Here is a 72,089-nt window from a genome sequence, read left to right as displayed (position 1 = left end):
AACCCAACCACATATACCATGAGTAATGTAATGTAGAGTCAAGACTCATATCCAAGAAACAAGGTGAATGAAAAATATGAACCTTAGGCATAAGAACTATAAGAATACATGCAACACTAGTAGAGTACTCTGTTTACTACGATAGAAAAGTATCACTAGAATATGCGACCCGACCGTCCCTTAATGTCCACCGCTATAGTGAAAATATTAGATTAACCACCAACCTTCATCCCATGAAACCTATAAGCACAACACTCCGCCCTAATGGGTATTACTAAGGATGTACATTAGGGACACTTGGTTTTCCTATACCCAAAATCTCATAGCCCAGTATAGTAATACAAACTCCATGCTCTAACCCATCTAATGACTAGACCCCCAATCCACCAGTTCAACCTAAACTTTTGGACTATATGTCATACTTTACCACTATTATATTCCCCAAGCTACCAACCTTACCCATTCCTTACACCTTATCGAACCTACAAATTTACCTCCATAATTCCTGCATTGCTATCCCTGATCTAACATACTCCCTTTAGAAAATTCAAACATCTAAGATTCACAGTTAGTTTCTATCAACCACCGTGCACTACTATCAATATACCCCGTATAGAATGGAATATATATATAAGTTCCTCCACAACTAGAAGGACACCCTAAATTTCTTAGTCATTCATTAACAACCTATACCCAGGGACCCATCCCCCTTATGCACGAATAAATAAAAGTACCCCACAGATATACACTAGAATAGATGGAACCTTTATCTAAAAGATCTCTTAATTGCCCTTAAGCTCCTTTAACCTAACCGGAACCATTCCATAAAGAAAGAATAGAAATTGGACAAATGTTTGATATAAAACCAGTCCTAAACTGGCCTCCCCATTAGAAAAATGGGGTGAGGGTCGTCAAAAAGACCTCAGGAAATTCATTCACCATCAGAATCAAATGCCAAAAATGACCTTCTGAGTTAGAATCTTTAACTCGAACTAAATAATAAGGACATCCCTTTTGAAACCAACCTCTGAGTTCTAAGATATGATATAACTTTTCCCTTAATAGCTAGGGAATGAAATCATCATCCCATCCCATCATTGACTTACCATGGAGCCTAAAGACAACTATTTTTACAGATCTGACCACCTAATAATGAATAGCACGAGTCAAACTAATCCATTCCCTGAATGACATCGAAATCCACTATATTTGAGTCAAATAAATCCACCAAGACCCTTTTATTACCGACAGATATGACTCATCCACATAGACTCCTTCAGCAATTGTAGAGCCACCTACCACGGTAGAGACAGAAAATAAAAGAGCTTGAAATAACCTTAGGACCAAAACCAAAATACCTAACTATAAATAGGGCCACAAAATAGAAGGAACCCCAAACCAAGTAAACCTTAAAACCCATAAAGAAAGGAGTTTTCAACATGCCAGTGTCGGTATCAAAAGATGCCTTAGACTCCCAAGGGATAGTAAGAATATTAAGGCAATCTTGACCAGTATCAGAGCTAGATATAACAACCGATATCCTATTTTCCTAAGCACCAATCCTTATAAAACATTCTCATTGCATGAGACCCAATTGACCATAACTAAAACACCAATTCCTTTCTTCTCTACAACAACCACAGTACGACCAACCACAAAATCTGTAAGGGGGATACGATAATGCAGATTGGGCCTCATTAGCCCGAGATTGGGCACATTGTGCCATAGAAAATTTACCAATCTAAAAACTGCTGCCTCTAAATGGATTTAGGTAGGTATCACAAGCCATAGAATAGAAGTTAGGACTCACCCAACTCTTTTCTCTTAGACCACTTACCACCACACCATTAGCCTCCCTTTTGTTCAAAGAAATGAGACCCCCTTAACTTGCCTATTTATCGACCCTGCCTCATTTATCTTATACTAATAAGATGGGATCTGAATGACAGAGTTGTTATTATCTGGGTCAAGAGATTAATAGAATGACAAAACTCGGCATTGGTAACCCACCCTAAGGTAACCAAGAATGAGTGCCAACCACCAAAATAGGGATAGTGGAGACCAGTAGGACTCAATAGGAAAACCAGAAGCTGCGACCCTTGGTCGAGTCTATGCCCAATGAGTTAGACTAGATCTATCTATATTGTTCTTGAGTGAGACAAGTGAGTTCCCACAAACCTTAGTTCATTGAATGGATATAATCCGAGAGAGGAACCAAAGGTGTGTTGTGTACCACACTTATAATCAGAAGTCTACAAGACATTTAATAATATTTCACCTTTTTGGTGTTCTATGTTCAGAATCAGAGATAGCCCTCGATACCTAACCAAACCAACCAATATATATCTCAAGTCAGATCAACTCTAAAAATATAAAAAGATAAAGTATTTAACAATGTGGTGACATTGGGAAATTCTATATTTTAGACCAACCCAACCAAGTCAATCCATCCAATAACTAAAACCAATGATCCAAGCTAACATAAAGCATGCCAAACCATAAGCCAAAACTAAGATGATACCCTAATTTATATTTATATATATAAGATAACATAATCAAACCATACCTAAGTCTATAGTTGTCCATACAAAGCCTCTAAACCAAACCAGAGAGTACCTAGTCGAGATATGCCAATGATATAGCCATAACCCAAGTATATGAAAGATAAAAGTACATAAAGGAATCCATGACATAAAATAAGTGCCTTCCAAACTATGAAAGCTCACCACTTCAATCTAATGGCTGATCTCAAATTTGATCACTAACCAAGAGGAGTATATTGGTGATACCTATATCAGATGGGGATATAGTATCCCATAGACGGGTTAGCGGATGAATGCTAGCATGAACTCAGGATAAGGATAAAATAATTTCATTTAATAAAACCAAGTAAACCTTACATATGCACACAACCCATACATATATATAACTATGTCAGGAAAGGGAACCGGGTTTAGTATGCATTTAAAACCATTTACCTAGGTATGGTAGCTTAATCATTCTTAACCACCCACGGGCTATATAGGTCAATTATAATTGGATAAATGGGCCCCGATACGTGTATCCACATGAACCAAAGATACCATAAGAGTAAGAAATTCTCAAGTATCCTTACCCAATGATACATATATACAGTGTACTTAGAGGATTCACTTGTACCTCATAGTATCATAAAAGGGTCGCCATAAACTACCCCTAAGGTCGGCAAACATGAGTTTTCAGTGTTAGTTTATTAAACTCCCAATTTCACAGTTAGATATCACACCCCGCCATTATTACTCAATTAAAACCACTTCCAATTAACCAATCTATTACTCCATTTATTATATACCTAGGCTATTAATAGTGGTATCATCATACCAATTATAACTTGCAAGTATTGTCCTTATCCAAACCTTTTAATATAAAGGGATTCCCGTGTACCCATTTACCAAGTTAACTTAGGGAGTCCCATATACCCCAGAAGTGTTCCATTATGTTTACTTGGGGGATTCCACTGTACCCCATATGTATTCCTTTAACATGTTACATGGGGATTCCATTATACCCCACAAGGATGTTCAATTAAGCCATAAACATTATTTGAACCAATTTTATTATTTCATTCACTTGGGCGATTCCAACATACCCCACAAGGTTTTTATTTAAACTAACCATAACCACCAAGACCTTACCTTTTAATCATTCCTAACCATTCACACCATTTAAACCATTTTAGACCGTTACAAATATTTAAAGCATTTATACCATTCAAACCATTTACACTATGCAAAACCATCCAAATCTATGTAGGGTTCCACTACCAAACTATATTGTGCAATAGTTCTAATGAATATTCAACAATAGAGTGAAAATATTCTTTTAGGCATTTTATCAAACATTTTTAGGGCATACCTTTACCAAGACCAAAACCAAAGTATAAACCATCATAAGTAGGGTTACTCAAGACTCATTTGTTAAACCATAACCAACACACACCCACATATGCCAACCATTGCCAAAAACATATAAAAACATAGTTTAACCAACACCTAACAATATGCATCAAGACCCATAATATTGATTTCAAAATCCATCGTTTAAGATTAATAATCCATGTTTAAAACACAATAAAACATACCTTTAGTTAGAACTAAAAATGAGGGAAGAATTACATGAATTATACAAGAATATTATGGAGAGTAACATGACTCTTAAGCCCTTTGAGGAACACTTGTAGAAACCCTAGCCTCCAATCTCCAAGTGTTTAAAAAGAGTATTTGGAGTGTTTTTATCCTTTAACAAATGCTATAAGAGGACACCAAGGTTTGTATAACATGAGGACATGAGGTTTTGAGGGTGGGAAATGTTTGAACTACCCCAGACTTAAAACTAAAAATAAGCCACGTTAAAGGGTATGACTTACCCATGTCATCAGTACCCTAGGGTACGAGTGGTAACCTAACTCATACCCTAGACCTCACTAAGACCCTACTCATTGGTTCCTATACAACCATACCAACCTAACTCATACCTTAGGTTACGAGTGGTACACCAAACAGTACCCACCAATCATATCTTGGGCAGATTCCACAAGACCAACAAGAAACATACGACTTGGAATTGCATCCCTCGTATTCTTTTATATGACTCGTACCTTGTTGTGTCATACCTTGGGCAGTAACCAATTTAAACCTACTGTCTAATGTATAACTGAGCCATTAAGCCAACCCCCATCCCCAACCCATATCCAAGGGTACGAGGGGTACCTTTGAGTAGTACCAAGTCCAGTATGTCTAAAACCCAAGGAATTTTGCAAGGGTCCAAAACCTAGGGTGTTTAAAAACATAACCTAATTATTATTATTATCATTATTATTATTATTGGAAGCCGGTAAATCATCAACTAACAGTAGTAGGGACATCCTCAGCCTATGAATCTCTCAGACCATCCTTGCTCTTACGACGTCCAACTCCCACTGTAAGTCATTAACCTGCCTCTGAAGTTCCCACATGGTGTCGCAGGGAACAAAAATATCCCAAATAAGATCAGCCATATCTAGAACACGCATGAGTTGATAAAAAACATAAACATAAAAGTAAAGAAAAGAGTCCAAATGTAATATAACGTATACTACCAATTGGTAGATTTACCAAAAAACACTTACATCTACAAAAAAAAGGAATATTCTCTTTGAAGAGAAGTGGTTGAAGATGTAATACGAAAGACAAAATGCGAAAAATAAATAAAGTGGAGTAGAATAAACGAGTATGGAGGGACCTATTTATAGAGGATTGAATCTGAATATGGTAGAAAAAAAGTCACGACTGTTCACCTCCTTTATTAAATCTAACTAGTGACATTTTCATTATTTCGAAAAGTCATAATTAAAATTTACTGATGACTTTTTGATTATTGTGAAAAGTCATGACTTTTAAACTTTTTAATAATATAACCATTTTTATTGAATTGTTTAAACTCTTGAATCTATTTATTGCAATATATGTTCCTTCTATTGTAACAGATTAACCATCTATTGCAATATATGATCCATCTGTCGCAATAGATTAACTATCTATTGCAACATATGGCATATTCGTTGCAATAAATACTCAATCCCTACCTACAACCGTTGACATATTAAGAATAAGGAGTAGACAAAATGAAAATTAGATAAGAATTAAAAAGCTAAAGTCGACCAAACATAGATTTTTGAATCCTTTACATTCAAAAATACAATAAAAATCAAAACATTCATTAGTTTCCTCCCTTAGATAGATCCGATATAATAAAACAAAATACATACACTAAAAGAAAAAACATTACCTAATTATTATTATTATTATTATTATTATTATTATTATTATTATTATTATTGTTGTTGTTGTTGTTGTTGTTGTTGTCAACCTACCAATTGTCATCCGGCAGTAGCAGGGCCCTCCTCAGCCTTGCTCTCATGGCACCCAACCCCTACCAGAGTTTATGAATCTGCCTTTCAAATTCCCACAGGGAGTCATGCAGAATCACCTTGTCCTAATTCAGATCAGCCATATCTTGAAGTGGAGTACACTAAACGAGTAAGGAGGGACCTATTTATAGAGGATTGAATTTTAATGGGTTAGTCAAAAAGCCATGGCTGGTCACCTCTTTTTTAATAATTACATCCCTAAATTAAATAAACTGGTGACTTTTTGATTATGTAAATTAAAAAAATATATTTAAATACAATATTTTATCTTTATTTTATTTTGGAAAGAAAATTGCTTTAAAATAAATCTAATAGATGGGTAATCTGTTGTAAAATATATTTTATCTATTTGATAATTTACAAAATATTGGCAACCGTTGTAATAGATGTCAATAATTGTTTTATGATTTTAATAGATGTGTCATCTATTGCCATAGATTAATCATCTGTTTATTCAAATTAAGCCATAGATAGGGTAGGAAGAGTAAAGTGCATGCAGATGGATGGATCTACTTTTATGTGTGGGAGTTATGTATAAGCGATAAGGTCATCGTGATAACACATATAAAGTATAATGATTTTGTGAATGTAGTTTCTAACCAATTAGGCATTGATCATTCAAACAATATCCTGAATTGCACAGTTATGTTTGATAGGTTTGAATTGATAAGGCTGAGGGACCACGAAGATGGTGTCGATACCCTGTTATAATTTAATGCTGATTGTTGCTAAGTTTTGAGAAGGGATCGATACTTGGTGGCATTAAAGAGATCTAATAGTGATTAGACTGACTTTAAGGGTGCAATGGACTTTTAGAAGGCCTTAAAGTCTCCCACTACAACAAATAAGAATGGAAAACCAATCGAAATTCCACTAGAACAAATTTATATGGATGGGTTGTTCGAGAAGATGATTAAACGCCAAAAGAAGCCGTAAGTGAATACCTATGAAGGAAAAGGGATTTAATGAAAGACTATATCATCTGACACCTTATTCAAGAGGAAACATAGGGTAGTAAGAAAGGAACTTCTAGCGAATTTGGCTACTGAAATTGACTTAAAACATGAGAAATCTGAATCAAGTACAAATATAAAAGTGTATCCAAAAATGAAAATCCATCAGTCATCTCTCTCAAGGAAAAATAGTAAAGTGGACTGCAACTGGACACTTTACTATGGAACTGCAACTATTTAGCATGGTCGAAATGATCACCTCCATAGAAAATAACAGAACATCAAGGAAGAAACTTTCCGATCACCAAGGTATGAAATTATGTACAGTAATGAATAAAATGTGCACCAAGAACTTCTGAAGTTAAAATAAGGAATCAAACCAAGGCAGTAATTTCTAAATTTTAACTTACATCCCATGACTTCTGTTTATAGTTCTGGTTAGGTTAATAGCAGTGGAAACAAAGAGGTATGAAGTTGCACTAAAAACCCCAAGCTTTTTTATTTTTACTGTGACTGACATGACTAGAACCACAAACTGAAGGCCTAGGATGCAAGTGTAACTTCTAAAATTGTCACCTTGACTTGATTCCTTATTTCAACTTTATATGTTCTTAGTGTAAGTTTCATTCTTTATTGTACATCATTTCAATCTTAGGTGCCCTCAAAGCTTCTTCCTTGCTATTCTATTATTTTATTTGTACGTGATCATTTCGACCACAATAACTAGTCGTAGTTACCTAGAAAAGTGGATAGCTACAGTCTACTTTACCATTTTTCTTTTCAAAGACGACTGACAGATTTTCATTTTCGATATAGTTTTATATTTGCACCTCATTCAGATTTTCATGTTTTAAGTTAATTTCATCGTCTAGATTCGCTACACGTTCCTTGGTACCCTATCTTTCTTATTTAATAAGGTCTGAGATAATTTAATCATCATCAATTTCCCTTTCCCTTGTAGTATTCTCCTACCACACCTTCTGTTATATAATCATCACCTCAAGAAACCCAACCATACAAAATTTAGGCTAGGACAATAACTATATTGATTTCCATTATTTGTTGCAACGGTGTGATGCTTCAAGGCTATTCAAAGGTCTATTGAACCCTTAAAATTAGTCTAATCACTATTGAATCTTCTTACAATGCCAGCAAGAGTTGATCCTTTCACCAAACTTGACACATAAATATTTGCAAAACCATCATTAAATCATAATAGGATATCAACACAACCTATAAGGTCTCTCAGCCTTATCAGTTCAAACCTATAAAACTTAACTGTAAAATTACAGATATCTTATTTGAATGATCAATGCCTAATCAGTAAAAGCAGCATTCACAAAATCAGTGCACTCTATGTGTGTTTCCACGATAACATTATCAGTAATACATACCTCCCACATATGAAGTGGTTCCATCTGCAAGTAGTTTATTCCTCCAAACCTATTTTTACTCTAGCCTTTTGTATTGGTCGGCCAAAAGTTGATCAACTTTCACTTCCTTTTATCTAAAAATAAGAGAAAAAAAATTGATGTCAAATAATAGAAGAACAAAATGAACATTACAATTGATTTCTACATAATTTTAAAAAAGGGTAACATAAAATTCAATAAATACAACACATTACAAAAAGCATTCCAATTATCCATCTATTGCAAGTGATTACCCATCTGTTCAATTGATGAGCTAACTGTTGCAATAAGTGATCGACATGTTACAATATATGGGCCATCTATTAGAATAAATCAAACAAGCCTTGCTACTGGTTTGATTTATTCCAATAGGTGCTCCGTCTATTGTAATAGATGGGTCATCTATTGTAAGAGTTATTTGGATTTATTCCAAAAGCTGATTCATCAGTTGTAATAGAAAGTTCATCTATTATAAAACCTATTTTAATATCTTCCACATCCAACACCACCAGCAAAATCAACAATAACATCAACAACAAAGAAAAAACACCATATGTTCCAACACCATCAACATGGTCTGACAACACCAAACCACCAACAATATCAACAACAGCATCAACAACAAACAAAGAAACAAAAGATAAAAAAAATTGATACTACCTACAAGGTTTTTTAAGTTCTCCCAACAGATGACTTTTTTTGCATATTTTAATAAAAATAGTGGTTTATTCATTCCAAATTTAAAAGAAACATTTCCCTCCATTTTCTCAATAAATAGAATATGGGTAATGGGTAAATAAATAAAAATAAATGATGTAAATAACTAATTTAAATAATATTCAAAGAAAAAGATGAGAAGGCAAGAGCAATAGTGAACCATACCTGCCATATCAAAAGCAAAAGGATTAAAACACTAATTTTAGTTGAGAAAAGATATAGATCAGTTGAGATCTGAAAGGATCCACGGGAGAAAGAGAAAATAAAGAGAGAAAACTTGGAGACGGTTCAGATTATCCTAAAGAGGAAAGAAAAAAAAAGAAGAGAGATGAATTATTTTATGGCTGAAGGAGAAATAATTCTATAGATGGGTTCAAATATTCATTAAATTAATAATTTATGGTGGTAAAATGCTTTGAGGAGAATGAGGAGACAATGATGGTGACATTGAAAATACAAGATACAACAGCTCAAGGAGGAGATTTCTAAATTATCTAACAAATAACTTTTACCGCCTTAGTCTTTTTCTTTTTTATTTACGACAGAAAATTACTTTAAAATTAAAAAAAAATCATAAAATAGATAATTAATCTATTACAACAGATGTAAACAACTATTGGAAATTTTCCAATAGATTAGTCATCTGTTGCAACAGATGGAAAAGTATATTTGATAATTTCCAAAAGATAAGTCATCTGTTGCAGTAGACTACTTTATTTGTTTGAAAATTTACAACAACTAAGTCATTTGTTGCAACATGTTAGTTCTGAAATGATTCATATCAAATTATTTTTAGAAATATCTAAATTGATTTAGCTACAACTAGGGATAGGTGATAGGATCAACAACAATTTCACTAGAGTCGCTGTAGTTACATGATATTGGTATTGTGTTAGTCCTGACAGGAGTCATCAACTAACTAATTTGATTTGAAATGATTAATATCAAATTATTATTAGAAATATCTAAATCGATTTAACTATAATTAGGGATGGGTTGATAGGATCAACTACAATTTCACTTGAGTCGTTGCAATTACATGATATTGGTATTACATTCGTCTTACCAGTAGTCATCAATTGATCAATTTGAGTTGAAAAATTCATATAAAATTATTATTAGAAATATCTAAATCTATTTAGCTATAATTAGGGATGGGTTGATAGGATCAACTATAATTTCACTTGAGTAGTTGCAATTGTATGATGTTGGTATTCCATTCGTCCTGCCAGGAGTCATCAACTGATCAATTTGAGTTGAAACAATTCATATCAAACTATTATTTGAAATATCTAAATTGATTTAGCTACAATTAGGGATAGATTGATAGGATCAACTATAAATTCACTTGAGTCATTACAATTGCGTAATGTTGGTATTGTGTTGGTCCTAACAGGAGTCATAAACTAATCAATTTGAGTTGAAACAATTTATATCAAATTATTATCAGAAATTTCTAAATCAATTTAGCTACAATTAGGGATGGTTTGATAGGATCAACCACAATTTCACTTGAGTTATTGCAATTGCATGATATTGGTATTGCGTTCGTCCTGTCAAGAGTCATCAATTGATCAATTTGAGTTTAAATAACTCATATCAAATTATTATTAAAAATATCTAAATTGATTTAGCTATAATTAGGGATGGGTTGATAGGATCAACTGTAATTTCACTTGAGTAGTTGCAATTGCATGATTTTGGTATTGCGTTCTTCCTGGCTTGAGTCGTCGATAGATCAATTTGAGTTGAAACAATTCATATTAAATTATTATTGGAAATATATAAATCCTTTAGATAAAATTTTATAAAATTTCTTCTTAAAAATGAGCCTCAACCATTCAAAGAAGCAATGCCTTCTACAGACTTATCCTTTTGAAAATAGGTTATCAATAATTAAACGGACTCAATATTAAGCAACTATACTTGAGTGTTGGTAGTTCTTTCTCTAGGAAATATACCTTTGGGTTCAAATTGTATCTTCAAAAAACAAAATAAAAGTTGATTGAACTATTGACATATGCAAGGCAAAACTTGCGTTAAAGGCTTTAAACATAAGGAAGACCTTGATTATTTTTTACATATACTCATTAATAACAAGTATAATGTCCATTCGGATGTTGATTGCATTATCATCGATATTTGATCTTGAAATTCATCAAATGGATGTAAAAATAGATTTTTTAAATGGAGAATTAGAGAAAAAAATTTACATGGAACAACCTGAAGGTTTTGTGGTTTTCGGTAAATAAAAGAAAGTGTGCAAACTTGTTAAGTCACTTTATGGACGAAAACAAGCACCTAAATAGTGACATGAAAAGTTTGACTAAACTATGTTGGCTAATGGATTCAAGATAAAGGAATGTGATAAATGTGTTTACACCAAACACACTCCAAATCACAAAGTCAGAATTTGTTTGTATATGGATAACATGTTGATCATCAATACAGACATATCTAACGTAAATATTACTAAGCAAATGCTAGAAAGAAAATTTGATAGACTAGACCTTAGAGTTGATGATGTTATCTTAGAGATAAGAATTCATAGAACTCTACTAGGATTTGCATTGTCACAGTCTCATTACATTAAAAAGGTACTTAACAAGTTTAAGTATTTGAATGTAAATATTGCCAGGACTCTATTAGACGTGAATTTTGCACTTCAACATAATGAAGGTGACAATGACTCACAATTAGACTATGAAAGAGTGTTGAAAAGTTTGATGTATATCATGAATTTTACCTGATCAGACATAGTATGTGCAATTAGTAAATTGAGTTTGTACATGAGTAATTCTAATTAAACTCATTAGATGATAATGAAAAGAGTGTAGAGGTACCTAAAACATACTCAAGATAACAAATATCCAAAAGAAATTGAATGATATAGTGATGCAAATTGGATCACCAGGTCAAATGAATTAAATTCCGTGAGGGATATATATTTACCTTTGGTGGAGAAACAATTTCTTAGAAATCATCCAAACAGACATGTATTGCCCACTCTACAATGAATTCTGAATTTATTGCTTTTGATAAGATCTATGAAGAAGCTGAATGACTCTGAAATTTCTTAAAGATGTTCCTTATTGACCCAAACTTTTGGCACTAGTATGCATACACTGATAGTTAATCTGAAATAGGTAGGACAGGGAGCATGATGAATACTGGTAAATCTCATCATAAAAGATATAATATCTTTACAAAACTGCTCTCTAATAGAATTATCATGATTTACTATTTAAAGTCAAAGGATAAAGTGTTGGATCTACTTACAAAAGGCCTAGCTAGAAAGGAATTTAGAAATATTATCTAAGAGAATGAGTTTAAGATCCAGGACAAGTCATCACGGCGGCAACTCTACTTAGAAGACTAAAGATTCCATGAGATAGATTGAAGGAAATCAAATAAAGTTATGACTAATGATTCAACATTGTCAATTGACTCACTCATTATCATAATGAAGACAATGTTATGAAAACAAGGATAAGACTTATGGTTTGAATCGTTTTAATTGTTTCTAAGTTTGACAAATGTAACTAAATAGTTTTGATCTATATGATAAAATATTTAGGAATCATCTATATGAGAGTAAAGTGAAAAATTTTTTGAAGGAGAATGAATAATGGCCTATTCTCTAAGATCTAATGAAATCAGATTTCATGGCTGAAAGAAATAAATAAAATCATGAGAACCATAAACAGTAAAAGGCTGGTTGTATGACTTGAATTGTCTAGGTGTACACCAAAGTTTGATTGTTCAAAGATATCACATCTACTGATTGACCGAGTGCATTCGATACAAGTTCACTATAAAAAGTTCAAAGGAAAACCTACTTATCTAAATTCAAATAATCTTTTCTTGGAGATCGCACATTTTTCTACATATTTTTTAAATGAAATAGCCATTTTCCATTCACATGGGGGATTATTGGGTTCTAAGTTAAATGTGATTGAAAAATGAAGGGAAGAAAATAAAGGAAAAGTGAAATGTGTGTTCAGTTTATAGAAGAAGTGTTCTCCCACATTGGTGAAAGAAAGAAACATTCTTGTACTTAAGTATAGACACACTTCTTCATATGAATAGTGAAAATAGAAGAAGACAAGGACTGCATTATCGTCAACATCGCTCGCTCTACTCGTCTTCAACTTCAGCTTTGAATTTGTCAAATGACTTATCAAGGGATTATTTTTGGACAAAATTCATTTGAAACTCACAATGCACCTCAAAGGGTCGCAACTCTTCATTTTACTATTTAAAGATAATATTGGTGACGCACGCACGCATAACGCCATCTGCAGATGCATCTGGCTTCATAGATACCAATGCACATTGCTATCAACTTTTTATTTTTTATGGAAGTTGGCTTGTGGCCATATGCATCCCATGTGCGGATACATGTGGGTCCGCATGTAAGTCAACAGTCCAAAATAGTATGCTTTTTTCTTGAACCATTGATTCCTTTCTGAAGCAACACCTTTGTATATAAATATCTAAATTTTTTCCTTAGATATAGGCATGAAATTTTGAAATGAAAAACTATTCTTGTTTCTAAAAACTTAAGTGTGATTTGCAAATCGTTCAGTGTATTAGTAGTTCGAAAAAAATTGAGTTATGCCATTCGCTTGATGTTTTATTTTACCTTGAGAGGATGTGTTACATAACCTTGGGTATTTAAGGAGAATGATTTCATTAAGGAAACACCGTGAATTTGGTGGACTTGAATCTTTTTATCTTTATTTCTTTCTTGATAATTCTCTAATTTCTGGATAATAGTTTGAACTTCTTTGTTGTTCTTGAACTTGTTGTTGAAGTTAATGTTGTAAATAAGGAAATTTTGTACTCGAAAAACAATAGTATCAACTCCAAGGTCAGCCCATCTACTAAGATCATCAGCTACACTAATTGCTTGTTCATCGCTACATATAAAATGATTATCTTCTCCACCTGTTTATTTTTTGACACAACAAGATAGGTAATATGATCCTAAACTTTAGTGTTCGATCTATGTGTCTTCCTACAATTGCGTAAAAAAACAAAATCAGTGAACAGAATTTGTTTTTTAGTTTACAACTGAGACCTTCTAAAAAGTATGAGGAATAAGGGAACACTGTATGAAGTAATGTGAACAATTTCCCTATACGTGGTTCAAATATTTCTCTACCTACATCAAACCTCCTTGAGGTGTGGGCCAGCTACAGACACCACTCGAAAATATTGTATGCATGTGTATTTATGCATTAATTGCCCCTTTTTATTGCATTTTAAATTCTCTCAATTTATTTTAGTGTCAAGAGTTTGCTCAGATGTACAAGGAAAGGGTTGGAGACAATGACCCTATTTTAGGTTGAGTGGAAATAAAAAAATAGCATTAATCTATCTCTTTATATTTTCTGAATGTCTCACTATGTTGAGGCATTTTGGAATAAAGACACTTTGCACAACTTATTTTGACAAAGAGACTGTAACGCCCCGGAAAATGGGTCCCGGAGCGTCACACGGTGCTTGAGGCTATGAGTATCCCCAAGCTAACCCTTTGAGCCATTTTCATTCAGTTCAACATAAATCAATGGGGTTTCCATAAATAAACCTCAAATATCAATAGAGTAATCATCATCCAAGAATAAAATAATTTCAGAAAGATAACAAAATAGGACTTATTAGTCAACTCCCAACATCTATACTGGTCTGACAAGCCTCTAAGAAAATCAATAAAACCAGCGAGCCATTGAGACATACCCCAACTGACTCATACACAGTTATCAAATGTAAACGATTCCGTGAAACCAACATCAGACATCATGTCCTCAGAACATGAGGACTCACCACAACAGAGGATGTAGAACAATGTTCCTGAAGAATCACTGTTGAACCTGGAACTGAGCACCTGAACCTACATTCTGAGAAAATGCAGCCCACATCCGAAGATGTGAGTCAGTACCATGGAAAGGAACTGAGTATATAGGGGTGTATGTAGTTGTACAAATATCATCATCATAAATATTTATAAGAAATATGCAGGATGTATGAAAGACTCACATAGGCCGAAGAAAATCATCATAATCATGAGAGGGTGAAATAAGTACAATAATACATGTGAGTCATCATATAATTTGTCAATCACTTTCAGTTCATCAAGAATATCAATTCTCATAATGTAAATATCATTTAAATCTTTCGAAAGAATAACTTTCACAATTTCACTTTCAAATCACTTCACTATTCACCATAGACATAAGGAAACACACACACACTGGGAGATCGTATAACCGACATAAACCATGTGAGCTACATAGAGTCCAACATACAACCCACGTTGGGGAGATCCATCCTATCCTTACCATCGGAGTAGGACTATCGATATCAAATCCACACAAACTAGTGATCACTATATAAATCAGCCTCAGGCTCACTCCTATGAGGGTACATAGTTCTAGGGAAGTAAGGTCGCTTTATACCTCCTGCTCGGTGCTAAAGATTTCTCTCGGACTTAGCTCAGATCATTTTAAAGACAATACACAACAAAACAATTTCAGTAATATATAAATATACATCGGGAGCCATCATGCTTCCCATCTATCAAAACCAACCACATTGCGGATTTCTTTCACACTCGAGTTCAAAAAAACTCCATTAAGACCAAAAGGTCAAATCATTCAAAAAATCTCAAATATTCAACATCAACGTGCTTATAACATACACTTTCTCAAAAAACACAATTTTCAATAGGGATTCACGATCCAAATATCAAAATCATGATAAATATTGTTCAAGATTCATGCTTTATATCTCCACACAAGTAAATTCATCTTTCAAAATCATAAACATCAAGATTTCATAATAATCATTATAAGATATGAGTTCATGCTTCAAATTCGTAAAAAAAAACAAATAAAAATTATGCCTTTGTAAAGAAAATTACTTTTGGGCACAAGAACGAAAGAGAGTTCTTGTTGAAAAACCCCACATACCTTGAATGATGAACTATAGATCGTTACTCGTTTTTGAGATGTTAATCGTGCCTTTGAATGATGGTTCTTGGAGTTCTTGAACTAGGAACTTGGAATCTTGAATAAATTTACAGAATTAATAGTGAACTTTGGAGGTTCTTGAAGTTGGATGTAGGAGCTTAGGGTTTTCTTTTTGAGGGATTTGATGAAATATAACATATAATGCTTCTAATAGGCTTTAATATCGGGTTTGGATGGATTTTTAGTGAGGGGGAATGACCAAAACGCCCCTAAAAATCAAATAATTCTCGAATCTGTCCTTTGATGGACTGTTTTAATAGTCTAAAGTAGATCAACCATAACATTTTACTCCGATATCCAAGGAGTTATGATAGTTTGAAGTTGACCTAAAAATTTACTTTTGATAGGCTGAAGTAGATCGACCATAACTTTTTGCTTGGATAGACAAATTGGGTGAAACCAATTTCATTGGAAAGAGGACTCGTATATCTTTCCATTGATATATAGTAGATCACCCAGATCATTATGTACAATGAGTTATGATCATTTAAAGTTGGAGCAAAAATACTCCAGGCCTCAGTACTTTCTCCTGCACATTTTACTGTTCACTACTATTCACGATTCGATCGGAATGTTCATAACTCGTCGCTCGAGTGTCCGTTTTGGATGATCCACATATCGTTGGAAATCTTTTTCGATACTCTACACAATGGTGGGTCACAATCTAAGACATTCCGCACAGAAAATTTATAATTCATTCTAGAAGATAGAACCCCACACGTTTACGCACAAAATTTCAACAAAAAATTTCTCGGGGTATTACAGAGACACTAGTATTGAAAAATTGGAAAAGGAGACACCCTAATGGGTCCACTAAAAAAATTGTCATCCCTAGTACACAAGTTTAAAAATGTGTACTTTAGTCCCACTCCCATTTTAGTTCCTATTTCTTAGAAACTTCACTTTAGTTCATTTCCAAAAATATAAATATAACATATTTAATTAAAAAAATATAAATCTTCTAAACTGAGCTCCACTACCAACCATTATTTGCCAATTTTCCCATAATTTTCTGACCATTTTTTGGTCATTTTTCATCGATTTTTCTGGTGTCCATCAAAAAGTGACATTACCTACATTATTTTAAGCCATTTTCTCATATTTTTATCCTCACTTTTTTATCCATTATCATTCAAAAAGCTTGAAAATCAGTCCCACATTTTGTAATTGATTCTAGGATCAATAGCAACATTCCAACACTCCTTAGCTTGTCGCTAAGCTCTAATCCGTTGTATTATTCTAGTGGTCACTGAAAAAGGTGAAATCATGTACTGTACAAAAAGCAAGTAAGAAGAAGACAAATATAGTCTATTAATTCTAGGATCATAAACCACTATTTGGGTCTATTAAATACTATCATTGAGGTATATCATGTCTATTATAGAATATGTAATTGTTGGTGGTGAATTTTCTGGTAAATGGGAGGAGACTCCTAAATGTTAGATTTGGAAAACCATGTTTAAGGAGACAGTGTCCATTGCCCTTCATCAAAATGGTTCATACTCCAATATGGTTAAAAGCATAATGGAGAGCAGAGAATTAAGTTATGATCCAAGCAATGTAGTCATTAGTTACTTGATGAGGGAGGGGCAAAATCTATCCAACGTTCATAAAGAATGATAGACACATGGAATTATACATGCTTTGCATTGATTTTGATAATTCTAGGCCTATATTATGGGTTAAAGTTATTGAAAGGTCCCAGAAAGAAGCTTTCAAATCAGCCCCACCCTCACCCCTAGTAATGGATGATAGGTCAATGGGATATGAGTGCATGGGTTGTCATGAATAGGATAATTCTGAATAATTTAAAGAAAAAAATGTATGAAGGAGGTGAGGAGGGGTAGTTCAGACCACAAGCAAGCTACTCTTTCTTGGGTGGTCCTGATCTTTGTGTAGGAAAAACATTCAAGGAGAAGAAAACGTTAAGCTTTTCTTGAAGAAGGAATTAGTGAAAAATTCTTTCAATTAAATAATGGAGAAGACTTGTAAGAAATACTACAACGTGAGATTGTAGATCCTACTTGCCGGTTGATGGTGTGTGCATATGTAAACGGAGCATCGGGTTGGTTCTAAATCTACATGTACGTGAGAGAGCATATTTCTAGCATTGAACATGTCACCAAAAAGCACAAGAATATCACCGCTGATGTCATTGCCTCACTTTGTTTGAACTTTTTCATCGACAATAAAGGTCCAAGCCCTAAAGATATCGAGAGGATCATATTTATGGATCCATAATGCAGGTCGGGCTATTGAAAATGTTGGATGATAGGCGTCATTGCGAAGAACATAGTTTGAGAAACACCCGATCACGAATATTCAGTGTTGCCCACTTTTTTATATGTTTTTCATAACCTCAATGACACGACCCAAACTAGGGCCTAGTCGTGTCGGATGCCTGAAGCCCAACTGGGACCAGAAACTACCCCTAATACCCTACTATAACCACCCTACACCTTATGTTGGATGAATTTTAAATTTATAACAAGATACAACAATTATAATTAAAGAACATTAAATAAAGTTCATAACCATAAACAACCAAGTATCCAACCAAACATCCAACTGGTGTCAACCCTAATCCCAATTCCAAAGCCAAGGTTGACACCAATACCGACACTGTCCATGCCCACAGTAGTCACATAAATCCTCTATCTGTAACAAAGAAAATTTGGTCAGGACATGCCCCCGACCATATCCAAAACCAAAGTCTAAGTAACAAAAATAATGTAAAGAAGTCCATAGCATAAAATGGAGTCTTTCGGAGAATGGAAGTTCACCACTTCAGTCTGATACAAAGTTGTCCCTAAATCCAAGTCACTAAGCAAAAAGAGTAGTATACCAGTTCCTGTATCACATGGGGATACAGTGCTCGAAGATATGTTAGTGGGTGAACAATGGTATGTACTAAGGTATTAGGATAAAATAATACAATTATTCAAAGCAAGGTAAATAATAATATGCAACCATATACATACATAGATACTATGCAGGAAAAGGAAATCGGGTTTAGCATGCATTTAAAACTTTAACTTGGGTTGTGTAGCTTTACCATTATAATCCACCCATGGGCTATATGTGTCCAGTGTTACCCTCTGAACGGGCCCAGCGCATGTAGCCGTATAAACTCGAGATATCATAGGGGTCTAGGATTCTCGTATACCCTTTGAACTTCATGATACATATATAAAAGTATAACTTGAAGGGTTCTCGTGTACCCCACAAGCAACTGGTCACCATAACCAAACCTCATGTCAGTAAACATGAGTTTTTAGTGTACGTCCATTAGACTCACACCTACATGGTTAGCTATACAACCCATCATTATTTCCCAATTAAAACGTTTAGCACATAACCAAACCACCAATTCCAAAAGTTAACTACCAAGCCATTATGAAGTAGTATCGTCATACCGACTATATCTTCCAAGTAACATCATTATCCAATACTTAGGGGATTCCCATGTACACCATAAGATTTTTAATCAATCAAAATATGGCCACCAAGTCCTTTCCAAATCATTTAATTCAATCAAACCAATTTAGGTTCCATTACCATACTATCCAATGTAAGGTTTTCAATAAAAGTCAACCTATATGACAAAACTATTCTCATTGGCATTTTAACAAACATGTTGAGGGCATATAGTATAACAACCTGGGATTTGAACCCTTGCAAAATTCTTGGGTTTTGGACTTTTAGGACTTGGTACGACGTAAGGTTACCATTCGTACCCTTAGATACAAGTTAGGGGTGGCTTGATGGCTCACTCATATGTTGGGCAATAGGGTTGGCTTGGTTACTATCCAAGATATGTCTCACCACTATACGAGTCATATGGTTGGATATGATGGGTATATTTCCAGGTCGTTTGAAGCTTATTGAGTTGCCTAGTTGAAACTGTCTAAGGTACGGTTTGGGGTACTAATCGTACCCTAAGTTTTGGGTTGGTATGGTGAAGTTGTATTGGTACCAGTGTGTAGGGTCCTAGTGAGCTATAGGGTACAAGTTATGGTACAACTCTTACCCTAGGATAAGATTTGCATAGTTGGGTCGTACCCTCTTGGGGATGGATTTTCAATTTTTTAAGTTAGGGACCTTTAGAAATTTCCCACCCCAAAAACCTTATGTCCCCATATTATATAACCCTTGGTTTCCTCCCATAACTCACTTGGAAAAGTATAAATACTCTTTAATCACTCGCTTGAAGATTGGAGGCTAGGGTTTCTCAAGTGTTCATCTAGAGGCTTCGAGGGGTCAAGTACTTTCCATGGATCTTCTTGTATAATAAATGTTCTCTTCCCTTATTCTTAGTTCCAAATAAAGGCATTGACTTAATGAGTTTTAAACATTAATTTATGAAATCATAAAAGGTGGTTTCGAAACAATGTTGAGGGTCTTGATTCATGTTGTTTGGTATTGGTTTCAACTATGTTTTTTTATGTTTTAGTAATGGTTTGCATATTTCGGTTCTTTTTGGTTATGGTTTAATAAATGGGTCATGTGTAACCCTAATTATAATGGTTTATGCTTTGGTTTTGCTCATGGTAAAGGTATGCCCTCAACATGTTCGATAAAATGCCTAAAAGAATGTTTTCACTCTCTTATTGAACTTTCATTGGAACTATTACATGGTATAGTTTGGTAATGGAACCCTAATTGGGTTTGGATGATTTTGCATGGTTTAAATAGTTTGAATGGTATAAATGCTTTAAATATTAAGAATGGTCTAAAATGGTTTAAATGGTGTGGATGGTTTGGAATGGTTAAAGGGTAAGGTCTTGGTGGTTATGGTAGGATTAAATAAAAACCTTTTGGGGTATATTGGAATATCTCAAGTGAATGAAATATTGAAATTGGTTCAAATAATGCTTATGGATTAATTTAACATCCTTGCGAGGTACAAAGGAATCCCCCAAGTAAACATATTAATGAACAACTTATGGGGTACATGGGACTCCTCTAAGCAAACATAATGGAACACTTGTAGGGTACATGAGACTCCCCCAAGTTAATATGATCTATGGGTACATGGGAATCCCGTAATCTCTAAAAATTTTGGCTAAGGACATTACTTGTAACTTATAGTTGGTATGATGATACCACTATATATAGCCTCGATTAATAATAATGGTTTGGTTGGTTGGAAATGGTTTTAATTGGTAAATAAAGGTGGGGTGTGATAGCTAATAGTAGTGATGGGAGTTCAGTCGATGAACATAGGAAACTCATATTTGCCAACATAAGGGGTAGGTCATGGCGACCTTATATGATAATACGAGGTATATGGGAATCCTCTAAGCACATTATACATATGTATCATAAAGGGTGAAGGGTAATTGGGAATCCTTTACTCTTATGGTATCTCCGGTTCATGCGTCTACATATATTGGGGCCCGTTCAGGGGGTTACACTGGACACATATAGCTCATGGGTGGTTTTAGGACGGTTAAGCTTTACATACACAGGTTAATGGTTTTAAATGCATAATAAACTCGATTTATTTTCCCAACATGGTTATATATATATGGGAGGTATGCATATGGTTGATTTACTTTGTTTTACTGGTTGGCATTATTTTATCCTTATCCTATGTGCATGCTAGCATTCACTCGCTAACCTATCTTCGAGCGAATGTATCCGCATGCAATGTAGGAACCAGCCATTCTACTTATCCTGCTTAGTAATATGATTTGGGATCAGCTATTGGATTGAAGTAGTGAGCTTTCTTATTTTGAAAGGCATTTATTTCATGTCATGGATTACTTTATGTAGTTTTATCTTTCATAGACTTGGTTTTTGGCTATATTAGGGGCATGTCCCGACTAGGTACTCTTTTTTTTGGTTTAGAGGCTTTGTATGGACAACTGTGGAGTTATGTATGCTATGGATGGATTATTTTATATATATAAACATACATGGAATTATTGCCTTGGTTTTGGCTTATAGTTTGGGTTTGGTTGGATTAGTTGGTTATTGGGTGGATTGACTTGGTTGGGTTTGCCTCGGATGTAGGCTTATCCCAAAGTCACTTCATGGAAAAATTTTCTATCTAGTTATATGTTCAAAATTCACTTAACTTAGGGCATACATTGCTTGGTTAGGTTAGGTAACGGCGGTGGTCTGCAGTCTTGGTTCGGTTTGAGATTGCCCATTACTATAATGCCCTGGTTCAGGTCATGTGAAGTTTGTATTAGAGATTTAGGTTTTGGTGTCTTGGGGCATCCATAAATCTTTATCAAGTAGAGTCTTACTTATAGGTGTAGTCTGCACCACACTTATAATCAGGAGGCTATGAGGAATTTAGAAATATTTCACTTTTTTGTTGTTCTATGTTAGGGCTATGGATTCTAAGGTATTGAAATATTCCCTAAATCTTTTTTGGTACACTTTTAAGATTATATCTTCTCAATGATCTAATGTTCAGGGAAACACACTTGTCCTACTCAAGGACAACATAGATGGATCTAGTCCAACACATGAGGCATAGACCCAGTCAAGGGTCGCAGTCTTTGGTTTTCCCCATGGAGTCCCACCGATCCTAACTGACCCTATTTTGGAAGGTGGAACTCATTCTTGGTTACCTTAAAAAGAGGTTACTAATATTGAATTTAGATATTCTGTTAATCTATCAACCCAGATGGTGACAACTTTGTCACGCCAGTCTGATCCTATTGGTACTAGGAGGAATGAGGCAAGGTTAAGAAATAGGCAAACTTAAGGGGGTCTCGATTCTCTAAATGAAAGAGGAGGCTAATGGTGTGGTGGTAAGTGGTCTAAGAGGAAGAGTTGGGTGGGTTCTAACTCTGATTCTACGACTTGTGCTTCCTACCCGAATCTATTAAAAAGCAGACATTTTCAGAGTGGTAATGCTTATAGGGCACAAGGTGCCTAATCACGTACTATTATAGCCCAATCCACATCATTCTACCCTCTTTATAGATTTTATGATCAGTCGCACCGTGATTGTTGTGAGAAAGGGAGGAATCGTTGTTTTAATTATGGTTAATTGGGTCATATACAATGGAAATATCCCATAATGATTGTCGCTTGGGCAAATATGATGTTGGTTACTACTTCTCTATCTCTTTCATGAAGGGGTGATATTTCTAGCTCCGACACTGGTCGGGATCATCTCAATGACCTCACTATCCCTTTGGAGTCTGATACATCTTCTGATGCTGACATTAGTATGTTGAAAACTCTCTTTTCGTGGTGTGTATTGGTTACTTAGTTTGGAATCCCCTCTCTTTGTGACCCCACTTATGGTTGTGTATTTTGATTTTGGTCCTACGGTTATTTTGGGCTTATTTTTTTGTCTCTACCCTAGCTGGAGACTCTGCGATTGACAGAGAATTCTATGAGTATGTTTGGTATCCATCAGTAATAAAGGGGTCTTGGTGGATTTGTTTACTCCAATATGGTGGATTTCAATGTCATTCGAGGGGCGGACTGGTTGCACTCATGCTACACATCCTAATATTATTAGATTTGTAAAAAAGTTGTCTTTAGGCTCCATGGTGAGTCGGTTATGGAATGGGAGGGTGGTTTCATTCCCTGGTCATTAAGGAAAAAAGTTATATTATATCATAGAGCTTAGAGATTTATCTCAAAAGAGATGTCTCTATTATCATTTGGTTTGGGTTACAGATTCTAACTCAGAAGGTCCTTCTTTGCATTCAGATTTGGTGGTGGATAAATTTCTTGAGGGCTACTTAATGACCCTCGTAGTGTCTTTCTGAAGGGAAGGTCGGGTTGCATATTCTAGTGATTCTCTTCTACCACTACTAGTATTGCATGCATTCTATTAGAATATCTGCCTACAGTTCATATTTTGCATTTGCCTTATTTCCTGGATCTAAGTCTTGACCTTATGTTACATTATCTATGGTATGTGTGGTTGTGTTTCTTTCGATGTCCAATTCTAAGGACTTTTTTATAGTATGGTTTGGTCAGGGTGATTCTTTACTATGATCTAGGTGGTTGTTATAAAGTACTTAGTGCCTATAGTGATGTATCTTATTTTGGAGATCTTGCCTTGGTAGGCATAGATAATTCTTGTAATTTTGTTCCCTAAATGACTCTTCTTGTGTTAGGATGGTAGTGCCTTCGGAAGCATGGTGAGGTTTTGAAATATGGAATGTAGAAGTCCCTAAGTGGGGGAGAGTCTAGGGTAACTACTAGAACTAAGGTTCTGGAGAGTAAGGTAAAGTTATTTTCATGAGAAATAATTAGGAAGGGGATAGGTAGTGGAAACCTTTGTGAAAGGGTATTAGATCCTAGGAAGGATAGATCATACAGCGGGTATATAAGTGGTAGGCTTGAATATTTTGATTGGTAGATATACCAATAGTTTTGTTGGGTATTTAAGAGGCATGGGGAGTCATGTTTTATGAATTATTTCATGGCATGATTGTGTTATGGTTTTGGGTTTCCAATTATAGGTTGGGGTTTCTAATTATAGTGGTTGGTTATGGTTTTCCCATGTCTTTTACTTAATCTTTTCATATATGATGGTGATGGAAGCAGAATAGAATTTTGAGATAGATGCAAAAAGTAGAGCCCAGTGGCGTAAGTTAACTCCTTTTAGCTTTGGATAGGGTTGAACATGGAAGTGGTAGTGTATAGTTAGACTCAAGCTCTCGTAGTGATGTGTCTCAGCAAATTATAAGTTGAATTGGACTTGCTCCCTAGCATGAGTCCATTCATCTGATGCTCCATGTGGTTGTGTGGACATAAAGTATGGATGGTCCTTCGATGGTTGGTTCCTTTTATTGGTATTAGTATCTTAGATTCTTTGTTCCTTAAGAAGGTCCCACTGAGGATCCTGGATCAGTAAGTTTGTCGATTGCGAATGAAAGGTGTGGCTTCGGTAAAGGTTACATGATGAAACCAAAAGTTTGAGAAAGCCATTTGAAATGTGGAAGGGGACATGGATACCAAGGATCTGTGTTGGTTTTTCATTCCAGAAATTTGTGTGAAGGGTATGTGATCTTCAACACGTCTTTATTTCCTCACTTGGTTAATGGTAAGGAATGGTTCCTCTTGTGTCTTTTTTTTCTAACTTTGTTAGACGTAGGAATGGAGGTGTTGGGTTGTAAATCGTGCTTGGGTATGTGTGATCTTCTCATCTTGTTATGTGTCCTTGTTTTCTAATTTGGCTAAAAAGGAGGTTTGATGTGTGTTAATGCATAATCTTGTGCATGTTCTTTCCATTACCTATCATTCGAGGATGAATGATCCTAGTTGAGGAGACTATAACACCTCGAGATTTGGAACCTTGTATAAATTCTTAGGTTTTAGACTTTCAGGACTTGGTATGAATCAAGGGTATCATTCATACCATTGGATATGAGTTAGGGAATGGCTTGATGGCTCACTCATATGTTAAGAAGTAGGGTTGGCTTGGTTACTGTCCAAGATACGATTCACCACCATACAAGTCGTATGGTGGGATGTGAAGGGAACAATGCCAAGTCATATAAAGTTTATTGAGTTGCCTAGTTAAAATTGTCCAATGTATGGATGTGGCTATAGTATGGGGTAACAATCATACCCTAAGGTATGAATTGGTGTGGTGTAGTTGTATTGGGAACAGTGCGGAGCGCCTTGGTGAGGTCTAAGGTATGAGTTACGGTACCACTCGTACCCTAGGATACGGCATGCATTGTTGGGTTGTACCCTACTAGGGATGGATTGTCAACTTTTAAGTTGGGGACATTTTGGACATTTCCCACCCCAAAACCCTTATGCCCCCATGTCATATAACCCTTGTGGCCTCTCATAACTCACTTGGAAAGGTTGAAACACTCTTAAAACACTCTTTAAACACTCTCTTAAAGATTGGAGGCTAGGGTTTCTCAAGTGTTCATCTAGAGGCTAAGAGGGGTCAAGTACTTTCCGTGGATCTTTTTGTCTAAGGCATTTTCTTTTCCCTCATTTTAAGTTCCAACTAAAGGAATTTATTTAAAGTGTTTTAAACATTGATTTCCAATTGAAACAATGTTGAGGGTCTTGATGTATGTTGTTTAGTATTGGTTTAAACTATATTTTTACATATTTTTTGTAATGGTTTGCACATATGGGTGTTTGTTAGTTATAGTTTACCAAATGGGTTATAAGTAACCCTAATTATGATGGTTTATGCTTTGGGTTTAGTTTTGGTAAAGGTATGCCCTCAATATGTTCGATAAAATGCCTGAAAGAATGTTTTCACTCTATTATTGAACTTTCATTTGAACTATTGCATGGTATGGTTTGGTAATGGAACCCTAATTGGGTCTGGATGGTTTTGCATGGTTTGAATGGTATAAGATCTTTAAATGTTTGGAGCGGTCTAAAATGGTTTAAATGGTGTGGATGGTTTGGAATGGTTAAAGGGTAAGGTCTTTGTGGTTATGGTTGGTTTAAATAAAAACCTTGTGGGGTACATTAGAATCCTTCAAGTGAATGAAATTGGTTCAAATAATGATTATGGATTAATTTAAAATCCTTGTGGGGTATAGAGGAATCCCAAGTAAATATGTTAATTAAAAACTTTTGGGGTACATGGTTCTACCCCAAGCAAACATAATGGAACACTGTTGGGGTACATAGGACTCCCCCAAGTTAATGTGATCTATAGGTACATTAGAATCCCTTGATCTCTAAGAGGTTTGGCTAAGGACATTACTTGTAAGTTATATTCAGCATGACAATACCACTATGTATAGCCTCGGTTAATAATAATGGTTTGGTTGGTGGGAAATGTTTTAATTGGGCAATTAAGGAGGGGTGTGATAGCTAACCTTGAAGGTAGGAGTCCAATAGATGAACACTAGAAACTCATGTTTTCCGATATAAGGGGTAGTTCATGGAAACCTTATATTATACTACTAGGTATACGAGAATCCTATAAGTACATTGTACATATGTATCATAGAGGGTGAAGGGTACTTAAGAATCCCTTATCTTATAGTATCTCTAGTTATTGCGGCTACACGAATCGGGGCCCATTCAGGGGGTTACACTGGACCCATATAGCCTGTGGGTGGGTTTAGGACGGATAAGCTTCACATACCTAAGTTAATGATTTTAAATGCATACTAAACTCGGTTCTTTTTCTCGATATGGTTATACATATATATTTATATATATGTATGTATGGGATGTATGCATATGGTTGCTTTACTTGGTTTTACTGGTTGACATTATTTTATCCTTATACTGAGTGAATGTGTTAGACCCCATAAAGTTTCCTTGTAGTTTAAGCATTGAGTGTGTCAAGTGAAGTGTAATTCTGGCCCTAAAAGATTGAAAAGAGACTTCCTAAGTAATTAGTGTTTTAATCTTGTTGAATTTTTCCTAAAAATGACTTCCTATAGTGTAGAGAATTGAAATAGCTTTCCAATAATACCAATTTTGTCCAAATCCGGCATCGGGGTGGGAAGTTATGGCCTTTTTACCGAGAGTTGTTGAAACCGCCCAGGTGCGACGGATAGGATGATAGACCATCGAGTGTGCAATGGACCATCGCCTAGACCGTCATAACTAAGGCAGTAACTCCTTTTTCTGGCCTAAGTACGACAGCCAGGATGACGGACCATCGAGTCTACGACGGACCGTCGATGAGACCATCGTCATTGAGGAAGTGTGGCCTAATCCTAGAAAACATGTGATGGACGATCCAACAGATCGTCGAGTTTATGATGGACCATCGCTGAGATTATCGCATCGAGTCAGTGTGTTCTTTTTCTAACCAACGTGCGATAGATGATCTGACGGACCGTCAGTCTAGTGACGGACTGTCGCTCCGACCACCGCAGCCCCCATTCAGTATTTTAAGTTATTTTTAAAAGGGAATCTTTAGTCTTTCCACTCTTTTATCAACTAGATATATTCCAAATGAAGAAAATGACTTTATTCATCATCCAAAACACAAGAGAGCTAGGGTTTCTCCCTCAAGATCAAATCTAAAACCCTTCTCCAAGAAATCCAAGAACTCACCGTAGTTCTACAAATTGAGTTGAGATTTAAGTTCCCCAAGTTCAAGGGTTGCAAGAACCCTCTCTCAAGAGTAAGAAGAAGAGTTTGAAGCAAGCTTGTTCATCCAGTTTTGTAATCGAAGGTATGTGGGATTTTGAACAAGGGTAATCCTTTCACCCTTGTGCCCAAACGCTTATTTAAACTATAATTTTCTGCAATTTGTGAGATTTTACATGAAATTGAATTGGGGGTTTTCGCCGATTGTTATTGGTTGCAAGATTTTGATGTTTTCCATGAATTAAGAGTGTAATGTCATGATTTTTACATGTTTTCTTGAGATATTCAAGCTGGGTCTATACCCAATAATTTTAATCCTTGAGAAGTTAATTGTTGAAATGTTTGAGATATTTAAGTATATGAGTATGTTGAGATTATGAGCTAAATTACTGTAAATTCCAGATTTCTATATGATTTATGAATCTAAATGCTATCTAATATGCATTTTGATGAGTTTTAACTTGAGATTGAATTGTGGGTCATTAAGCCCTACTTGAGACTTGCAATTTTATGAACTCTTGTTCTATAAGCACCCATGATTTGAGTATTCTGAGATTATTGAGAAATGTTTTGACCTAATGGTCATAGAGCTTTGAAATCCGCTTCACTACATGAGATTAGAGATTTTACAGTTGGGTTCTTTTTGAACCATGAGATTATTCCAAAGTGGATTTCATGAGTTGAGCGAGATAAACTAAAGGGAGTAGTATTTAGCACCAAGTTGGATAAGTTACTATGATTTCTTACCCCAAACTATGTGCCACCATAGGTTTGAGATTTTGGGCCTAAGGCCGAGATAACTGGCCCGAGGTCGAGATAAGTGATCACTGAGTTGAGGTTATACTCCTTGTCAAGAGTATGATGACTCTCCCCAACGTGAGGTTTCTTCCTTAGGAGGACAAAACGTTGGATTTCATGTAGCTCGCATGGTTTATGTTGGTTAAGAGAACCTCCCTAAACTAAAGTATTTTCTATTGAGATAGAATATTTTCCCTAAAGCTTTGGGATGAGATATTTTCTAAAATGAATGAACTGCTTTAAGTATTTTCCAAAGAAAGATGTAGTTTTCTCTACTAATACGAGTTGATCACCGATTTTCAAACCAAAGTTATATGATTCAGAGTTCCAAATTTTTGAGTTCAAAAGAGTTATAAGTTCTTGAGAATTAAAGAAGTTTTACTCCCCATGAGATATATGCATGAGTTAAAAGTATTGTTTAAAGTTTCCTTCAGCCTATGAGTAATGAGAATAAGAGAAGAGTACAGATTTTAAAGCTAAAATATAATGACTCACGAGATTTGTGTTACATGTTTTGTCATACATGATTTATAAGCGTTACATTTTAACTTATTCAAGTCATGTGAGTCATTCATATTGTATGCATGATTTGATTAAAAGAGTATTGATATTGTTTTATGTAAATGCATACACCCCCATATACTCAGTACATTCCCAAGTGTTGATCCATATATATGTCTATGTTCTACATTGTTTTGTAATGTAGGTTCAGGTGCTCAGTCCCAGCCTCGTTAGTGATTCCCGAGTACCTTTGTCTATATTTCTCCAGTGGTGAGTCCTCATGGTTCGAGGGCCTATCTTCAGATATTTCAGTATTTGAGTGGTTATGTTATTACTTTCAGTCCAGATTGAGCCAGTTGGGGACTTGTCCCAACGGCTCTCTAGTTCATGGAGTAGTAGCCTGGGGACTTGTCCCAACGGCTCTCTAGTTCATGGAGTAGTAGCCTGGGGACTTGTCCCAACGGCTCTCTAGTTCATGGAGTAATAGAGGCTTTGTCAGACCAGTTATCAGATTGTGGTTGTGTTGCGATTTCCAGTATTGCGGTCGCTTGGACCGAGTATTATCTTCGTATTTCCTTTGATATAAAAGTGCCAGTGTTTTGTATATTTCTTCTTGAAATGAGTCATTATATGTGGTGACAGGCTCAAAGGGTTAGCTTGGGGATACTTGTAGCCTTAAGCACCGTGTGACGTCCCGAGAGTTGATTTTGGGTCGTTATAAACTTGGTATCAGATCCTAAGGTTTTAAAGGAGTCCTAGGGAGTCTGACAAGCCGCGTTGAGTAGATTCTTGGTCATCGGTGTGTAGCGCACCACATCTATGAGTAAGATGCTACAAGACATTTCAGGAAAAAAGTTGTTTCTTTCTTTCAGATTCTATCATGCCTGTAGTTGTCCCTCTCATCTAATAATTCATGCTCTCTTATTTCATAAAATTCCTCCCCAAAGAGCGAATGCCCATGGAAATGATGATGAGCAGCCTCCACCTATTGATCCTTTGAATGACACTGTGTCTCATGCTGAGTTTCGAGCGTCCTTTAAGGCGTTAGCCCAAGAAGTTACCACTAATGTTTAGGCCAATAACCAGGATGCAGTTGCAAATCAGCAGGGAGGTGATGTAGATGCTTCTAGGATCCTTGATTTCAAGTGGATAAATTCGCCAGAGTTTTATGGGTCCAATACAAGTGAGGACCCACAGGTATACCTTGAGGAGGTGAGAAAATCACATAGGTGATACATGTTTCTAAGGAAGAAAGTGTTGAGCTGGCGTCTTGCAGGTTGAAGGACATAGCTTATGACTAGGTTGTATCATGGAGGAAGGGTAGAGGTGAGGATGCTGCTCCTACAACTTGGCAAATGTTCCAAGATGCATTCTAGGACAAGTTCTTTCCACTTGAGATGAGGGAAGCAAAGATTAAGGAGTTTATGAACTTGAGGCAGGGCTCCATGATTGTTAAGGAGTACTGTTTGAAGTTCAACCAGATAGCCAAGTATGCTTCTGATTTGATTTCTGACACTCAACCTAGTATGAGCAAGTTCGTGACAGGTATTTCTGGTATTGTGCTAAAAGAGTGTAGGACTGCGATACTATATAGGGATATGGATCTGTCTAGGTTGATGATACATTCATAGCAGATAAAGGCGGATAAGATTAGAGAGAGAGAGAGAGTGAGGGTTAATAAGAGGACTAGATCTGAGCAGCATGAGTATAGTCATCCTAAGTTCCATGGAGGAAACCGCCCTCAATTTCAGAGATGTCCATCTATTCTAATGCCTTTATCGGTTGTGCTCCCATGCCTAAAGGCAGGCAGGAGCAAGGGAGTAGGTCTTTTATGTCTAGGTCGCAGAATAGTGTTGGTAATAGTCCCCATTATCCTCCTAGTGCTAAGTGTGGTAGGGATCATCCCAGTGAGTTTTTCACAGATTTGAGGGGTTGTTTTTGTTGTGGAAAGCAGGGCCACAGACTTAAAGATTATCTGCATGCTAGGAAAGGGACCAGAGATGGCCGACCTCAGGAACAGACTATTAGTACTATAGATCATGTCCCTTGTCTCACCCCTGTTTAGGGCGCTTCATGTAGCACTGCTGGCGGTCAGCGCCAGAATAGATTCTATGCCTTACCATTTCGTCAGGAGCATGAGGACCCTCCCGATATTGTTACTGGTATGCTCCGCATCTTTTTTTTTTATGTTTATGTGTTGTTGGACCCCGAATCAAGTCTCTCCTATGTTACCCCACTTATGGCTGTGAATTTTAAAATGAGTCCCAAAAAGATTCCTGAGCCTTTCCTAGTCTCCACACCAGTAGAGGAGTCAGTTGTTGCTAAACAAGTGTATAGAGATTGTGTTGTTACTGTTCTTTATAGATTCATACTTGTTGATTTGATAGAGTTAGACATGGTAGATTTTGACCTTATTCTGGGTATGGATTGGCTTCATTCTTGTTATCCATCTATAGACAGTCTTACCCGTGTGGTCAAGTTTCAGTTCCCTGATGAGCCAGTTTTTGAGTGGTCTAGCAGTTTGGTATCTCCCAAGAGTCATTTTATCTCCTATCTCAAAGACAAAAAACTAATATCCAAGGGTTGCATCTATCACCTAGTTAGAGTCAAAGACACCAAATCCGAGGCTCCAACTATTCAGTCATTCGATATTGTTAATTAGTTTCCAAATGTTTTTCAAGAAGATCTCCTAGGGGTACCTCCCAATAGAGATATAAAGTTTGGGATTGACCTTCTTCTTGACACTCGGCCTATTTCTATTCCGCCATACCGTATGGCACCTGCTGAGCTTAAGGAGTTGATAGAGCAACTTAAAGATCTTTTAGACAAAGGTTTCATAAGGCCCAGTATTTCTCCTTGAGGCATACCTATACTATTCATGCAGAAGAAAGATAGTTCTTTGCGTATGTTCATTGACTATCGTTAGCTTAACAAGGTCACAGTAAAAAATAAGTATCCTCTTCCGAGAATTGATGACCTTTTTTATCAGTTGCAAGGTGCAAGTTATTTCTCTAAGCTAGACCTTAGATCTGCCTATCATTAACTTAAATTGAGGGAATGTGATATTCCAAAGACAACCTTCTGAACTCGCTATAGTCACTTTAAGTTTCTAGACATATCTTTTGGGCTAACCAATGCCCCAGCAGCTTTTATGGACCTCATAAATCTACTGTTCAAGCCATATCTTGTTATGTTTGACATTGTCTTCATAGATGACATCCTTGTATACTCCCGTAATGATAATGACCATGAAAATCACCTTAGAACTGTCTTGGAAACTCTTAGAGATCACCAATTGTTTGCCAAATTCAACAAGTGTGAATTTTGGCTAAGGTTTGTAGCCTTTTTGGGATATATTATTTCAGCTGAAGGTATTAGAGTTGATCCTCAAAATATAGAATCTGTGAGAAATTTTCCTAGACCTATCTCTCTGTCTGACAGTAGAAGTTTCTTGGGTTTAGCGGGCTACTACCTTTGTTTTATTAAAGATTTCTCTTCTATTACATCTCCTATAACTCGATTGACCCAAAAGAAAGTTAAGTTCCTGTGGTCAGATTCCTGTGAGAAGAGTTTACAGGAGTTGAAGACTCGACTTACTTCAGCCCCTGTGTTGACTTTGCCTAATGGTACAGATGGTTTTGTGGTTTATTGTGATGCCTCAAGAATTGGTTTGGGTTGTGTATTGATGCAAAGTGGTAAGGCTATAGCCTATGCCTCTAGACAGTTGAAGCCGCATGAAAAGAACTATCCAACCCATGATCTTAAGTTAGCTATTATGGTCTTTGCTTTGAAAATCTAGAGGCACTATCTTTATGGTGTCCATTTTGATGTGTTTACTGATCATAAGAGCCTGCAGTATGTATTTACTCAAAGGGAGTTGAATCTTAGGTCGAGAAGGTGGTTGGAGTTGTTAAAAGACTATGATATGAATGTGTTGTATAACCCGGGTAAGGCCAATGTAGAGGCAAATGACCTTAGCAGATTGTCTATGGTTAGTGTTGCTCATATAGAGGAAGGTAAGAAAGAGTTAGCTCGTGATATGCATTGTCTGGCTGGACTATGTGTTAGGTTACTTGATTCAGCTGAAGGAAGTACTTTGGCGCAGATTAGTTCTGAATCATCCTTAGTTACGGAAGTAAAGGAGAAGAAAGATCGAGATCCTAGTTTGGTCAAACTGAAGGAGTCAGTTAAGGATAAAAAGGTAGAGGTTTTTTCCCAAGAAGGAGATGGTGTGTTGAGATTGCAGGGTAGGTTATGTGTTCTGTGTGTTGATGATTTGAGGTAGAGGATTATGGCTGAAGCGTAAAGCGTGTAGTATTCTATTCATCTCGTCACTACCAAGATGTGTTGTGACTTGCAGGAAATCTATTGGTGGAATGGTATGAAGAAGGATATAGCTGAGTTTGTAGCAAAGTGTGGAATGTTCCAATAGGTTAAGGTAGAGCACCAAAGACCTAGTGGTGTGATGCAAGAGTTTTGTATACCCACTTAGAAGTGGGAGGTGGTGAATATGGACTTCGTGATCGAGTTACCTCTTTCGCGTCGTTATCATGATTCTATTTGGATGGTTGTAGATAGGCTGACTAAGTCCACACTTTCTTGCCCATGCACACATCTTATACAGCTGAGGATTATTCTAGATTGTATATTCAGGAGTTAGTCAAGCTGTACGGAGCTCCCTTGTCTATCATTTCGAATAGGGGTACTCAGTTTACTTCTTAGTTTTTTAGGGCATTTTGGTAGGGTCTTGGTACCAAGTTCATTTGAGTTCCGATTTTCATCCGCAAATAGATGGTCAGGCTGAGAGGACCATTCAGACTCTAGAGGATATGTTGAGGGCATGTGCTTTTAATTTCAAAGGTAGTTGGGATAAGCATTCACCATTGATATAATTTTTCTATAACAATAGTTACCATACTAGCATCGAGATGGAACCCTTTGAGGCTTTGTATGGTAGAAGATATAGATTACCCATAGGTTGGTTTAAAGTGGGTGAAGCTGTCGCGATTGGTCCTGACGTAGTGTTTAAAGCTATGGAGAAAGTTAAGTTGATTAGAGAAAGGGTGAAGACAGCTCAGAGTCATCAAAAGTCATATACTAATGTGAGGAGAAGAGATCTTGAGTTTAAGTTGGGTGACTTAGTGTACTTGAAGATTTCACCCATGAAAGGTGTAAAGAGGTTTGGCAAAAAGGAAAGCTTAGTCCCCATTATGTTGGCCTGTATAGATCTTGAGCCGTGTTGGTAAAGTAGCCTATGAGGTTGAATTGCCCACAGAGTTGTTAGCCGTTCATCCTATTTTTCATGTCTCCATGCTTAAGAAGCATATTGGTGATTTCGTTGTGGTAGATCCTTTAAAAAGTGCTGATATTCAGAATAGCCTTTCATTCGATGAGATTCCCGTTGAGAGCCTATATTTTCAGATCTGTAGATTGAGGAGCAAAGAGGTTCCCTTGGTAAAAGTGTTGTGGCGGAACCAGTCAGTTGAAGGCGCTAATTAGGAGGCAGAAGAATACATGCAAGCCAAGTACCCGCACCTCTTTTCTGCGAGTTTAGATCGATCCGAAGGTATTATTCCTACTTAATTCAGCCCTTCTAATCTAAAGTTCAGCTATATATCTATTCTTGCATGAGTTCTTGCAATTTTCGAGGTATTCAAGAGTTTAGAAAGATTTTGAGCCCATTTAGCAATTTACTTCAGCTATGTGTACTCTGTTTTCCTGTGTTCCTAGTCTAACTAGTTACATTCGAGGAAGAATGTTAACAAGAGGGATATATAAAATCCTGCAAAGTTCCCTCATAGTTTGGGCCTTGAGCATGTCAAGGGAAGTGTAACTCCGGCCCTTAAAGATTGAGAAGAGACTTCCCAAGTGGTTAGTATTTTAATCTTGTTGAATTTTTCCTAAAAATGACTTTCTATAGTGTAGAGAATTAAAATAGCTTTCCAACGATACCAATTTCATCCAAATCCGGTATATGGGTAGGAAGTTATGGCCGTTTTACCGAGAGTTGTCAGAACCTCCCAGGTGCGACGGATAGGTTGACGAACCATCGAGTGTGTGACGGACCATCGCCCAAACCATCGTAACCAAGACAGTAACTCTCTTTTCTGGCCCAAGTACGATGGACTGTTGAGTCTCCGATGGATCATTGCTGAGATCGTCGCCGCTGAGGCAGTGTGGCCTTATCCTGGCCAACGTGCGATAGATGATCCGACGGACCGTCGAGTTTACAATAGACCATCGCTAAGACCGTAGCATCAAGGCAGTGTGTTGTTTTTCTGACTGACGTGCGATGGACGATCCAATAGACCGTTAGGCTTGCGACGGACCGTCGCTTTGACCGTCGTAGACCCCGTTCAGTATTTTAAGTTATGAGATTTTATATGAAATTGAATTGGGGTTTTTCACCCATTATTATTGGTTGCAAGCTTTTGATGTTTCCCATGAATTGAGAGTCTAATGGCATGATTTTTACATGTTTTCTTGAGAAATTGCAGTTGGGTCTATACCCCATGATTTTAATCCTTCAGAAGTTAAGAGTTTGAATGTTTGAGATATTTAAGTATATGAGTATGTTGAGATTATGAGCTAAATTGCTGTAAATTCTAGATTTCTGTATGATTTATGAATCTATATGCTATCTAATATGCATTTTGATGAGTTTTAACTTGAGATTGAATTGTGGGTCATTAAGCCCTACTTGAGACTTGCAATTTTATGAACTCTTGTGCTATAAGCACCCATGAATTTAGTATTCTGAGATTATTGAGAAATGTTTTGACCTAATGGTCTTAGAGCTTTGAAATCCTCTTTACTACATGAGATTAAAGAATTTACAGTTGGGTTCTTATTGAACCATGAGATTATTCTAAAGTGGATTTCATGAGCTGAGCGAGATAAACTAAAGGGAGTAGTATTTAGCACCGAGTTGGGTAAGTTACTTTGGTTTCTTACCCCAGAACTGCGTGCCACCATAGGTTTTAGATTTTGGGCCTAAGGCTAATATAATTGGGCCCAAGGCTGAGATAAGTGATCACTGAGTTGAGGTTATACTCCTGGGAAAGAGTATGATAGCTCTCCCCAACGTGACATTTCTTCCTTAGGAGGACAAGACGTTGGACTCCATGTCGCTCGCATGGTTTATGTCGGTTAAGAGAACCTCCCTAAACTAAAGTATTTTCCATTAAGATAGAATATTTTCCCTAAAGATTTGGGATGAGATATTTTCTAAAATGAATGAACTGCTTTAAGTATTTTCCAAAGAAAGAAGTAGTTTTCTCTACTAATACTAGTTGATCACCGGTTTTCAAACCAAAGTTATATGATTCAGAGTTCCAAATTTTTGAGTTCAAAAGAGTTATAAGTTCTTAAGAATTAAAGAAGTTTTACTCCCCATGAGATATATGCATGAGTTGAAAGTATTGTTTAAAGTTTCCTTCATCTTATGAGTAATGAGAATAAGAGAAGAGTACTTATTTTAAAGCTAAAGTATAATGGCTCACAAGATTTGTGTTGCATGCTTCGTCAAACATGATTTATGAGCTTTACATTTTGACTTGTTCAAGCCATGTGAGTCATACCAATTGCATGCATGATTTGGTTAAAAGAGTATTGATATTTTTTTATGTAAATTCATACACCCCCATATACTCAGTACATTTCCAAGTGATGATCCACATATACGTCTATATGCTACATTATCTTATAATGTAGGTTCGGTGCTCAGTCCCAGCCTCATCAATGATTCCCGAGTACCTTTGTCTACATTTCTCCAGTAGTGAGTCCTCATAGTTCGAGGGCCTATCTTTAGATATTTCAGTATCTGAGTGGTTATGTTATTACTTTCAGTCCAATTTGAGTCAGTTGGGGACCTATCCCAATGGCTCTCTAGTTCATGGAATAGTAGAGGCTTTGTCAGACTAGTTATCCGATTATGGTTGTGTTAAGATTTCCAGTATTGTAGTCGTTTGAACCGTGTATTATCTTCGTATTTCCTTTCATTTGATGTGACAATGCCAGTTTTTTGTATATTTCTTCTTGAAATGAATCATTAAATGTGGTGATAGTCTCAAAGGGTTAGCTTGGGGCTACTTGTAGCCTTAAGCACCGTGTGACATCTCGGAAGGTGATTTTGGGTCGTTACAGCATGGTAGCGTTCACCCGCTAACCCTTCTTCGGGAGGCTGTATCCCCACGTGATGCAGAAACTGGCTATTCTACTCATCATACTTAGTGATTGGATTTGGGATCAGCTATTAGATTGAAGTGGTGAGCATCCATAGTTCGGAAGGCATTTATTTCATGTCATGGATTACTTTACATACTTTTGTCTTTCATAGACTTGATTTATGGCTATGTCGGGGGCATGTCCCGACTAGGTACTCTTCGATTTGGTTTAGAGCCTTTGTATGGACAACTGTGGACTTCAGTATGGTATGGATGGATTATGTTATATATATATATATAAATACATAGAATTATTGTCTTGGTTTATGGTTTGGGTTTTGTTGGATTGGTTGGTTATTGGGTGGATTGACTTGGTTAGGTTGGCCTCGAATGTAGGGTTATCCCAAAGTCACTTCATGGAAAAATTCTCTATCTTGTTATATGGTTAGAATTCTCCCGACTTAGGGCATCCATTGCTTGGTTGGGTTGGGTAACGGGCGTGGTCTCCGGTCTTGGTTGGGCTTGAGATCTCCCATTACACCAAGGCCCTGATTCAGATCATGTCACATAGTTTCCAAAACCAAAACCAAGAACCAATTAACCATTCCCAAGCAACAACATGTTAAAACCAACATTAGAACATGAAAAAACTATAAATAGAACATGGGAAAACATTAGCCAACCATTAGTAACCAAAACCCCCCACATATATTTCAGAACAACCATAAACCCATAATAATGCCATGAAACCCATTCAATAAAACATGCTTTTAGTAAACTAATAGTGTGGGAGGAGTAATATGCCTTAGATACCAAGGAAGACGGAGAGAAACCACCCTTGAAAGCCTTAATTGACCACCTTGATGAAACCCTAGCCTTCTCTTGAACTAAGAGTTTTGAGGGAGATTTTAGAGTGTTTAATTTGGGAATAAAAGGCTAATGAAGTCCCAAGAATGTTTTAAGTTGTGCGGTCAAAATAAGTTAAGAGAGGAAATGTCTAGAATACCACCAACTTAAACAGTAAAAATTCCCACAGGTGGGTACAGTTGGACCTCTCCACTCGTACTCGCATCATATGAGTGTTACCATCCAGTCGTACCAAGAATAGAAGGTCGAACATCCACATACTATCAACCATATGACTCCTCTATACCACTCATACCCATAGCATATGACAAGTACCTTTTAGTCGTATCCCAGACACAATCAAAGGGGTTGGATACTGGACAACGTACGACTACACTATAACACTCGTACCCTATCCTCATGAGACTTAGTAAGCCACTCCTACTTAGAGACAAGTCAAGTCACTAAGTTTCAGATTAAGTGAAGGATCAACCCAACGACCAGTCACCAAACCATACGCCATACAACTCGTATGGTGAATCGTACGATCAACAAAAGGCTCAAAACTCAGGAAGTTTTCAATGGACAAAACCCAAGGTATTTCAATTCTCCCCCAATTGGATTATTCTTCGTCAAACTATGGAAGAAGGTAGTTGTAATACTCCATACTTTTCTTAGTTTAGTTCAGTTTTTAGTACATGCACAAGAGGCTTATAACCTAAAAATTTAGGTAAGTGTTGGAGACTTAGTTTTATTTTTTGCCTCTTAACTTTGAGGATTTTTAAAGTGACCTTCCTGACCTTGAGACATAAGTTTTTAAGTTAATTCATTTTCAGGGGTGTAAGTAGCATGTCTCGGGTAAGTTTTGGATTTTTTTAATGAGGTTTGGACATTGTTTAGTTTCCCAAAACAGCAGCTCACCGTAATTGGACCGCATCGCGGTGAGTATAGTGATGAAGGGGTCACCGCATCGCGGTGAAGGTCAATTTGGCTATTGTCCAATTTCTAATGATTCACTGTAATTGCACCGCATCATAGTAAAAATTGTGATGACAGCCTTGGCGTGTCGTGGTGAGGTTCTAATCTAGGTTTCAGTTATGAATTTTAATTTCCCAGGGACAGATTGGTCTTTTCCCATGGCCCCAATCCATCCAAAACACAAAATTAAAACCCAAAAGGGGCATTATATGCCCCATTATTCATAATTTCTCTCCAAGAAAGTAATTCTCTCTCAAGAACAAAGCCTATCCCCTTCAAGATTCAAGCTCAAGTTTCAAGAAACCCACCAAGAACCTTCATGAATTCTTCAATCAAGGTATGTTAGATGTTCATCTATGGGCCCTTTTCGGCCATGGAGTCCAAGAATCCATATTTTATGTTTTAACTTATGAAATTATATGTGTATAATGATTTATCTCTATGAAGCTTTAATGAATTACGATTATATAAGATTCTTACAATCTATTTTTGTTGAAAACAGCCCTTACACGTTTGAAGCATGAAATTTCATTGTTAAATCCCTAAGTATGGTTTTAGTATTGCAATTATGCTATTCCCACATGTTTCACTCATTCCCATTCTTAAACCCATGACTTTCAAGGTTTTTCCAAGAGTTTTGATAGAAAGAGCCCTTAGATATTTTAAAGTTGAAGTATGTTTACCTATACCTTGGTAATTTGATTCCAAGTCATGATTTCAATTGTTTTCATATGGAATGCATTATAGTATGTTTTAAATATGTTGGTTTCCTTATCATGTTATGAGAATTTAGAATAAATCCTCAGTTTATGATCTTGTCATGTGATCGTACTATCTCATCGTTTTTAAAGGTATTCCCATGTTTAAATTCATGTCTCCCGTGTGTTTGATGAAATGCTTAAGTGAATAATTGTGAACAAGGATTTCCTTCCATGGTTTCAAAGCTTTCATATGTTCCTGTTGTTATTGTTATCGAGTCTGTGGTTATGAATACCCAAAATTTAGGTGTTTACTTAGTCTCAGTATTATCAGAATGGTGTCTGATATGTATGAGTATTATCAGTTCAGTCATTTATCATATTAGTCAGACCGAAATGAGATCTGTAATTTGAGTTAATTTCTTCTTCAGTTATACTTAGTTCAGTCCAGTATTCAATTTCTTTCAGTTGGGAGTAAGATTTAGCACCGAGTAAATGCAGAGATGACGGTTTCCCCGTTAGTTAGGCAGAGTCATTAGTAGAAGTCCCTATATTCCATAACTACATATCCAGTATAGGATATGAGAAGTCGCCCATCAATTTAGGCTTAACTACCTCTCAGGGGTCACCCGTCAGTTTAGGCTTGACACTTTGGTCCTTCGGGAGACCAGTTAGTAGATCCACAGCTATTGTTAGTACCCATGGCACGGTACTAGCACCCTTCCAACTGAGAACATAGGTTAGACCTCGATCAGCTCAGCTTTGGGTCATGTCGGTTAGATGCTACGTCTTACAATCTTATTACAGTATTCAGTGTCTCTACAGTTCAGGTTTGCTTGACCAAGTGTACAAACTTTTAGATATTTAGTTTAATAGTTTTTAGTCTTTCAAAATACAGATTTTCTCAGTACCATAATAGATATACACTTAGTCTTGTATTCTCAGGTACTACAATTTCCACGTATTCATGCTCAGTGATCTCATGTGGTTTTGATAGTCCTTACCTCATAAGCATAGTACCCCACAGTTTCAGTTTCAGTAATTAGTTCAGAACTCAGTTCAATTTTTCTTGACCATAGCATACAGTTTATCAGTTATTCAGCTATCAGACTTTAGTATTTTAGTTTACAGACTATTTCAGAACCATGTTATATGCTTGGTCATGCATTCTCAGATTTTACAGCATTCACGCATTCATATTCAGTAATCTCATGCTATTCACTCAGTCAGTTGTTGTTCATTCACATGAGCACATTTATATCAGCCTAACCTCATCTAGCATACCAGTACATTCAAAGTACTGACTTCGTACTCGTTTATTGGACTATACATATCAAATCATAGGTTCAGACATTTAGGTTCCCAATAACACTTAGATATTCCAGCATATCAACAGCAGCAGCAGTGGTGACTCCTTATATTTTGAGGGTCGATTATGTTTATTTTAGTACTTTAGTCCAGTAGTCAGTCGGAGTTAGTTGGGGACATGTCCCATCAACTCCACAATCATTCAGATAGAGGCTTTTAGACACTTTTCAGACAGTTATCCAGTTTTCAGTTGATTGTCAGTCTTTACGTTATTACTTTCAGACAGTTGTTTCAGATTTAAAAGTTCAGTAATGTCTTAGTATTATAAAACTTTATGGCATATTTAGTTATTCTGTATATGTGTATCTTTTATTAGTAGTTTCATTCAGTGCTCACAGCAGGTACCGACTCATGGCTTAGCTTGTGGTCACTTGTGACTGTAAGAACCGTGTGGTACCCAGGGTGTACTCCCAGGGCGTTACAGTAGTACAAGTATGATTTACACCCCAACATCTCTACTCTGACCCTTAACTGAGTTAGAAAACAAAGATGCAAAGAAATCAATCTTTCCTTTAACTATGTTAGAAAACAAAAGTATGATGAAGAACACATACCTTCCTCACGAGTTTTTGGTGCAGAAAATAGGAATGGATACTTGGATTTCATGTCCTCTTCAACTTCCCAAGTGGCTTATTCAACCTTTTGGTCCTCCATAGAACCTTTACCAAGGCCACGTCTTTGGTCCACAATCGACAAACCTGCCCATCAAAGATCTCAATTGGGACCTCTTCATAATACAGAGAATCTAAAATACCAATATCCTTGATAGGCACAATTTGTAACGAATCACCCATACACTTTCTCAACATAGAAACATGGAACACCGGGTGAATAGAGCTCAAACTAGAAGGAAACTCCATCTCATATACAACATTACCAACCCTCCTTAAAAATAAGTATGGACCAACATACCAGGGACTAAGTTTCCCCTTCATACCAAATCGCATCACTCCCCTTCAAGGGAGACACCTTCAAGAACACTATGTCCCCTACCTCAAACTCTAACTCTCGTTGCCTCATATTCGCATAGGACTTTTGGCCATATTGGGCAGCCTTAAGGCTATCCCAAATCATTTTTTCCTTCTCCATGGCTTGGTGAACCAAATCTGGTCCAAACATATCTGCCTCACCAAGATCGAACCAACCAATAGGAGACCTACATCTCCTGCCATACAATGCTTGAAATGGAGCCATCTCAATGCTAGAGTGGTAGCTATTATTGTAAACAAACTCTACAAGAGGTAAGTGCTCAATCCAACTACCACTATAGTCAATCATGCAAGCACGAAATGTATCCTCCAGTGTCTAAATAGTCCTTTCTGCTTGCCAATCTGACTGTTGGTAGAAAGCAATACTAAGACTCACCTTAGTCCCAAACCCTTTTTGAAATGGCCACCAAATGTGAGACAAAAATTGTGTACAATAGTCAGAGATGATAGAAACAGGTACCCCATGCAACTTCATAATCTCATGGAGATACAACCTCGCATAATCCTCAATCGAGAAATTAGTCCTTACTTGTAAGAAATGAGCAGACTTTGTCATCCTATCCACGATTAACCAAATCAAATCAAACTGATTCTGAGACTGAGGAAGACCAATAACAAAATCCATATTGATCACTTCCCACTTCCACACAGGCAACTCGATTTCTCTATATAATTCTTCAGGCTTTATGTGCTCAACTTTCACTTGTTAGCACACATGAACTTCACCATAGAACTAGCTACATCCAACTTTATATTGTTCCACCAATATATCTCCTTAAGGTCATGATACTGTAACAACCCAAAATCGTCTCCTAGGATGTCACACAATGCTTAAGGCTACAAGTAGCCCCAAGCTAACCCTTAGAGCCGGTTTCTACGAATAACACTCAATTCAAGATGAAATAGACTCAACACTCGCATAGTCATATCACATAAAATAAAATACGGGAAAGATACTTGGTCCATATGACTACAATACAGAGAAACCTCAACAAAACCATAATACCAAACCCTCGACACATCACAAGTATGATAATAGTCTGACAAAATCTCTATGAATCGAAAACTAGAGAGCCGTTGGGACAGGTCCCCAACTGACTAGAAATAAACTGAAGATAAAACATAGTCTCTCAAATACAAAAAATAGTTGAAGATCGATCCTCGGACCATGAGGACTCACCACTTCAGAAAACGTAGCCAATGTACTCGAAGAATCACGGATGAGGTTGAGACTGAGCACATGAACCTATATTATAAGACAATGTAGCACATAGACATATATGTGAATCAGTACTTTGGAATGTACTGAGTATGCGGGGGTGAATGCATATGTATAAAAATAGTACCGATCTTCTTCAATCAAATCATGTATGCAAACTTAGACGACTCACATGGCTTAAACAAGTATAAAATATAAAGCTCATAAATTATGTAGAATGAGGCATGCAACACAAATCTCATGATTCATCGCTCTTTAACCTTAAAAATCAGAAATCTTCTCTTATTCTCAATACCCAAAGGCTAAGGGACATTGAACAATACTTTCAACTTATGCATGTGTCTCATGGAGAGTAAAACCTCTTCAATGCTCAACATTTCATAATTATTTGGAACTCATATACTTGAATTCGAAATCATATGACTTGGAAACATATTTGAAGGAATTTCATTCACCTTAGGAAAATATCTCGTTTCAAGCTTTAGGAAAATCATTCTATCTCAAATGGACAAGTATTCTAGCTCAAGGAAATAACTTATCTCAAAGCTTTATGAAAGTAATATATCAAGGGAAGATACTTTCATTTAGGAAAATAACCCACCTCAAGGAAGTACTTTAATTAGGGAAACAGCTTTGCAATTCCACCAGTTAGGAAAATAATTCATAGGAAGGGAAAATAAGTATCAAATTATGAAGTTTAAAAGGGCAAGGGAGGTTCTCGTAACCGACATAAACCATGCGAACTACATGGAGTCCAATATTTTGTCCTTCTAAGGAGGAGACCCCACATTGGGGCGGAGTGTCATACTCTTGCGAGGGAGTATAACCTAGGTCTAGTGATCACTAAATGAAACTCGGCCTCAGGCCCAATCATAATCATCATAAACTCGGCCTCAGGCCCAACCTACGATGGTACATAATTTTTGGGTAAGAAACTGTAGTGACTTACCCGCTTGGTGCTAAGTACTACTCCTTTTAGATTATCTGCGCTCATCTCATAAAAATCCACTTTTAGAATAATCTCATGGTTCACCACGAACCCAATAATCAAATCGATAATCTCATATGATGAAGTGGATTTCAAAGCTTTCGGACCATTAGGTTAATTCATTTCTCAATCATCTCAAAATACTCAAAACATGGGTGTTTATAGCATAAGAGTTCATAATTTCACAAGTCTCAAATAGGGCTTACTAACCCATATTTTAATCTCAAGTTAAAGATTATCAAAAGCATAATATATAAAGTATATAGATTTATAAATCATGTAGAAATCTGGGAATTTCAGCAATATATCTCAAAATCTCAATTTAGTCATATGCTTCACCACCTCAAACATTACAAATATTAGCTTATCAAGGAGTAAAATCACGGGGTTTATACCCAGCTGTAAACACTCAAGAAAACATGTAGAAATCATGTCATTTAACTCTCAATTTATGGGAAATGTCAAGGTAATGCATTCCATAATAATGGGTGAAAACCTCCAATTCAAATTCATGTAAAAAAAACCAATAGATTTCAGCAAAATCATGATATAAATAAGCTTTTTGGGCACAAGGGTGAAAGGGTTACCCTTGTTCAAAACCCTACATACCTTGAATTAGAAGATTTGGATGAACTCTCACTTTTGGAACTCTATTCGTACTCTTGAATGAGAGTTCTTGAGGCCCTTGACTTGGGAACCTTGAATCTTGACTCAATTTAGAAAATCCATGGTGGATTCTTGAGATTCTTGGAAGAAGTTTTGGATACTTAGGGTTTTTTATGAGAGAAAACTTGAGAAAAACATCATAGGATGCTTGCAAATGACTTTGATTTGGTGTTTGCACGGTTTTATAGGCTTGAAAAAGTCCAAAATGCCCCTTTTAACATCTATACGAAGCTTGAAAAATATAACTGGGAACCCGATTTAAGGGGTCACCACGACCCACTACTAATCGCGGTGGCTCACTAGAAATTGACAATTGGAAATATGGGAGTCACCACGACGCGGAGCCATTGAATTTTCCCACTGGTTGGTACCTGGAACCTCAGCACAATGCGCCAACATCACGGAGTTCCACTGGAATTTGCTAATTGTCAAATCGAACCTCTCTGCGACGCACCAAGCACTAAAATGATGCAGTTTTATGACTAGGTCTTAAATTAGCCATAACTTCTTACTCGGGTATCGGATTTGGGCAAATCTTATATCGATGGAAATCTTATCAGATTTCCTACGTGATAGAAAGTCGAAATTAGGGAAATTCTATTTGGTTAACACGATACTCACTTAGGAATCCACTTGTGAATCTTTTAGGGCCAGAATCACGCCTCACTCGACACGCTCTAAGGCTCAAGCTATGAGGGAACTTTGCGGGACTTTACAAATACATTTTTTGTCAAACCGGGATAAACAAGATAGCATGACTCATGCATCTCAACCAAGATCCTTTCTCGTAAACCATCTACTTAGTGAACAAATAATCTCCCTTGGTACCACAAAGTACCATCACTACTAATCTCAAATGCCATCACATTCTGCCCACCAACGTCACCCTTGATCCTCATCAACACAGGATCAAACACTTGTTTCTCCTTAATTTCAGCACCAAAAGATGATTGTGCCACTTTCTGAATGAATATACCACCATCCTCGGAGTCCATGAGATGAAATCCAAGGTTATCCAAACGGTGAATATCCTACACCAACTCCCGCTTCTTCTTATCTACATAAACTAGACTTTCCCATGGATAACCTTCTAAGAGAATCAGAAACCACATTAGCTTTACCTGAATGGTAGTGAAGACTTATGTAGTAATCCTTGAGCAGCTTAAGCCATCTTCTTTGCTTGAGGTTAAGCTTTTTCTGATTAAACACATACTGTAGGCTCTTATGATCAGAAAAGATATCCACATCCATTTCATACAAATAGTGATGCCAGATTTTCAACGAAAACAACACAGATAAATAATTCTAAGTCATGAGTTAGATAATTCCTCTCATGCACCTTCAACTGTCTAGAAGTATAAGCTATCACCGTTCTATGTTGTATTAGATCACAACCAAGTCCCACATAGGATGCATCACAGTAGACCACAAACCCATCAGTGCCTTCGGGCAAAGTCAATACGGGAGCCGAAGTTAACTTATACTTCAGCTTCTCGAAACTACCCTTACAAGCATTAGACGACAAAAAATTCACCTTTTCAAAGCCAACTTAGTCAATGGGGAAGCTAAAGAAGAAAAACTCTCTACAAACCTCCTGCAGTAACCCGCTAAACATAAGAAGCTCCGAATATCAATTAGAGTGGTGGGTCTATGACACTTCATAACCACAGTAACCTTTTGCAGGTTTACCATGATCCCTTCACTAGGAATGATATGCCCCAGAAAAGTGACAGCATTCAACCAGAATTCACATTTCAAAAATTTAGCATAAAATTGTTGCTTCATCAAGGTCTGTAATACAACACAGAGGTGATCGGCATGATCCACCTCACTCTTAGAGTACACCAGAATATCATCTAGGAAAATAAAAACAAGTCCAGAAACTAACAAAAGACCCTATTCATCAAATTCATGAATATTGTAGGGGCATTAGTCAAACCAAACGACATCACAATAAACTCAAAATACCCATACTGGGTTCAGAAGGCAATCTTAGGAATATCCACCTCCTTAATATTTAACTGATGATACCTGGATCGAAGATCAATTTTTGAGAAAAACTTAACACCCTGCAACTAATCAAACAAATCATCTATCCTTGGAAGGGGATACTTATTCTTTATCGTCACCTTATTCAACTGCCGGTAATCAATGCATATCCAAAAGGAACCATTCTTTTTACATATGAATAACACCGGTGCACCCCACGGGGATACATTTAGATGGATGAAACCCTTATTTAAAAGATCCTTGAGTTGCTCCTTGAGCTCCTTCAACTCAGCTGGAGCTATTCTATATTGGGAAATTAAAATTAGACGAGTATCCAGAACAAAATTAATCCCAAACTCAATCTCCCTATCAGGGGAACATCAGGAAGTTTATCAGGGAAGACCTCAGGAACTTCATTTACCACGGGGAAGAAATGTAAAGAAGGACCCTCCAAGTTAGAATCTGTAACCCATGATAGATGATAAAGATAACCCTTAGAGATTAATCTCTGAGCTTTAATATATGATATAAACTTCCCTTCAAGAGATAGAGAACCACCCTCCCACTCAATAACCAGCTCACTAGGGAACTTAAAGACGACCTTACGGATTCGATAGTCTAGAGATGCATAGCATGAGTGCAACCAATCCATACCTAATATGACATCAAAATCCACCTTATCTAATGCAAACAGATTCACCAAAGTTTCTTTGCTACCAATAGATACCATACACCCGCTATAGACTCTTTTAGCAATCACGGAGTCACCTACCGAGGTAGAAATAGAATAAGGGTCTAAAATACACTCAAGACCAAAACCAAAATACACAGCCACAAATGGGGTTACATAAGAGAGAGGGGACCCCGAATCAAGCAAACAATACACATCATGAGAAAAGAGTTTCAACATACCAGTCACGACATCAGGTAATGCCTTAGACTCTTATCGGTAGTGAGAGAATAGATATGGTTTTGACCAGTATCACAGCCAGATGAGCACCATTTGGTTCTGGAGTTGAAGAAGAGGCAATAAAAACCCTATTTTCCACAAAGACAACCTTACCAACAGGAGATTTTCTACTCATATGCCCTGGCTGACCACAGTTAAAGCACCTGTCCCTCCCCTCATCATAAAAACCCCAATCCAATCTACCATAAAACCTATAGAGAGGATATGATAAAGCTAACTAGGTCCCCTATCCTGAGATTGGGCAGCTTGTGCCTTGAAGTTATTGCTACCTTAAAATGCCTATTACCTGATGACTTTGGGTAGGGAACACTAGCCATTGAGTAAGACCCAAAATTTCCCTACTTCTTCTTAGGCCACTTACCACCATCCCTACCACTCTGCGGTTGGCCACCACCCTACTTATAGAACCTAAACTTCTTGCCCGACCTCTTTCCTATCTCAACTTACTTTTCCTTTTCTTAGTCCACCTGTTGCATGTACATAACCAACCTGGAGATATTTATGTCCTTGATCAACAAGGAAGTTTTACTTTCCAAAATTAAGTCTTAGGACAAATCAAAAGTGAGCTTCCTCATCCTCGCCCCTATGCCAAAAACCAACACTGGAGCATACCGCGATAACTAGTGAAACTTCAAGGCAAACTCCTTGACTAATATCTTACCTTGCTTTAGATTAACAAAATCTTTCACTTTTCTTCTCTCAACTTTTGAGGAAAGAAGCGGTTCATAAAAGAATTAGAAAAATCCTCCCACAGAGATGACTCAGCATTGTCACCCCTTGATTGATCCCATTCCTTGTACCATTGGTATGCCACATCATTCAGTTTATAGACGGAAAACTCCACACCCTCCATATTAGCGGTATTTATAACATAAAAAATTTTATCCATTTCATCTAGAAAACCTTGAGGATACTCCTCAACCTTAACACCCATAAAGGTCAAAGGATTCAACCTCATGAATTGGCCAACCCTTGTGGCCTCAGAAGAAAGAGTAACAGGAACACCATGCTTAGATTGAGAAGCTACTAATTATGCCAACATGTGAATAAAATGATGAAACTCAATATTCGCAACTTCATCCTAAGAAGCTCGGGAAGGACTAGAGGGAACAGGTGAAACTCTAGGAAGACAATCAAGAACTAGACCCCTTGACTGGGTCTGGACCCCATAAGTAGAATGGATCCCATAACTTGTCCTCGGTTGGAACAGAGGAGTTTCGGTGAGCATTAAATCATCGAGAAGGAATGATCTGAGAAGAAAACAAACAGGAATTAAAGGAGAATTCAGGACCTTAGACTCTACATTGAAAATAGAACACAAGAAAGAGAAACATTCCTAAATGTCATGTAGCCTCTCTCTTATGAGTGTGGCATATTACACATCCTTAAAATAGACTCTACTCAATAGCTTTTTTGATTCTCAATTGACCATGAACCTAGGGCTCTAATACTAATCTAACACGACTCGCACTAGGGCCTAGTCGTGTCTAGTACCTCAAGCCCATCTGGGATCGAAAACCACCTCCAATACGTAACTGTAACCACCCTACACTCTATGTCAAATGAATTTTAAATATATAACAAACTAAAACAATTATAATTGAAGAATATTAAATAAAGTTCATAACAAACTAAGTATCCAACCAAACATCTAACCAGTGTCAACCCTAATATCAATACTAATGCCAACGTTAACACTAATGCGACACCGCCCACGCCCATAATAGTCACATAAAGCCTCTATCTGATAACCAAGAACATTCAATCGGTACATGTCCCTGACTACAGCCAAAACCAAAATCTAAAAGCAAAAACTATGTAAGGAAGTCCATAGCATAAAATGGAGTCTTCTGGAGTATGGAACCTCACCACTTCAATTTGACATAAAGTTGTCCCTGAATCCAAGACACAAAAGAGTAGTATGGTCGGTTCCGACATCGCGTCAGAATACAGCGCCCAAAAATGGGTCAGCGAGTGAATGCTAGCATGTACTCAGGTATAAGGATAAAATAACGTCATTATTCAAAACCAAAGTAAATAATCATGTGCAACCACATACATATATACTATGCCGGGAAAGGGAACCGGGTTTAGCATGCATTCAAAACTTTAACCTGGGTTGTATAGCTTTACCACCATAATCCACCCATGGGTTGTATGGGTCCAGTGGTACCCCCTCAACAGGCCCTAATATATGTAGCCGTATTAACCAAAAATATCATAAGGGCCGAGGATTCTCGTGTGCCCTTTGCCCTCCATGATACATATATACAATTATAACTTAGGGGATTCCTATGTACCCCACAAGCATATGGTCACCATGACCAACCCTCAAGTCGGTAAGCATGAGTTTCCAGTGTCCGTCCATCGGACTCACAACTTCACGGTTAGCTATCACAACCTACCATTATTGCGTAATTAAAACATTTAGCACATAACCAAACCACCAATTCCAGAAGTTAATTACCAAGGCATTATGAAGTGGTTTCATTATACCAACTATAGAATGCAAGCAATTTGTTTAGCCAACACTTAGAGGATTCCCATGTAGCCCTTAGGATTTCCATCAATCAAACCATGGACACCGAGGCCTTTCCAAATTATTTAATTCAATCAAACCAATTGAGGTTCCATATCATATTATGTAATGCAGGGTTTTTAATAAAAGTCAAACTATGTGATAAAAACATTCTCATTGGCATTTTAACAAACATGTTGAGGGCATATAGTTTCCATAACCAAAGCCAAGAACCAACTAACCATTCCCAGGAAATCACATGTTCAAACTAACATTATAACATGAAAAACCATTAATAGAATATAGGAAAACATTATCCAACCATTAGTAACCGAAAACCCCTACATATATTTCAGAACCAATACAAACCCATAATAATGCCATGAAAACCATTCATTAAAACATACTTTTAGTTGAACTAACAATGAGAGAGGAGTAACATGCCTTAGATACCAAGGAATACATAGAGAAACCACCCTTGAAATCCTTAATTGACCACTTTGAAGAAACCCTAGCTTTTCTTGAACAGAGTTTTGAGAGAGAATTTAGAGTGCTTAATTTAGGAATAGTAGATTAATGAAGTCCCAAGAGTGTTATAAGTCATGGGATCAAAAGAAGTTAAGAGAGGAAATATCCAGAGTACCCCCAACTTAAACTGTAAAAAATTCCCTCAGGTGGGTACGACTGGACCCCTCTGCTCGTACCCACATCATACGAGTGGTACCATCCAGTCATACCCAGAACAGAAGGTTAGACATCCACACACTGTCCACCATATGACTCCCCTATACCACTCGTACCCATACTATACGACTAGTACCTTTAAGTCGTATCTAAGATATAATCAAAGGGGTTGGACACTTGACAATGTATGACTACACTATACCACCCATACCCTATCCTCACGACTCTTAGTGAGCCACTCATACTTAGAGCCAACTCAAGTCACTAAGTTTTAAATTAAGTGAAGGATCAACATAATGACCTGCCACCAAACCATACGACCCGTACCCAATAAGTCATAACCACAATAAAAACTTGACCACTAAACACTAAAAACCTTATGAGTTGGGCCACCTGAACAGTACTAACACCATACGACTCGTATGGTGAGTTGTATGATTAATAGCATTTTAACAAATATGTTTAGGGCATATAGTTTCCAAAACCAAAAACCAATTAACCATTCCAAGGCAACCACATGTTTAAACTAGCATTATAACATGAAAAAACATAAATAGAATATGGGAAAACATTATCCAACTATTAGTAACTAAAAACCCAAACATATATTTCAGAACCAATACAAACCCACAATAATGCCATAAAAACCATTCATTAAAATGTGCTTTTAGTTGAACTAACAATGAGGGAGTAGTAACATGCCTTAGATACCAAGGAAGACGAAGAGAAACCACCCTTGTAAGCCTTAATTGACCACCTTGAAGAAACCCTAGCCTTTTCTTAAACTGGGAGTTTTAAGAGAGATTTTAGCGTGTTTAATTTGGGAATAGTAGGTTAATAAAGTCCCAAGAGTTCTTTAAGTCATGGGGTCAAAAGAAGTTAAGAGGGGAAATATCCAGAATACCCCCAACTTAAACGGTAAAAATTTCCCCTAGGTAGGTATGGTTGGACCCCTCTACTCATTCCCACATTATATGAGTGGTACCATCCAGTTATACCTAGAATAGAAGGTTTGACATCCATACACTGTCCACTATATGACTCCCCTATACCACTTTTACCCATACCATACGACTAGTACCTTTAAGTCGTATCTAAGACATAAACAAAGGGGTTGGACACCGACAGCGTACGACTACACTATACCACTCATACCCTATCCTCATAACTCTTAGTGAGCTACTCCTACTCAGAGCCAAGTCAAGTCACTAAGTTTCAGATTAAGTGAAGTATCAACCTAAAGATTTGTCACCAAATCATACGACCCACTTCCACAAAGTCGTAACCATAACAAAAAATTGACCACCAAACACTTGACCCCTTACGAGTTGGGTCACCTGATTTGTACCAACACCATACAATTGTATGGTGAGTCGTATGATCAATAGCATTTTAACAAACATGTTCAGGGCATATAGTTTCCAAAACCAAAACCAAGAACCAATTAACCATTCCCAGGCAACCATATGATTAAACCAACATTATAATATAAGAAACAATAATTAGAACATGTAAAAACATTATCCAACCATTAGTAACCAAAAAAACCAATATATATTTCAGAACCAATACAAACCCAAAATACTGTCATGAAAACCATTCATTAAAATGTGTTTTTAGTTGTACTAACAATGAGAGAGGAGTAACATGCCTTAGATACTAAGAAAAATAAAGAAAAACCACCCTTGAAAGCCTTAATTGACCACCTTGAAGAAACCCTAGTATTTTCTTAAACTAAGAGTTTTGAGAGAGATTTTAGAGTGTATAATATGGGAATAGAAGGTTAATGGAGTCATAAAAGTGCTTTAAGTCATGGGATCAAAAGAATTTTAGAAAGAAAATGTCCAAAATACCCCCAACTTAAACTATAAAAATTTCTGCAGGTAGGTACGGTTGGACCCCTTCACTCATACCTACATTATACGAGTAGTACCTTCCAGTCGTACCTAGAATAGAAGGTCGGACATAAACATACTTTCCACCATACGGCTCCTGATGCTACTCATACCCATACCATACGACTAGCACATTTAAGTCGTATCCAAGATAAAATCAAAGGGGTTCCACACTGGACAACGTATGACTATAATATACCCCTCGTACCCTATCCTCACTACTCTTAGTGAACCACTCATACTCAGAGACAAGTCAAGTCACTAAGTTTCAGATTAAGTGAAGGATCAACCTAATGACCCATCACCAAACCATACGACCCATACCCACCTAATTATAACCACAACAAAAACTTCACCACCAAATACTGGACACCTTACGAGTTGGGTAACATGACCCGTACCAATACCATATGACTCGTATGGTGAGTCTTATAATCAACAGAAGGATCAAAATTCAGGAAGTTTCCATGGACCAAAATCTAAGGTATTCCACTCAATCTTGATTCTATAAATTCCCTCATGGTCGAGGAGGAGTTGGATAAGTTTATGTACTACTTTATAGTATTTGGGGCTTCTATCCATAGATATGAACATGTGAGAAAGGCAGTTGTGGTTGATGAAATATATTTGTCTGGCAAGCATGAGGGTGTGTTGTCGTCTTCTTTTGCACAAGATACATAGAATTATATCTATAACTTAGTGCATTACATGGTGGACAAGTAAAATGATGCATCATGGGTCTTCTTCTTCAAGAGGCTTAAGTTCATTGTCTTCGACGAACTAGAATTGTCTATTATCATCGACAGACACATAAGCATAACCAATGACCTTGTAAAGCATTATCTGCTTGTGCATCATGGTGTTTGTATGGGGCATATGGATTAAAATATTTGAAAGAATCACCATTATATAGATTATCTCCATTTGTACTACCATGCGGCCAAGGTATACACGTTGGAAGAATTTAATGACTACTTCAACGTCCTTAAAGAAAAATGCTCCGACACAGTAGCTTACCTCGAGCATGATGTTGGATTTGAAAAGTGGAGTTGGGATCACTTTCCAAGAAATAGATTCAAAACCATGACCACAAATATCACTGAGTCGCTCAATACAATGTTCTAGATAAGAGAGAGTATCCAGTGGTGGCTATTTTCAATCTAATTGTACATAGGTTCGGTGAAATATTCAGGAAGAGTATGTGGAGGTGAATAATTAAAGGACTAAATTCATTCTCAAAGGCAAGAAGATCTTTAGAAGAAAATGATTGAGGGCGACACATTATATGTAAACAACATAAACGGAAGCCCCGACGAATTCACCGTGCTTGGCTGTGATCCTTCCGCTAAAGTTAATCTATCAAAAGGTCATGTTCTTAAAGAAAGTACGACTTGGTAAAATTTTCATGCGCTCATGCAATGGTAGCGTTGCATTTAAAGCACGGGGATGATTACGGTAATGGAATTTATGACTACTCTTCAGCCATATATTCGAAAGAATCATACCACCTTGTATATTTGGAACCTATTTGTGAAGTACCTCCAGAGTCAAAATGGAGTATGGCATGGGAGTATCTATAAATGCAAGTTCTTCCAGCCGATTTTGATCCTAAACTAGGAAGAAGAAGGGTGAAACGTATTAAGGACGTGTTCGAATCTTCAAGACCCAAGAAAGGGAACAAGTGCTCCAAGTGCAAAAGTTCAGGACATAAGAGAACAGCATATAGCCTTAATGAAGGAAGATAGGATTGGCATTGTATTTTATTTTTTTTTGCTTTGTCAAATGCACTAGACAATTTGTAATGTCAGCTATTAGTATTCTATTTTCAAAGGTAATGAATTGCAGTCAAAATTGACCTTTTTTATTGTGTAATATCGATCCTAATTCATTTATTATATACTATGTACTAAATATATTATACACTATAGTCATCGACTAGCCTCATAATATATAATAAATCTATGTTTGGTCTACTAAGTAAATATTCAGTATGTAGTGTATAACAAGCCTTTCAAGTTATCTGTTAACAAAAATCTTTTCTTCATACACTGAACAATTCAAAGTAATAATAATGCATTGGATAAGGTGCCATTTTTAAAAGACCCATCCCAATTTATTCATTAAATATCATGTACGAAATTGATTAAACATATTACTCAATGACTAGACTCATAATATATAATAAATCTATGTGTGGTACACAAAGTAAAAATTAAAATATGTAGTAAATAATAAACCTTTCGAGTGGTTTATTAATGAAACATTTTTTCATACATGGAATATTTCAATGTAATAATGATGCTTCGAAAAAGAGGCCGTTTTGAAATGACTCGATTGCCACAACTTTTCATTACCCATTCTAACACGCCTCTTCACCTTTCCTCAACACATATATAGCATCTATTGGTCAATTTTGTTCTCCTCTGGTCAATTTAAAATGGCTACTGGTTGATTCTAAACCAACTACAACTACATCACTAAGCAGAAAAGGAACTAGAGAATAAAAATAACAAGAAAAAGGTACTATATTTGTCCATGTGAAGGATGACCACAACTCACAATTTGGATTTTCTCCGACTGAGGAGCGACCTTGACTTTTTGTTCCAGGGTCTTTCCGGTGATCAGCTACGGCTTGACATGAGCTGTGCCGAATGGCCCATTTTCTTCGAGCCATAGCGGAGAGGCTCCATTTCGAACCCTATGACCTCATCACCCCCTCCCTACTTCCCCCTAGTATAATGTATTTTAGTTTATTATAGTTCATTGCGGAAGCTTTCATAGTGGCTCCATTTTGTAAAAAAAAACTTTACTTTTAGTCTTTTAATGGGATTTTGTCATAGCATTAGTATATGTAAATGCAATGAATTTTCTAATGAAAAAACTTCCATTTATGTATAACTTTATGTTTAATTTATCTTCATCATTGTCTTAAATTTCATTTATTTGGCCCCTATATTCCAGTAATAGTCATTTCTGATAAAGAATATTTATGTCTTCTATAATCGATCAGTACAGTATCTTTATGTCTTCTATAATCGATCAGTAAAGTTTCCTATAGACCTTTTATTTAATGGCTTAAAAGGCCTATAATTTTGAACAAGGAGTAAAGACTGTTTAGTTAATGGTAAGAAAGAAAATATTAAAAAAAACTAGACTATGCGATATATATTATATACTGATGTTGTTGTTGATGATTCAAGGTATAGACTGATTATTGATTTAATAGTATGTCGATTATCAACCTACTTATTGATCTATGCTCAACTTACGGAATATATGGACAGGTTAAGATAATGACAAAAAAAATTAAATTAAAGTATGTCAATTAACACCATTCAAACATTGTAAAGCAATTTAGATATATCAATTGTGACAACTAATCGCTTTTGAACATGATCAAGTGTACCTAAGGCATGCTATAGTCGTAGATCATTGATATGGGACTAAAACAGGAACAAATAAAATAAAATAAATATGAATCATCCAAGCACTAAAGAACAACTACATATCATGACATGAGAATAGACATGTGTATGAGCATAAAGAAGAGTGATGGTTATCACTTGTGGGTGTCATGGGATAAGTAATGTTTGGGAACAAGTAGTCCTTCCCAATGCAGACGCTTGTTCTGAGTAATTGGTTGTTACTACTATTGCTCTCTCTTATACTCATTTGATCGAGTGTCCAGTTATTATACAGTCTCATATGATGATATTTAGTCACTTTACATTACTTGAATGGTGTTTATTTTATTTTATTTTATTTTATTTCTCCCCTTTTAGTCTCATCTTACTTTTCAATAGACATATGAAGATATCACGCATATATTATAGATAAACAGCTTTATTTCTACCAAACTATATTAATAGTCATGTATCGACCAATTGAGTCTAGTGGAAAGTAAGAGGGGACTAAAATAGGAGAAATAAAATAAATAGACATCGTTCACGTAATGTAAAGTGACTAAATATCATCATACGAGAGTACAAAATAATTAGACACTCAATCAAAGAGTATAAGAGAGAGCAATGGTAGTAACAACACATTACTTAGAACAAACGTCTGCATTGGAAAGTACTACTTGGTCCCAAACATTACTTTTCCCAGGAACAGCAACAAGTGACAACTATCACCCACCCTTATGCTCATTACACACGTCTAATCTCATGTCATGATATGTAGTTGTTCTTTAGCGCTTGGATGATTCATATTTATTTTAATCTATTTTATTTCTCCCCTTTTTTAGCCTCATCTCAATGATCTACAACTATAGCATGCCTTAGATAACACTTGATCATGTTCAAAAGTGATTGAGTGTCATAATTGATATATCTAAATTGCTTTACAATGTTTGAATGGTGTTAATTGACATACTTTAATTTTATTTTATTTAATTTCTCTTTTTTGTCATTATTTTAACATGTCCATATATTCAGTAAGTAGAGCATATACCAATGAGTAGGTCGATAATCGACATACTGTTAAATCGACAATCAGTCTATACATTGAATCATCAACAACAACATCAATATATAACACATATATCGCGTAGTCTAGTATATATAAACCTTCATAGTCTATTATAGAAGGCATAAATATTCTTTAGATCCCCTTTAAAGTAAATTATAAATTATTTGAATTTGTCCCAACGTTCTGATCCTTTACCAACAGTAACAAGGTATAATTTTTCAACTGTCAGATTTTTGGTAGCACTACTATATAAATAAAAGAGACCTTATTGAACTCCTTCATGTTCATTTATTCATTCCTTTCTTATTTTTCTTCAACAATAACTTTGTCGCAATCATCTCAAATGTCCAAAAGTACTTATATTTGTCATTGTGGTAAACCAGCTATTTTGAATACATCACAAACCGACATGAATTCGGGTTGAAAACTCTATAACTATACAGTTGAAAAGGTGTCTTTTTATTTAAATAAAAAATTATGTATGGTTCATCACATAATACATTTTTCTAATTTATCATTTTTATTTTAGGATAATGGTGGATGCTCTTATTTCATATGGATTCTTTCCAATTTCGAGGAATCAAATTTTCAAGGCGTTGCAAAGTTTGAAATGTTTGAAAGTCTTAGAAAAACTGAAGAAATTAAGGATCTTCTTATGACATTATAAAGAGAATCGGAACACAAGATTGATCACTTAAAAGGATTGTTGAAAGATGTCAAAATTGAGAGGGATCAACTTAAGCATAGGTTAAACTTTTTCATGTATTGCTACTTTATTTCACAGATAATGGGGATAGGTACGGGTGCACTCTCTATAAATAAATAGGCAAATGTGATTATTAAGAAACACAATATTGTTAAAAATATTCTTCAGAAAAGTAGTTTTATACGTTTTATACATTTGTTCTCCATCCGTTCAAATATGGATCACCTTTTGAGGTGTGCCATCTGAGCAATCGGAGAATGGGCAACGGGTCTTCTATTGATTTATCATCTCCCCTGCCGAGCTCGAGAAAGGCTTTGTATATCCAAATCTATGATCAAAAGAAAAAATAAAAATACATAAATCAGTCAGTATAGCATAGATACCATAGATAAATTACAATATAGAATAAACAACTTAATACCAAGGAAAATCCGTAGAGCGCGAATGATGAAACTCCATTTATCACATATGTATTGTTCTTCTTGGTGAAGTCAATCCATTTCTATAGATAGTCTAAAGTCGAGGCAAATGAATTCTTATCCCAAGGGTATCTCTCAAAGAAGCTCAAGTTATCCACTATCTTGATGGTGTCTATGTCCACAATTTTTGACAAATTGCGTGCAAGCAATATGTAGTGCACGATCCAAATCAAGCACCATTTGAACTTTTCCTCCTGATCCAGGCTCCCACCTCTAATAAGCTTCAACAATTTCTTGGCATCTATAATCCCCTTTTCCACATTCCTTTTGAATAAAGCTTCACCCTCCTCCATCACTTTGAGATATTTTAAATCACGAGAATAACAACCACAAGACTAAACACGTCGTCCTGTCGTTGATGCAGAAACACATATCATGCAGTATGTTGTCATGTTGAACTCGATGAAGAAGTGTATAGTAGACAAGTTTTCCGTTGAACTTCAAATATTTTGGTAAGTCCCATAAACAACCAAAACAGGAATTCTTAAGCCTCGACTTCAAACATTGATCAACTACGACTTGTTTGAATTCATAAAATATTTTCAAACGAAACCTAACAGATATCTTAGCCAAAAATGATCTAACATCATCCATGATTGTGGCAAGGTCATTCCTCTTGCAAAATAAACCTTGCACAGTGGGGCAAGATCAATGCTTTCTCATCTATCCTATGCTCAATTTTCATTTCCTCCTACTCATATCTACCCAAAGATTGAACAGTTTCATCGCTACAATTCCTATTCTCCGACTCATGGACTACTCATTTTTTTCTTTTCTTGGACCTTTCAACTTACAGCTTTGTGTTTATTACCTCTAGTCATTTTTTATGATCTACGTACAAAAAATAAGATTTCTCCACTATCACAACAAAAACAACACTGAATCGACCTAACAGTCTACTAACAGGACAACAGCTCCAGCAGATGAATGTGAAATAAAAAAAACCCTATCTAAAACACCATTACAGTCAAGCACAATTGAAGATCAAATCCAGAAATTAAACAAATACCTAATCAACCAAATGGTCTATTAACAGAACAACAATAATGTATGATCAAACCATCACCCATAAGAACATGCATCTAAAACACCCTTACATTGAATAAAAACTCGAAGGAAATCAGATTTCTAGCACACTAACCGATGAAATTCAGAGAAAAATTTGCAATGCAATCGTCAAGAAAAATCATAATCCATCACAAATCGACCAACAATTAAACAAATATCAATTTAAAATCATAGATTTTCAGTAAAATCAAACCCCATTTTAAAAAAAAAAAAAATAATTTTTCATCCAAATCAAACAAATATCTAATCAATCGAACTGTTTATTAACAGAACAAGAAAAACATATGATGAAATCAAGGAATCCCCAACAAGAACATGAATCTACAACACCATTACATTGAAGAATAATTTGAAGAAAAATCAGATTTCATGGCACATTAGCCAATGAAATTCGTGAAAAAATTTCACAATGCAATCAGCAAGGATAATCGGCATCCATCAAATACCTATCAACAATCAAACAAACACCAACTAAAAAACAAAGATTTTCTGTAAAATCAACCCCCATTTTTCAAAAAATAAAAAATTTCTACTAAAGCAACTAAATCGACACAAACCAAAACAGGAAAAAACTTTAAAAAATCAATCAATATGGATCACAAATTACTCGGGAGATGAATAGAAATTACCTAAAGTTGAAGATGGAAGTTCTTAAAGCTTTAGACAAGATACAAATCAAAAATAAAGGTTGAGGGAATTAAAGCGGGAGAGCCGATGGTGAGAGTGGGGAGAGAGAATTTTTTTTGGTATTTTAGTGAAAAGTGGGGTGTGAAAAGTATTTAAAAAAATATAAGGGATTCCAATAACTTCTGTCTTTACGCTTTAACCCATACCCCACACATTTTCTATTTTTTCTTCCCAAACCCTAGAAAATTAATTCAAAAATAAATAAGCGTCTCTTTTCCAAAATAAGTTTTCAAAGTGTCTCTTTTCTCAAATCTTCTCCACTATGTTAGCAAAACACGTCATGTTTTCTAAAACTAAGTAGAACCCTCACTATGTCTACTCTCAGCCTTTACGTGCCCTTTAAGAAAGTTTTTTGAAACTTGACAAATAACTTGTAATCATTTTAAAAAAGAATTAATGTAAGGGTGAAATAGAAAAATATAGTAATTAATTCTATCTTGATTTTGTAAATTGACTAAGTAATTTAGTATAACTATATATAGTAAGGTACTAATATGGAAGGAAGGGAGTAACTGTTAGTATTGATAGCAATGACACATATGCCATATGATAAATTTTGACCATCAATCTCATCTAGTTTAATCGAACCCCTAGCTTTCAGAAACAAAATCAGTATTAGCAGATTTGTTAAGTTAAATTTGGGATAAAATGAGGCTATTTACAGATCAACGGAGCCAGCAATTATATCATTGTATAGAATATGTATAAAATTGTTGTATAATTATTGTATAAAGTATGTATCTGTCTAAGATATGTATAGAAATTATATCACTGTTGTATAGAGTATGTATCTGTACAAGATACGTATAAAAATTTTATCATTGTTTATTAAAATATGTATATGTATCATTAAAATATATTATTTTTATAATCAATAAAAATACACTCTTTTTGTAGTTGATTAATAAAAGTAAGAATAACAATTATTTTGTATTTAATAGCTAAAAGAAAAAAGAGAACCTACAAAAATTTATCTGATATATTTTTTAGAAATTTTAAATAAAAGAGATCAATTATTTAAAAAAAAAAAAAAACAAAGAAGGAAAAAAAACAAAAGGTGAAGAAGCAACGGAACCCCCTCCCTCAAAAAGAAAAAACAGATGCATCAGTCAATAAACCAAAAATTAAAAATAACCAAAAAAAAAAAAAAAGAAAGAAAAAGAGCGTTAGCTACTAGCAAATGGCTAAAATTGAAAATTAAAATCTTATGACCATTTTTATCGAATTAATTTCAACCTAACTGTTATTTTTATCCTTTCCCCAAACTATAAATAGGTCCCTTCATTAGAATAGTGTAGGTTGGTTTTGTATATAGTAGAAATGCTAGAATCAACAAATCTGTTAGAAAGACATTAAACAAAAATCTGTGAAGGTTATTAAGGTCTTTAAAATAAGTTTATAAAATTAATCTGCTTTAAAATATTGTATTTACTGTTGTATTATTTGTACCTCAATATGAGGTTTAGAAAAAGCCCACATTTTCTATTTAAATACGAATCATGCTACTACAAAAAGGCCACATATTTTCATTTTATTACCAATAATACCCCTACAAAGAATACAGAATGGGTCCCATGTACTTCTCAATTTCCAAAAATGACATAGATAGTGGGCCCAAAGTCCTCCGTATATTTCTTATTTTGGTATTGTTATGTTAAATTTAATAATTTAAGTAATTTAATAAGATGATAATTCATATTAATTAATTATAGATAAAAACTTAAAATAATAAATTTTATTATTTTCATTGGCTTTAATAGTCAAAAAAAGAAATTTACATACTTTTTTTTAGTAATTTAAGAAAAATTATTATTTTTGTCTTATATAAAAATGCTAATATTTAAATTTAAAATTTTAAAGTATAAAAATAAAGTTAATTTAATAAAATAAATTTTTAATAAATATTTTTTTAAGATTTATGTCAAGTGAATCTGTATCAAGTAAAATGGAACTGAAGAAAAACATATAGTAATAAAATATTATTTTTATGAAAGGTAAATATAATTCACTAACAAATAACGCTTAATAATGTTGATTTTACATATGTAAAACATATCATTTATATATTACAAAATTAATAATATTTAATTAAAAATGAAAAATAAATATTTATTACATGTCTACTGCAGCTGTTTAGCTGCTTCAACCGTAATTTTACTAAATATCGCTCTTAATTAATTATTATAAGTCATCTAAGTATTGAAAAATTAATAGTATTTAATAAAAAAGATAAAATAGACATAAAATGATAAATTAACTCTTAATGTTTTAAATTAAGATGACGTTCTTCAACAGTGATTTTACAATATCACCCCTAATTATTTATTATAAATTATTTATATATTAAAAAACTAATAATATTTAGTTAAAAAATAGACATTTATAACATGTTTGTTTCAGCTCTTTCAATCGTAATTTTACTAAATATCGCTTCTAATTAATTATTATGAGTCATTAAAGTATCACAAAATTAATAATATTTAACATAAAATGATAAATTAACTCTTGATATTTTAAATTAAGTTGATGCCTTATATGAGGCCCACTTAGAAAATTTTTACAAATATTTAAGTGATTTTTTACATACTTGCCAACCAACTGCTTTGTGATTTTACTATATCACCCCTAATTAATTGTTAATAGTCATTTATTTATTAGAAAATATAATATTTAATTTAAAAGGGAGAAATAGACATTTATGACATGTCTGTTTCAGCTGTTTCAACTGTAATTTTATTATATCACCCCTAAATAATTATTATAAGTCATTTATGTATTACAAAATTAATAATATTTCATTAAAAAATAGACATTTATGATATACAAGTTTGAGGCAAAGGAAAGGAGTGTGTTATCCACTGCATGCAATGTCGATTCACCTATTGTTTGATCTTTTGTCTTTTCCTCCTTTATGTTTGGAAATGGAGAGAATCATGAGGATGTCAATCACCGTATGATGTAGGGTGAATGAAACGGAAGCTCGCAGCTGGAGTCTTGTGTGAAAAAAGGTGTCACCTAAACTTAAAGACAAGTTCTACAGAGTGGTGGTTAAGCCAACTATGTTGTATTGACATAATGTTGGCCGGTTAAGAACTTTCTCACATTCAAAAGAGGAAAGTCATGGAGATGAGGATGTTGTGATGGATATGTGGGTATACTAGGAAAGAGAGAATTAAAAATGACGATATTCAAGACAAGGTGGAAGTGACTTCGACGGAAAACAAGTTGTGAAAAGTGAGGTTGAGATGGTTCGAGCATGTGATGAGGAGATGTGTGGGAGGTGTGAGAGGTTGGTTATGGATGGATTTTAGGGAAAAGGTAGACTAGGGGTGGGTGTTCGATTGATTCGGTCTGATTGTTTAATATCGATTCGATTTATCAGTTTTCGAATTGACAAAAATGACAACCATAACCAAACCGAAATAAAATCGATTTGGTTCAATTTCTACAAATTCGGTTCGGTTATTTCGGATTTTTATTTCGATTTGAAATATTAAAGTAGAGAGCGTCTCTTTTTCATAATTGAGCATTTAAAATTGATGATTTTTTTAGAAAAATGATTTTTTCAAACCTATTTTTCCTTCCCAAATATAAATAACTATAAATAACTCAACATGAATGAAACGAAATGAAATAATCATAAGCTTAACATAATACATAACGTCATTGATCATTATATATAAATTTGCATAAACAATCCTGTCCACAAAACTCATAAAAATAGTCCATAAATCAACTAGCACAGACTTTCTACATAAAAATAGTCCATAAAATAGTTCCTAGTCACCAAAATAGTCCACAAAATATTTGAGTCACTAAAACAGTCCATAAACTAGTCCATAAAACAACAGAAGAGTCCATAAAACAACAAAACAGTCACTACCATCAATCCATAAAACAACTGGTCTACTCGATCAGCGAATCGATGAATGAAAAGGCTAGGGTCCACAGGTTTTTGAATACAGCAGCACCTGTAGAAGTTTGCAAAGCTTTAAGAATACAGCACCTAAAATATACCTTCATTTCATAAGAGAAAAAGGTTTAGCAGATTTGAATTGCCCATCTTTAGGTATAACCCTTCATCTGAATGTTTTTTAGTATTTGGTTATACGATAATTTCCTTTAAAAGATGCTTCATCAAAAGGAAAAATCGACTTCCTTAACTTATGGTTAGAAGTCATTTTCCTCTCCAAATATCAGAATTCTTAATTCATCACACCAAATTCAACCAACATGACGACAATGCTTCCAAACTTTAATACTAAAAATTATCACCAAAACTCTATCATCATACCTTATACTGCACCTAGGATCATTATCATGTCACCTAGTATCATTATCATGTCACCTTAAGGAGGCAATGTACTAAAGAAACCTTCAGAATTTGCCAACAAAGATTAATAATAAGTGCTCTCAATAATGTACAAAGGGTCACCTAGATTTTCTGATAGGGAAAAGCAACTCGTCGATGTAGAGAGGAGGTCTGGCAGCAAAGAAAAATAAATTCTCAAATACAAACGCCCTAATATACTAAAAACGATATGCTCTTCAGTCACGCTGAAGATTAGTCAAGATTACGTCTTGTGAAGGATAGTAAAGCATATTACCTTGTAACTTTCTCAAAGGTCAGCTCTTGTTCAGTCCTAGACTCCTAATTTCCTTCCCACACAAAAAAAGATACTATAACTTCATCTTTCTCAAATCCAACATCAAATGCTACTCCACATAAGGCTGCTTAGTGCTTTCGTTTCTAGTTAAACGTGAAGCAAGATTAGTCTAATTAACACAAACCATGCAAGATTCACATGTAAGATCTTGTTCACAATATAACTACACGAAGGACTTAAGGGGTAAATAGAATATCATAATACTGAACAGGAAGACAGAAAACCATTTCTGCAAGGTACAAAAACTGCAGCTGCCTGTGAGCACTAATATGTGACAAAAATTTCTCTTTAGACAGAACCTCACCTGAATACTCCTCTTTAGACACAATCCATTTCCCATCGAACACTTCATCAAACGACTCGCAAAACTTCTACAGATCAGCAAAACACAATACAATACATTACAAATCATCCAAACAATGAAGCAATCCAGTAAAAAACAAAAATATCAACCATATGATACAGAACATGCTTAATGCTTGTTAGAATAGACAAAGAAATGTCTTGTTAGAATAATATTGACAGGACAGCAATGAGCCAGCTATAATGCTTCTTTGACCCTTTCTTTTAACTCATCCAAACAGGATTTTTTTTGCGAAAGGGACATCCAGAGCACGAAGCATCCCGCGTTAATGTAGAAAAGAGGAAGAGGATTTTTATCTATGCTATGAAGTTTGAATTCCTGGCAATCTAAGATGACATATGTATGACTTAGTTGAGTTGAACCAAAAAGCATTATGCAGGCCCAAAAATAACACCTTTTTTACTTGCTACCTGATGGGGGAAAACATGTACCACACAAACTGAAACACAAACATAAAATGATAGAGAAAACATGATGGAAGAACAAATTAGCTTCAATGTACATTTCAAATGAGGCAGTACATCATTCATTAAAATATTTTTTACATGAGACAAGTTTCAGAAACCTTTTCTTCACGTAAGCAGCCTTTGAAACCTTTTCTTAATGCAGTTTCATTTAGGTTTCTGCCTATGAATACTAAATTGTTTATTCTCTTGTTTGGTTCCCATGTCTTGCCTGGGCATCCATCTAAAATGGAATGTACCCCTTTGCAAAAAACTAAAGAAACGCAAGAACTGTAATCCCCCTTTCCTAGATGATCTCAACAACTTCCAGACATAATCTCCCATAGTCCATTAACTCATTAAATCAAGAAAATAGTAGAAGTAGTAAAAGATGAATCCATAAACAAACTTACCTACAATTCACATTTGCTTATGGACAACTACACATCAACAATGCTAGATTCAGTTCCACTATAAGGCATTTCTGTAAAAAATATAAGACACTTGTTAGTTGATGTGCAATATAACTAAGAAATTATTTTTAATATAATGAATACAAAATCATAAAATTCTTACCAACTTCAAGTTCCTCAAGATACTCTAAATCTACCTCGATATTAACTGGAGTAGATTCACTTCTAAGCCAATCTTGAAGACAAATAAGAGATTACACTAGTTTAGGAGTTAATGAACTCCTAAAGGGATCAATAACCTGACCTCCCGTGCTAAATGCACAAGCAGATGTGACACTGGAAATAGGAATGGCTAACACATCACGAGCCATCTCAGCGAGAATGGGAAATCTCGGCTCATTAACTTTCCACCAACCTAATATATCAAATTGTTCCGAATCTGGCTCACTCTCTCCAGCAAGATATTTTCCCAACTCAGATTTATTGCTTGAACCTCCACTAATTTCTTCATGCTTCTCAAATTGTTGTTTTGTTCTCATTATTTGTCTTCTTTGAAAGTTTCCATAACCACTTATGGATGAAGAATTTTCATAATAAGAAGAAGTGGATGAAGATGAAGAGTTTTTTGATTTCTTAACATAATGCTCAAACAAGGCTTTCATATATGACTCCACTGAATCGGACAACTTGTCCCCAATTTCTTTTCCAAACATGTCTACAATTGCAAAAGGAACATATTCAAGTTTGTTGCGGGGATCCAACACAGATGAAATAAAGATCATTTTGTTCATTTTCTCTTGAGTACCCCAATACTTTCTGAACTTTTCCCTCATAGTTGCTGCCATTTTTTTCAAATTAGAATCTTCATTTTCTATCATCTCTTTCAAAATCAGATTAAGTTCAGCAATTTCTACAAAGTGTGCATTGGTAGTAACATATTTTGAACCAAAAACTTTCAAAGTAAGATCATAAAAAGTTTTCAAAAATTTTACCATTGTCCTCACATTTTCCCAGTCCTCACTTACAAAGGCGCCTGCCTTATTCCATCTTCAGGTACGGAGATTATCCAAGAAACCATTATCATAGAAACTATATCTTTCAAATGCAAGCTCAAAATGTTGTGTTGTTTCAAGCATCAAGTATGTAGAGTTCCATCGAGTAGGAACATCTAAACATAAAAATTTCTTACAAGTTATCAATTGAGATTCACAACATTCTTTGAACTTTTTAACTCTCGCGGCAGATTGTTTAACATACTTCATAGCTTGTCTCACTCGCTTGACAGACTTATCAATTTCCTTCAGCCCATCTTGCACAATAAGATTAAGAATATGTGCCATACACCTCACATGAAGATGTTGACCCTCCATTATGCTAGTTCCCCAGTTACTTAATTATGTAGATATTTGTATCATCGTAACATCGTTGGAACTAGTATTATCAACTGTAATACTAAAAACAGTATCCAAACCCCATTCAAGCAAACAATTAGTAATGAAAGCAGCCATATCAACACCTTTATGACTAGAAATTGGACAGAAATTTATCACTCTTTTATGCAATTTCCAATTTGTATAAAGTGAGCTGTTAGACACATATAGTTAATCTTTTGTATGGACGTCCAAGTATCTGTCGTAAGACAAACTTTTGGACGCACTTCTTTGAAAACCTTTTTCAAAACTTGTTTCTCTTCATTGTAGAACTGATAACAATCTCTTGTCAAGGTTCTACGAGAATGAATATGAAACTGTGGGGCTGTGACTCTCATGAAATTTCTAAAGTCTTCTTTTTCAACAAAACTAAACGGCAACTCATCAACAACTATCATTTGAGTTAAAGCTTTCCTACTTCGTCCTTGATCAAATGTCCAAGTACTCAATGCCCCTCCTTTTTCATCCGCAGACGATGGTAGAAAAGCTAATTTTGTTTGACTGTCTTTCTCTTTCACACCAACATTAGGGCGGTAAGGACATAATTTTAACATGTGATTATTCATGGACGAAGTACCACTAGCACTTGAAGCAACAGCATAAATTTTTCCACAATACTTACATTGTGCTTTCTTAGCTCCGGTTTTTCCATCAACAATCTTGTCAAACCACTGCCAATATCTTGCCTTCGGTTCCATGACCTTTCTTTTTTTCGATAGTTCAGCTTCAACCGCAGTTTCAACTTTATTTGAAGATGAAGTTGAAACATTTTTATTTGATGCTCAATCTTCACTTACCCTACTTCCAATCTGTGAAAATGAAAAAATTTATTTATTAGCTCTTAGCCTTTAACCTTAAACTATCAAGTTAAATGAAAATCATAAGAAAAATACCAGATTAGACATATTTTGAAGACTGACTAATCGGCAATCGCTGGAACAAATAAGTGGAAAACCAGTCGCCGCCGGTCACCGCTTAACAAACAAAAACCATAGTCGCGCCGCCGCCTCAAACAAAGAGATCACAGTCGCCGGTGCCGCTCAACAAACACGAAACACCAAATTCGCTGGTCGCGGATTGCGGTTGCGGGTCGCCGGTCGCAGCGTCGTTGTAAAGAAAGGGAGTAGATCGCCGGTGGTATATCATCTCTTGTGCCGGCGGTCTATTGTCTATTTCGCCGGTGATGTAAAGAGAAAACGGTGTGACTACGTGTGACTGAATTGTTATATGATTTAGGGATTTAGGAATTGGGCGCCTTTAGGGAATTAGGGTTCAGAAATTATATAATTAATATAATATAATATAATATATTAATAATATATATATTATATATATAATAAATTAATAATATATATATATATATTATAATATTATTTATATAATTCTGGTTTTCGGTTTTTCGGTTTAACCAAATTTTTTTTTAAGAAAATCGAAAACCGAACCGTTTAACCGAATTTTAAAAATTGAAAATCGAAATCAATCCGAAAAATCGAAACCTAAATTAAATTTCGATTTTGTTGGTTTTATCCAAAATATGCCTAGCCCTAAGGTAGACCGAAGAAGTATTGGGGAGAGATGATTAGACGGAATATGACGTAGTTGCAACTTATCGAGGATATGACCTTAGGTAGGAAGGTTTGAAGGACACGAAGTAGCAGGTTAGTAAGTAGGAGTGCATTGTCTTGTTGTCCTCACTAGTAGTCGAAGTACTACTCTCCTAGTGTCTGGTTCTTCAATTTATGTTATTATCTATTGTTTTGTGTAGTTTAATTTTAGTATTATATTATTGTAGCATTATTCTGCTACTATTTGATGTTTTTGTTACTATCTATTGTCTCTTGTACTTTCATTACATCTTTTTCAAGACTATTTTCTGTCTTGACCTCAGTTTCTATTGGAAACAATCTTTCTACCTCACCAGTCACCTCTAAGGTAGAGGTAAGGTCTGCATGCACTCTACCCTTCCTACACCCTACTTTGTGGGATCACACTGGGTAAGTTATTGTTGTTGTATGTTAGGGGTTTGATGGAATCCAGATACATATTTGTTTAGCTTATGGATGTGATTATTGGTTTTGGGAAAACCTTTATAGTTGTTTTATGCTCGCACAATTCAATTTTTTACAGAATTGTAGGTTGAAAGGATTACTAGACTCAATCTAATTACGAGTCAGTCAACTATGAATTACAATCCAATGAATTAAAGAAAATTTTTTGTAATATCTCGATTAGTCTCCTTCCATTCAATTGTAATCCCTGGATTGCAAAGGTAGAAAACAGTTAGAGTGAGGAGAGAAGGGAAAGGAATGAGAAAGAGAAGCAAATTTTGAGAGAGAAGGATACAAGAACTGTCAAAAACATGAGCTGCAACTGAAAGTTTGGCTCCCTTAATAGTGGAAGGAAGACAAAATCATAACCGTCTGTGTAATCTAAGAATTTAAATCTCAGCTGCTGGATGTGGTCTTCGTTGTTTTTTTTTTAAAAGCATGGGGTTAAATTGAACCTTTCCCCCTATAAATGACTACGTTCCCTTTTAATTACTAACTGTTAACCAGTTAACGAGCATTTAAACTAACTTACACCTAACATTGTTCAAATTATGTTGGTTCTTGTTATTGTTGAAAATGGCATTGCATTCTGGATTCGGAAGCCTAGGAATTTGTCACTTATCTCAACTTTTAGTTCAGTGGTGTTTCTGTTCTTATCTGGTTCTCTATTCCTGTATTTTGGGAGTGGACAGTGGTCAATATGCGTGGAATACCAATGCAGGTGCTTGGTTGAATTGTCGAGTTGTGTGCAAGTTAGCATGGCACCATGATATTGAAAAAGAAATGAGAAGGGTGTGAATTGCCATTGCAATTACTTGACAATGGTCCGGATTTGTTGAGTCCGCACCCCTTGCCTTGTTAACTGATTTTCACATGGCGATGTTTCTATTGAATAGGTAATACTTCCTCCGTTTCAATTTGTTTGACCTTTCTTTTCTAGTTCGTTTAAAACAAAATGACCCTTTCTTTGTTTTAGCTACTCTTTAATACCAACTTTGCACCTCACACGCTTAAGACCACAAGATTAAAGAACATTTTGGTTCATTTGACATATTTTTTATTTAAGAACATTTTGGTTCATTTTGGTTATTGTGCTGCTCTTTTTGATTTTGTGTAACCTTGCATGAGATTATAGTGACACTTGTCTATGTGAAAATACATACAATACCACCTATATATGTTTGGCAAATATTGCTTCATGGTTTTGTCCTTTCAAATATTGCCTTTTTCTTCAGCAGGTCTCGGGGTTCTCATGAATTATAGTGAAGAGGAGATGTAGTTCACGACTTGTTTATAAATGTACCGGGAGTAATGAAATTTCTTGCATTGCATGGTGGGGTTTGTGTTTTTCCAGTAACACTAGTGCAAAAAAATTGTTTTGGTTGATCAGCCAATATGGTGAGTAACTGTTTGTTTAGATTGGCAAATGTATAATTCTTTTTGGGGGCAGAAAGAAGGCTTGGAGATTTAGTAGAAATTTCGGTTGCCAACAGAGACTCTGGTTTCGCAATTCGAAGTTCTTCTATTCTGTGGCATCTGCAGGATTATATTACTTGCCATATGCTTGTAACGCCTGCAACTTTAGCAGCAGCGAAGGCATTTGTTAAAATTGACCAGAGAAAGAACTTTTCAGTAGTTGGAGCCCTTTCTCATGAATTTGCTAATACCATCACTATCAGGGCCTGCATTTCAGGTCTGCGGCTATCTCATTGATCTAATGATATCTGAGCCTACTCAAGGTTCATTGGAAATCGACTGTCAGAAAGCAGTTATGACTATTTGCAGTTCAAGAACTACTACTGTTGCCTGTTCCTCAAGTAAAAATTACCTCATGGCATCACACACCCTGTTTGTCATTGCATAGTTCTATTCTTATAGCAATTACAAGCTTCAATCATTGTTGAAAAGACAGCATGAGCTTGAGAAATAAGGATCAGCATGATGACTCCTTGCTT

General features: G+C 35.7%; 1 long non-coding RNA gene across 3 annotated transcripts; it reads right to left on the bottom strand.

Annotated features, from left to right (window-relative positions):
• Window positions 1-64,420: 64,420 nt before the first annotated feature.
• Window positions 64,421-69,390, bottom strand: LOC107876548. 3 transcript variants are annotated; one of them, XR_001676064.2, is made up of 5 exons: window positions 68,980-69,390; window positions 66,820-68,895; window positions 66,657-66,727; window positions 65,741-65,807; window positions 64,421-64,740 (listed from the first exon to the last, which is right to left on the bottom strand). It is a non-coding gene; the product is annotated as an uncharacterized LOC107876548 (long non-coding RNA). The 3 variants fall into 3 exon arrangements; XR_007052388.1 differs by having other exon boundaries at window positions 65,377-65,807; window positions 68,980-69,361; XR_007052389.1 differs by having other exon boundaries at window positions 64,421-65,519; window positions 68,980-69,361.
• Between the last annotated feature and the right edge of the window lie 2,699 nt (window positions 69,391-72,089).

The sequence above is a fragment of the Capsicum annuum genome, chromosome 1, assembly GCF_002878395.1.
Source record: "Capsicum annuum cultivar UCD-10X-F1 chromosome 1, UCD10Xv1.1, whole genome shotgun sequence".
Lineage (NCBI taxonomy): Eukaryota > Viridiplantae > Streptophyta > Magnoliopsida > Solanales > Solanaceae > Capsicum > Capsicum annuum.
Note: the sequence above shows the minus strand (reverse complement) of the source record. Positions and strands in the feature narration are given on the sequence as shown.